This window comes from Leptodactylus fuscus, chromosome 2 (assembly GCF_031893055.1).
Source record: "Leptodactylus fuscus isolate aLepFus1 chromosome 2, aLepFus1.hap2, whole genome shotgun sequence".
NCBI classification, from domain to species: Eukaryota; Metazoa; Chordata; class Amphibia; order Anura; family Leptodactylidae; genus Leptodactylus; species Leptodactylus fuscus.
Genome location: NC_134266.1, coordinates 234,410 through 306,498, shown reverse-complemented (window position 1 = coordinate 306,498; position 72,089 = coordinate 234,410). Strand labels below are relative to the sequence as shown.

The following is a 72,089-nucleotide window of genomic DNA, read 5'->3' as shown; positions in this document are numbered from 1 at the left end:
CAGTAACCTATCTATCTGCAGGACTGGGTGATATGCTGGTTCTGGTGACAGTAACCTATCTATCTGCAGGGCGGGGGTGATATGCTGGTTCTGGTGACAGTAACCTATCTATCTGCAGGACTGGGGTGATATGCTGGTTCTGGTGACAGTAACCTATCTATCTGCACGACTGGGGTGATATGCTGGGTCTGGTGACAGTAACCTATCTATCTGCAGGGCTGGGGTGATATGTGGGGTCTGTTGACAGTAACCTATCTGTCTGCAGTACTGGGGTGATATGCTGGTTCTGGTGACATTAACCTATCTATCTGCAGGACTGGGGTGATATGCTGGGTCTTGTGACAGTAACCTATCTATCTGCAGGACTGGGGTGATATGCTGGTTCTGGTGACAGTAACCTATCTATCTGCAGGGCTGGGGTGATATGCTGGTTCTGGTGACAGTAACCTAGCTATCTGCAGGGCTGGGGTGATATGCTGGGTCTGGTAACAGTAACCTATCTATCTGCAGGGCTGGGGTGATATGCTGGGTCTGGTGACAGTAACCTATCTATCTGCAGGGCTAGGGTGATATGCTGGGTCTGGTGACAGTAACCTATCTATCTGCAGGGCTGGGGTGATATGCTGGGTCTGGTGACAGTAACCTATCTATCTGCAGGACTGGGGTGATATGCTGGCTCTGGTGACAGTAACCTAGCTATCTGCAGGACTGGGGTGATATGCTGGGTCTGGTGACAGTAACCTATCTATCTGCAGGGCTAGGGTGATATGCTGGGTCTGGTGACAGTAACCTATCTATCTGCAGGACTGGGGTGATATGCTGGCTCTGGTGACAGTAACCTAGCTATCTGCAGGACTGGGGTGATATGCTGGTTCTGGTGAAAGTAACCTATCTATCTGCAGGGCTAGGGTGATATGCTGGGTCTGGTGACAGTAACCTATCTATCTGCAGGGCTGGGGTGATATGCTGGTTCTGGTGAAAGTAACCTATCTATCTGCAGGGCTAGGGTGATATGCTGGGTCTGGTGACAGTAACCTATCTATCTGCAGGGCTGGAGTGATATGCTGGGTCTGGTGACAGTAACCTATCTATCTGCAGGGCTGAGGTGATATGCTGGTTCTGGTGACAGTAACCTATCTGTCTGCAGGGCGGGGGTGATATGCTGGGTCTGGTGACAGTAACCTATCTATCTGCAGGACTGGGGTGATATGCTGGGTCTGGTGACAGTAACCTATCTATCTGCAGGGCTGGGGTGATATGCTGGTTCTGGTGACAGTAACCTATCTATCTGCAGGACTGGGGTGATATGCTGGGTCTGGTGACAGTAACCTATCTATCTGCAGGACTGGGGTGATATGCTGGCTCTGGTGACAGTAACCTAGCTATCTGCAGGGCTGGGGTGATATGCTGGGTCTGGTGACAGTAACCTATCTATCTGCAGGACTGGGGTGATATGCTGGCTCTGGTGACAGTAACCTAGCTATCTGCAGGACTGGGGTGATATGCTGGGTCTGGTGACAGTAACCTATCTATCTGCAGGGCTGGGGTAATATGCTGGGTCTGGTGAAAGTAACCTATCTATCTGCAGGGCTGGAGTGATATGCTGGGTCTGGTGACAGTAACCTATCTATCTGCAGGGCTGGGTGACACATGAGCTTGAGTCTCTAAGATTTTGGAGGGCTGAGGTTCTTGATGACTCCCCTGAGCCCCTTTAAGGATGGTTGGTGATTTCCTTAGGCTGAAACCACCGGACTGATATTTTTTGTGAAATGCCTCTTTCATGTGATTATTTGGTTAATCGGCCAATCACATTTTCACCTCTTGGGAAATGCCAACGTTATGTGATTATCAGACCATAAAATTTTACCAAAATTTCCAGGAGATCTTATGTTTGGGATCTAGAATTTCAGAGCTGTCAGACTTACCTTATATCTTCTGCCTTCTGTTGTTGGGGCCGTTGTTCTTGGTCTTGGTTTGGTGGTTTGGTACGTCCAGGTGACTTCATGGAGATCTGTCCATGTCTCAGTTCTTCTCGCCGCTTATTTCTCTAGGTAACATGTTCTCACAGACTCTGGATTTTCCCTCTTAAGCGGCGTTCATGAATAGTCGTCTACCTTCACGTGACCCGTCCCATTAACCAAGTATCCGATCCTTCTAAGTATTGCATTGATACAGTGAGATTCCTTGATTTCGGCCTCCAGTAGTTCAGAGTCTGATAGTCCGAGGTTTATGGTAATAACGTGGAGAATGTGACGCCATCTTGGAGTAAACTTTGTATTTACATGTCATGTCCTTTCCATATAGAAGGGAGTTTTCTAGATCTTCTTATGGAGAATCTTAACCTGCGGGAATTCTACTTCATGATTTTCCATATTTCACTTTATTCTCTGTAATGTTACTTATTTTATTTCCTCCAAATGGGACAAATCTTATCTGACCAGTCAAAAAATTGAAACATTCGGAATTAGAGGTTTTCTATGAATAATCACCAGATTTAATAATGGAATTGTCCAAATTGTGGCGTAATGTATGTCAAAATGTATGCACAGCTGATAACCTTATTTATGAAGTGCTTGTCTTGTATGACAAGTGGCGCGGCCTAGTGGGGGAGGTGCAGGAGCTGAATGTGCATGAGTAGCCCGATTTGTTATTATATGTCTTTGGCATCATTTTGTTGGAAAATTCTGTCTCAAACAAAGCCAACAAAATGTTAGTAGACACTAGACAGTGTAAGGATACACCAGAGTTATCATCCAGCGTCAGTCACTGTGATAAATCTGGCAAATCTCCAGATGGCCTTTCTAGGCTTACACTGCCTAAATATTAACAAAATCTGGGCCAATGTATGTGCAGCATAACTGTATCCCATTGTTGTTGATGAAGCCAACCGATAGGTGGTATAAACCTAACCTAGATAGTGTAAAGATCCATCCGATCTATCAGCCCGCATCAGTCACTGTGATAAATCTGGAAGTTTTTGATTTTTAGCAGCAGTTTATGGACAGGGATGTTCTGAGGCAAAGATTCATTATATGACTGTGACATATTATATGTTTAACCATTTTGTATCTATCCAGAAAATTCTAAAGAAATAAACCAAAAACCAAAACGTGTGTAAATAACATCTTACAATATAGAAGCTGAATGTGATATAAAGATCTAGGAATATTAGGAGAGAGAATTCATCGCCCGCAGGTTTTCTAGATCTACAATGCTGGACACTAGAGCAGATGACCTTGGTGCCGGTGGGGTGAAGCTGGTCACACTCTTATTTTTGCACCTCTGTTACACAATAAGAAGGAGTTTTGGGTAAATCTTTGGATTTTGGTGGTTGAATGGAAGTTTTGTTAGTCTGACTCCGCCACTTCTGGACTCCGCTCTCTCTCTTTACTTCCCATAATAGAGGTAACACTTAGTTCAGGAGTCGGCTCAGCTTGTCTTCTTCTATGACACAAGGTGTTTCTCTGATACGAGGCCTCTCACGTGACTTCAGTAACAAATGCTGGAGGGTCTTATTTTTTTATTTTGGCAAAATTGGCAGCCAAGGGATGGACATGAAGAAGAAGCCAACAGAGAAGACAACGTGGTGTTCATTCCACCCTCTTCTGCCGGTATATGGAAGCCTCCCAGATGCTGATGGTGCTTCGAGGTCGTCAGGAGATGATCTTAGATCTTCTATTAGATAATCTCAAGGACTTGTCACCGCAGGAGCGCAGAGGGACAGTCTTGAGAAAGCAGCTTCAGTTCTTACCAGGACAATAGTCTGTCCGTCCTTAACTTTATGCTTGAGTATCCAAGATAAGTGGAGACACAACCAGGTGACACTAAACACCTGGGCAAGTGGAGACTAGATGGGACTAACAGTGTCCGGACAATGGGAAAGTGGGGAGATCAAGGGTGGTGAGGGGAGCGAGTCAGGGGGACTGAAGGTTACAGGGGTGGAGAGGTAATGTTACGAAGTATTAGGGTATGGGGGTAGGTTACCACTGCTGACAAAAGTTGTGTGGCCAACACATCTCACCTCTGGGTTATCTCTCCACTTTATTTGGTGGGATATTGTTACAACACGATGCATGCTGGTCCTATATACAGCAGGGGTAGGGAACGTACGGCTCTCCAGCTGTTACAAAACTACAACTCCCAGCATGCATACTGGCTCTGCTGTTCTTGGAACTCCCATGGAAGTGAATGGAGCATGATGGGAGTTGTAGTTTCACAGCAGCTGGAGAGCCGAAGGTTCCCTACCCCTGATATACAGTATATAGTACTGCCGTATGGACCTCAGAAATACTAGTGCTACAAGATATGGACCTCAAAATATTACAACCAGTCACAGAGTGTCCTTCTAAATCTTGCCCCATACAGACTGTCCACCATAATATTGTAAGTTACTGTAGGTCTCCAAAGAGGAGAAGACCCCGGGGCATGCGGCCCCTTTGCCCTGTTAGGGTGCACATCTGGTCCTGAAAGATCCAAAGAGACCCAGACTGGCCAGCGGTCCTTAGTAACACTCTGGGTAGTCTCAGCCACATTTATAGGGCCGGCTAGTGAATGGGAACTTCCTCCAGGCTTTGGGTTTCTGACATCTTGAGCAACCAGAGTGAAGTTGGCAGCAGTGACGTCAATGAGGAGAGAGCGAACAAGACCACAGAGAACTGTGAAAAGGGAAATGACTGTCAGGGGAATTTAGGAAAAAATTGGTCCTTTTGTATTTTGCACCCTGTTGACTACCAATGGTGTGTATGAGGTCTCCGCACTCAGGGCGTCTTGTGTATCCCGGGCAGGGGCACTGGGTGAAGGTGCACTCCGGAGTTCCTTGTCCTATGACGTCCAGTAGACGGATGAGTCACCCTGAGGTTTTCAGATTCTGCTTTTTATATAGTTCTAATATGAGTTTTTTTGTTGTTGACTGCAGATATTATTGCCCCCTCTAGGGGCCGGGGGGCAAATCCCACTGATAGGGACGGTGCCCCGATAGTAATGTCATAAGTGAAAGCTATATAGTAATAATTAGTAGTAAGGACATGGGAGCCCTGTTATCTGAAGGGCAGGGGGCAATTGCTTGGACTCCATATCCCGCCCTATAGATATGTCACATACTGTATGCTGTAAAACATTATATTTTCGACTTTGACATCTCTTCCATTTCCATAGTATTTCCCGAGAACACGCAGCTCCTTCATGTACAGACCCCGGCGGGGTGAGTCACTTATGGCCAGTGTAGGTTTCATCACCACGTCTTACAAGACGGTCACAGCCTCTCAGTAGGTTGGGTGACTTAAGGACGACTCGTGTAACCGCATGTGATAACATTTGTTGCTCACTAATGAAGGAAACCAAAGTGGTGCAACTAAAACTACTGGGCGATGGCCAAATAAATGGTTAAACCAGTTGTCTCAGGCCTCGTCCACATCTTTGTTGGTATTCCATCTGGGGAGTCTGCATGAGGACCCCCCCCCCCCGAAAAGAATATCGAACACGACTGCAAGTGGTGTGCCAGTGAAAGCACACGGACCCCAGAGACTTTAATGGGGTCGCCATCAGATCTCCGCTAGGATTGAGTCGATCTTGAATTTTCAGGATCGATTTTGAAATCCGATTTCCGATCATTTTTCATTCGAACCCGATCTCGATCCCAATTCTGATTCCAATACAAGTCAATGGGATTTTTTTGCTAATCGGAGATCGGATTTTAAAAACAATCCTATTCACTATACAGCATGGAATCTAACAACTGAACGCTTTAATTCTTAGAATCCACGCTGTGTAGTGATTAAAAAATCCCCCGGCTACCTAAGTTCCCCCTGTTGTCTACTTACCAGCTGCCGCTACCGATCCGTGCCACTCTCGCTCCTCTTTCTACTGCGCATGTCTTCAGAGCGCCATGCGCGCCCCCACCTCCCAGGCTAGTGTTACTGATGCTGGGAGTAGGCGGGCATGTTGTGGCTTAGGAGAGTGTGGGCGGATACAGTACCCGCCCACACTCTCCTAAGCCAAAAGCCCCGCCTTCTTCCTAGGGCTGTAACAGTAACCTGTGAGCTAGGGGCGTGTATGGACTGAGAAGAGGCGAGAAGAGAACAGACGGGGAGCGGCAGCGGTAAGTGGACTTGTCTATCGACTCTTTATTGTGTACTCAGCTCTGCTACATCTGAGTTGTAGATCTCAGATGTAGCAGAGCTGATGAGTATAGGAATGAATGGATGCCACCAGCACACAGCCTGTGCCGGCGTCCGGCACTTAACCCCCTACGCTCCGGGCTGCGTCCATTCATTCCTACGGCATAGCAGGGAGGAAACAAAAGAGTAGATACCATCCATCCATTCATTCTTAACATTGTTCGCTTTTCCCACAATGCTTAACCAGTAGCAAAGCATTGTGGGAAATAACCTCCGACCTCGATCCTGCCTAAAATGATCGGGATCAGAATTCCGATCATGAAATTTACTCGATCGCCGATTGGAATCCGATCACTCAACCCTAATCTCCACACAATCTACTTTCCTGTCCACATGATTCGTGCGGGCAGCGCGCGACCAACATACAGACCCCATTATAGTCTATGGGTTCCATGTGCTTTTATTGCACAGCGCTTGCAGTTGCATTCGGTATTACCTACAGGGGGTCGACATGCGCAATCCCTGAACGGAATACCGAACGCAGATGTGAACAAAGGGTCAGCAAGCCCTAAGTCTTTGTGTCCCACATATTACATCTAGGAGGAGGAGGTTATACTGTGTATACGCCAGGAGGAGGAGATTATACTGTGTATACTTCAGGAGGAGGAGATTATACTGTGTATACTTCAGGAGGAGGAGGTTATACTGTGTATACTTCAGGAGGAGGAGGTTATACTGTGTATACTTCAGGAGGAGGAGATTATACTGTGTATACTTCAGGAGGAGGAGGTTATACTGTGTATACTTCAGGAGGAGGAGGTTATACTGTGTATACTTCAGGAGGAGGAGATTATACTGTGTATACACCAGGAGCAGGAGATTATACTGTGTATACTTCAGGAGGAGGAGGTTATACTGTGTATACTTCAGGAGGAGGAGGTTATACTGTGTATACTTCAGGAGGAGGAGGTTATACTGTGTATACTTCAGGAGGAGGAGGTTATACTGTGTATACTTCAGGAGGAGGAGATTATACTGTGTATACTTCAGGAGGAGGAGGTTATACTGTGTATACTTCAGGAGGAGGAGGTTATACTGTGTATACTTCAGGAGGAGGAGATTATACTGTGTATACACCAGGAGCAGGAGATTATACTGTGTATACTTCAGGAGGAGGAGGTTATACTGTGTATACTTCAGGAGGAGGAGGTTATACTGTGTATACTTCAGGAGGAGGAGGTTATACTGTGTATACACCAAGAGGAGGAGGTTATACTGTGTATACTTCAGGAGGAGGAGGTTATACTGTGTATACTTCAGGAGGAGGAGGTTATACTGTGTATACACCAGGAGCAGGAGATTATACTGTGTATACTTCAGGAGGAGGAGGTTATACTGTGTATACTTCAGGAGGAGGAGGTTATACTGTGTATACACCAAGAGGAGGAGGTTATACTGTGTATACTTCAGGAGGAGGAGGTTATACTGTGTATACTTCAGGAGGAGGAGGTTATACTGTGTATACTTCAGGAGGAGGAGGTTATACTGTGTATACACCAAGAGGAGGAGGTTATACTGTGTATACTTCAGGAGGAGGAGGTTATACTGTGTATACACCAAGAGGAGGAGGTTATACTGTGTATACTTCAGGAGGAGGAGGTTATACTGTGTATACTTCAGGAGGAGGAGGTTATACTGTGTATACACCAGGAGCAGGAGATTATACTGTGTATACTTCAGGAGGAGGAGGTTATACTGTGTATACACCAAGAGGAGGAGGTTATACTGTGTATACTTCAGGAGGAGGAGGTTATACTGTGTATACTTCAGGAGGAGGTTATACTGTGTATACACCAGGAGCAGGAGATTATACTGTGTATACTTCAGGAGGAGGAGGTTATACTGTGTATACTTCAGGAGGAGGAGGAGGTTATACTGTGTATACACCAAGAGGAGGAGGTTATACTGTGTATACTTCAGGAGGAGGAGGTTATACTGTGTATACTTCAGGAGGAGGAGGTTATACTGTGTATACACCAGGAGGAGGAGATTATACTGTGTATACGCCAGGAAGAGGAGGTTATACTGTGTATACGCCAGGAAGAGGAGGTTATACTGTGTATACTTCAGGAGGAGGAGGTTATACTGTGTATACACCAAGAGGAGGAGGTTATACTGTGTATACTTCAGGAGGAGGAGGTTATACTGGGTATACTTCAGGAGGAGGAGGTTATACTGTGTATACACCAGGAGCAGGAGATTATACTGTGTATACTTCAGGAGGAGGAGGTTATACTGTGTATACTTCAGGAGGAGGAGGAGGAGGAGGTTATACTGTGTATACACCAAGAGGAGGAGGTTATACTGTGTATACTTCAGGAGGAGGAGGTTATACTGTGTATACTTCAGGAGGAGGAGGTTATACTGTGTATACACCAGGAGGAGGAGATTATACTGTGTATACGCCAGGAAGAGGAGGTTATACTGTGTATACGCCAGGAAGAGGAGGTTATACTGTGTATACTTCAGGAAGAGGAGGTTATACTGTGTATTCTTCAGGAGGAGGAGGTTATACTGTGTATTCTTCAGGAGGAGGAGATTATACTGTGTATACGCCAGGAAGAGGAGGTTATACTGTGTATTCTTCAGGAGGAGGAGGTTATACTGTGTATTCTTCAGGAGGAGGAGATTATACTGTGTATTCTTCAGGAGGAGGAGGTTATACTGTGTATTCTTCAGGAGGAGGAGATTATACTGTGTATACTTCAGGAGGAGGCGGAAGAGGTTATACTGTGTATGTAGAGTCACAATATGATAATTTATAGGCTGAAGAATTATTCAATGCGTGAGAATATCACCAAGTGTAAGAGACTCAGAAGGAATCGGTGGAATTTCCCTCCTAATGAGCCTTGGCAACGAATCTTAAGGAAATTAATTCCAGGAAATATATTCTGTTTATTGCCCTCAGGAGTCCGATCTTCTAACACTCAGAATAGCAATAAAATAAAGTACATATAAATTCCTTCTTACAGTATTCACTCTACAGCCAAAATAACATCACCTGTATTCTATGTGTCCTCCTGTATTCTATGTGTCCCCCCTGTATTCTATGTGTCCTCCTGTATTCTATGTGTCCCCCTGTATTCTATGTGTCCCCCTGTATTCTATGTGTCCCCCTGTATTCTATGTGTCCCCCTGTATTCTATGTGTCCCCCTGTATTCTATGTGTCCTCCCTGTATTCTATGTGTCCCCCCCCTGTATTCTATGTGTCCCCCCCCCTGTATTCTATGTGTCCCCCTGTATTCTATGTGTCCTCCCTGTATTCTATGTGTCCCCCCCCCTGTATTCTATGTGTCCCCCTGTATTCTATGTGTCCCTCCTGTATTCTATGTGTCCCCCTGTATTCTATGTGTCCTCCTGTATTCTATGTGTCCCCCCTGTATTCTATGTGTCCCCTCCTGTATTCTATGTGTCCCTCCTGTATTCTATGTGCCCCCCTTGTATTCTATGTGTCCCCCCTGTATTCTATGTGTCCTCCTGTATTCTATGTGTCCCCCCTGTATTCTATGTGTCCCCTCCTGTATTCTATGTGTCCCTCCTGTATTCTATGTGCCCCCCTTGTATTCTATGTGTCCCCCTGTATTCTATGTGTCCCCCTGTATTCTATGTGTCCCCCTGTATTCTATGTGTCCCTCCTGTATTCTATGTGTCCCCCTGTATTCTATGTGTCCCCTCTGTATTCTATGTGTCCCCCCTGTATTCTATGTGTCCCCCCTGTATTCTATGCGTCCCCCCTGTATTCTATGCGTCCTCCCCTGTATTCTATGCGTCCTCCTGTATTCTATGTGTCCCCCCCTGTATTCTATGTGTCCTCCTGTATTCTATGTGTCCCCCCCTGTATTCTATGTGTCCTCCTGTATTCTATGTGTCCCCCCTGTATTCTATGTGTCCCCCCTGTATTCTATGTGTCCCCCCTGTATTCTATGTGTCCCCCCCTGTATTCTATGTGTCCCTCCTGTATTCTATGTGTCCCCCCTGTATTCTATGTGTCCCCCCTGTATTCTATGTGTCCCTCCTGTATTCTATGTGTCCTCCTGTATTCTATGTGTCCCCCCTGTATTCTATGTGTCCCCCTGTATTCTATGTGTCCCCCCTGTATTCTATGTGTCCCCCCCCTGTATTCTATGTGTCCCCCCCCTGTATTCTATGTGTCCTCCCTGTATTCTATGTGTCCCCCCCTGTATTCTATGTGCCCTCCTGTATTCTATGTGTCCCCCTGTATTCTATGTGTCCCCCCTGTATTCTATGTGTCCTCCTGTATTCTATGTGTCCCCCCTGTATTCTATGTGTCCCCCTGTATTCTATGTGTCCCCCCTGTATTCTATGTGTCCCCCCTGTATTCTATGTGTCCTCCTGTATTCTATGTCCCCCCCCCCTGTATTCTATGTGTCCCCCCTGTATTCTATGTGTCCCTCCTGTATTCTATGTGTCCCCCCTGTATTCTATGTGTCCTCCTGTATTCTATGTGTCCCCCCTGTATTCTATGTGCCCTCCTGTATTCTATGTGCCCTCCTGTATTCTATGTGTCCCCCTGTATTCTATGTGTCCCCTCTGTATTCTATGTGTCCCCCCCTGTATTCTATGTGTCCCCCCTGTATTCTATGTGTCCTCCTGTATTCTATGTGTCCCCCCTGTATTCTATGTGTCCCTCCTGTATTCTATGTGTCCCTCCTGTATTCTATGTGTCCCCCCTGTATTCTATGTGTCCCCCCTGTATTCTATGTGTCCCTCCTGTATTCTATGTGTCCCTCCTGTATTCTATGTATCCCCCCTGTATTCTATGTGTCCCCCTGTATTCTATGTGTCCTCCTGTATTCTATGTGTCCCCCCTGTATTCTATGTGTCCCTCCTGTATTCTATGTGTCCTCCTGTATTCTATGTGTCCCCCCTGTATTCTATGTGTCCCCCTGTATTCTATGTGTCCTCCTGTATTCTATGTGTCCCCCCCCTGTATTCTATGTGTCCCTCCTGTATTCTATGTATCCCCCCTGTATTCTATGTGTCCCCCTGTATTCTATGTGTCCCCCTGTATTCTATGTGTCCCCCTGTATTCTATGTGTCCTCCTGTATTCTATGTGTCCCTCCTGTATTCTATGTGTCCTCCTGTATTCTATGTGTCCCCCTCCTGTATTCTATGTGTCCCCCCTGTATTCTATGTGTCCTCCTGTATTCTATGTGTCCCCCCTGTATTCTATGTGTCCCTCCTGTATTCTATGTGTCCCTCCTGTATTCTATGTGTCCCCCCTGTATTCTATGTGTCCCCCCTGTATTCTATGTGTCCCTCCTGTATTCTATGTGTCCCCCCTGTATTCTATGTGTCCCCCTGTATTCTATGTGTCCCTCCTGTATTCTATGTGTCCCTCCTGTATTCTATGTGTCCTCCTGTATTCTATGTGTCCCCCCCCCTGTATTCTATGTGTCCTCCCTGTATTCTATGTGTCCCCCCTGTATTCTATGTGTCCCCCCTGTATTCTATGTGTCCCCCCCTGTATTCTATGTGTCCCCCCCCTGTATTCTATGTGCCCTCCTGTATTCTATGTGTCCCCCCTGTATTCTATGTGTCCTCCTGTATTCTATGTGTCCCCCCTGTATTCTATGTGTCCCCCTGTATTCTATGTGTCCCCCCTGTATTCTATGTGTCCCCCTGTATTCTATGTGTCCCCCCTGTATTCTATGTGTCCTCCCTGTATTCTATGTGTCCTCCTGTATTCTATGTGTCCCCCCTGTATTCTATGTGTCCCCCTGTATTCTATGTGTCCTCCTGTATTCTATGTGTCCCCCCCTGTATTCTATGTGTCCCCCCTGTATTCTATGTGTCCCCCCTGTATTCTATGTGTCCCCCCTGTATTCTATGTGTCCCCCCTGTATTCTATGTGTCCTCCTGTATTCTATGTCCCCCCCCCTGTATTCTATGTGTCCCCCCTGTATTCTATGTGTCCCTCCTGTATTCTATGTGTCCCTCCTGTATTCTATGTGTCCCCCCTGTATTCTATGTGTCCCCCCTGTATTCTATGTGTCCCCCCTGTATTCTATGTGTCCCCCCTGTATTCTATGTGTCTCCCTTTATTCACCACCTCCACTCCACTCATTTTTCTTTATGCAGATTTTGATTTATAGGGATCACAATGTACATTTTTTTTTCCTACCAGTATGTCTTTGTAGAATGGGAGAACATACAAACTCCTTGCAGATGTTGTTCTTGGTGGGATTCGAACTCTGGACTCCAGCGCGGCAAGTGCATAGCTAACCACTGAGCCATGGTGTTGCCTCTTTATGCTCTACTAATTCTGGTGCACTTGGTAATTTGTCTCCAACCCCCACCATTCCTGAGCAATCTGTGCTTTTATGCCCCACACACAATATACTACTTTTTCTCTCCAGTGTCAGGTCCTTATCAGTCTGATCCAGCTGAGCACCGCTCACCTGATAGTAGAAAGCCTAAACAAGTGGTGAAACTAAGAGCATCGATTGCTCAGGAATGGAGGGAACCAGAGTAAAAAATTCCTACTGTTCTAGAATCAGTGGATAAGCACAGACTGAAGGATGTAAAGAGTTGGAGTTCACTGATGTGGGGATAGGTCCCCTTTAAGTTTACACGTTAGACTGTGGTTGGCTGTTCCCGCTGATCTCAGTTGTGTTTATTTGCCGGATGTTAGAGAAGAAAGGACTCATCGTTTTGAATTTCAACATTCCCAATTCTTTGTTTTGAAGTGAGTTCCCCCCATCGGAGGTGCCGGGCAGTGATTCCTGTGTCCCTGTTAAGAACACATGCATGCTTAGACATGTGGGGACGTCAAGATTAGCTGTCAGATAAATGCGTAGTCAGAGGACAACCATCTAAGGTCTATTATGAAGCCACCAGGCTGATCAGCTGCGGTCCAGGCTCTGTAATACTCTACAATCTGCTCTTGTCATTGGCAGTAGTGGGCATGTGCCCCCTGTAGTCCATTGTCCTGTTGGGGCCACCTGAGTAACTCTTTGCAGCATTTCTCTGATCTATCTCATATGGGGGAATCCTGGGAAGAAAACTCCCTGCTGTGCTGTCCATATACACAGAGATCGGCCTCCACTGGGTGGGACAATCCCCCTAATAACAATATAATATACTTTACATAAAAGCTCACTTTTGTCCTGTGGCCCTAAATCTCTGGTCCCCCCGTTCCTTCTTACATTCGCTTTGCTGCAGAAGACTCTCATAAGCATTGAAATAACTGACTTGTAAAACTATTCGGTGTGACCTTTGCCCTCTATTAATTCTTCTCAATACTTGCAGACAGTTTTTGGCAGGTCTCGGCAGGGACCTTGTTCCTGCCGCCATCTTGGAGAACCAAGCCCAGATCTTCTGTGGATGTTGCTCCAATCCATCTGTCTCTTCATGTCATCCAAGACAGACTGGATGATGATGAGATCAGGGTTGTATGATCACTTCCAGGACTCCTCCTCCAAAGGGCAAAGGTCACACCAAATACTGATGGGATTTACATTCCTATGGGGCCCCTGCACCTTATTATATAAGAAGATACATGTGCAATGTTGGTTCCTAGCTTGCCTAGTTCCTGCGGAGATGTTTCCTGTCCCTATGAATACTGACTACCATGTATGACCTCGGCTTTGGACCTGCACGGTCTATTACTTAATATATCTATTACTTGAACTTCACATTCTGCAAACTCCGCCAACCCTGATTTCTCCGCACCTTCCCTGGACCTCTGCTGAAGAGACTCCGGGTACAAAAGTGATTTGTAGGTGACAAACTCCCAAAAATTGAGGTTTGGCCAAACCTGAAATTTTTGGAAAATTTTCAGTGTATATTTCTTGGTTCCCCAGTAAATATACTGCCCCAGATTATTATCTATTAGACCGTAACTAGAGCAACTTTATATGTAACTGCAAAATATTACCAAAGATTGAGTGAAGCAGATCGATAATGACTTGTGCCCTAGTCCTTCCCTTATTGGAAAACCCCTTGAGGTCATCACAAGCTTGAGAAGGGCTGAGAACAGTCACCGCTCAGTTTAGTATCTTACATGCTGCTCCATCAGATGCGATTTCGGTTCTTCAGCTTTGCAAAGTCCCAAGTGACATGAAGCATGTGGACTTCATCCTGGAGATAGCCCTCCAGTCTACACAGGGAAGGACGGAATACCAGGGTGCAGGGTCAGGACCTCACAGGTGAGGGTTGTTCAAGGAACCTTAACTTGTGAGTGACAATGGAGAGAGGACTTTGTGCTTTTACTCCTGACTTTCATCTAGGAAAAGGCAACTAATCACTTGTAAGACTTGAGGGGAAATTTACACCTTCCTCTCTTCGCAGTCGCCAGGACTTCCCCTTTCTTCACTTGCAGGTTCTTTGTAGTCACTAAAGTCTTTGACTTAAGTAAGAAAGTGAGGAGAAGGGAGAAGTGGGGGATGCTGCTGCAGTATCACTCCCTCCGTGTTTGTGTGAGACCTAAAGGTTGTCAGATACATGTGACTAAGAACCTGTCCCCTTCAGTAAGACCAGTCAACCATATACTGTGTATTGGATGATCAGCTTTTGATAGGGAAAAGGAGGACTGGGCATCTCGATTTTCTACACGCCCAATAGGAAGCGTAACGTGAACCTCCTGGTCCTCAATGGAAAACCAGGACCAGGGGCCTTAGTAATGTATCAGTTGTTGTACAGGTGTCCTCATATTGGGAAGAGACACCTCATGGACCTCCTAAGGCTCGGGGGTCTGGGTGCAGCCTCGCTCTATAACATCCTCGCTGCCTGTGATTACCTTTGTGTTCTGGCTCTGTCTTCTCTATCTTCTGCTGATTCCTTGGTTACTGATTTTGGTTTTACTCTCCTGGTTTTCTGATGTTTGACTGATTTGGTTTTATCTGTAACCTCCCGGACTTGACCGTGGTTTGGGCTCTGATATCCCTCTGCTGTCATTTTGGCTATTTCTGTGCTTTCCTGGTTTTGAACCTGACTACTATATAACTTTCTTTGCTTGACATTGATTTTCTGTTCCATCCGGTCTTGTAGCTGTCTCTGGTGGATATCTTGGAGTACCCTTAGATTTGGTATAACGGAGCGGTGTTGTATGATACACAGATGGTTTTTACTTGTTGTCTTTTAGTCCTCTGTCTATTGCATATTAGTAAATTATGTAAGCAGCGATTGCATCGCCTTGGGAACTGCTTAAATAACAATTTCATAGCAAAACGTTTGATTTATCTCCGGGTTCCTTCCAGGGAAAGAACCCTGCTCAGAAACAGAGGACTTCTGGATTTTACTATGAGACCTTACACTATATGGATATGCCCAGACTTGATCCTCGGTTGTGTTAACGGTTGCAACATCTCATGAAACCAATTCACCATGATATGACAATATTCTCTATTCATTGTCTGTCTAGAAGATCGTCTACCTGTGAAGTATTACATAGTGTACAATGAAGTATATAGGCTGCTCAAGTGTAACACAATACTTCTTTCCATTCCAGGAGACTTTCACCATGACTCGATGGACGACTCTTCTGTTGGCTTTCATCTCTGTTATTGTTCTATGTAAGTAATACATCATCTATATCAGTGGTCTCCAGTTCACGGACCACAACATGGCCACTGATCTATGTGATAAATTCTTGGTGGGCAACCATTGACTCTTGAGAAATGTATGTCTGAGGTTTACAAAGAACTCGGGTGTGGTGTTTTATACAACAGACAGGTATTAGCCAGGGCTTATTGGGCCGCCGTCTTGGCAGGTTGGCCACCAGTAACTTGCTGGTAGATAAACTATTGTTATATAAAGTATCACCATAGTGAATAGATAGTCACCAGATCTATACGGCCAAATAGATTATGGGGCACATTCATTAAAGGGGTTGAGTGTGATTATGATGATGTGATTGTGTATGAACCAAGGGAAAAATGATATGTGGAGTAGGCAGAAGACACGATTGGGGAGGAGAGGGACAAATTTTGGTTCTAAAATAAGAATCATGTTGGATGTTGTGTTGGCCAATCATTCTGGGGTTGGTCGGATATGGTGGCGTACTCTGTTTAGCTTGTTGGTGAGGGAATGGGATAGACTGTGACCAATGGTAGATGGAGGAAGGTGATTGAGGAGAACGAGTATAAGATTGGTTCACGTCTGTGATCATCCCAGGAAGCACAATCGTGTATTGGCCACTATTTTTGTCCTGATCGTGGTTCAGCTGAACCAAATGAACACGCTATACCACTGGTTGGGCCAGTAAATGTGGCTGACAGACCATATTTGCTGACCGGAGCACAGCCATATGACCATAGCCTTAGGTGTATTCTGAAGCCTCCCCCTTGGACATCATTGGAACTTTTCCACCATTTGGTTCTGGCTCTCCGATCCTCAATTTAACTTTGTAGCATTGTCTTAGTTCACTTGGGATTAAAAATGGGCCAATTCACTCACATCGAGCTTGAAGAGTCCCAGAGTATCATCATTTCACTTCTGGTTTTACCCGAATAAGTTTGAACCAAATTGGGGGTTCACTTCATCTAAGCATCGGTCGAAACAAATCTTCCGGGGTTCACCTATCTTTACTTGGGACCCCGACTGAGGTGCTAATAAGGAGTACCTGGTGCTATCTACAATACTCCCCAGAGTGATCCCAGGGCAAAGCCTCGCGAACATTTGTTAAAATGAATCTCATGCGGTTCACCCATCTCTATTAGACTTCCTAGGGGAACATACATGACTCCTAAGGGTGAATTCACACTGAGTAAACGCTAGCTTATTCTGAACGTAAAACACGTTCAGAATAAGCGGCGTCTAAAGCAGCTCCATTCATTTCTATGGGAGCGGGGATACGAGCGCTCCCCATAGAAATGAATGGGCTGCTTCTTTCACTCTGTGCAGTCCCATTGAAATGAATGGGGAGTGCCGGCGTATACGCTCCGGCATGAGCAGAGCTTGCCGTATACGCCGGCACTCCCCATTCACTTCAATGGGACTGCACGGAGTGAAAGAAGCAGCCCATTCATTTCTATGGGGAGCGCTCGTATCCCCGCTCCCATAGAAATGAATGGAGCTGCTTTAGACGCCGCTTATTCTGAACGTGTTTTACGTTCAGAATAAGCTAGCGTTTACTCAGTGTGAATTCACCCTTAGTCTTCTACAATGAGACACAGAACCCCATCTGATGACAGGAAAACAAAGTGGGGGTCTCCTAACTGGACAGATGAATGGAGAATTGTTCTTACTTTGGATTATAGACATAAGCTATGATATTACGTCCATGCTGATTTCTTGTCGTTCCAGGCAAAGCACGGAACATTGAGGACATTACGGCCTATGTGTCCAAGACGATGGAGTTTTCATGTGACTACACTGACAGTGAAGAAATTAAAAATTCTGTTTTTAGTTGGGAAAAACATCCCAATATCGTAGTAGCGGAACTCAACCAAGGAATAAAGATCGATAAACATGTCAGTGATATTTACAAGAACCGCTCCATCGAATTCAAGGGTAACGCAGACCTGAAGATGTACGGCATAAAAGTGGAAGATGAAGGGGTCTACTGCTGTAGGGGCCGTATAGATAAGTTCAAAAAGCTCCATGAGAAATGTTATTATCTCAAAGTCCTGGGTAAGAATAATGATCAAGTCCAACAACCAGGTTGTATTGTATTTTGTATCTTATGATCCTTGGGGTCGGGGAAGGGGAAGGTCCAAGGATGGAGGGATTCTTTATTTTCATGCTTAGTCCCTAGTCATAGCACGGCCTCACATGGCCAAGCAAAAGAACTGGGATAGAGAAGACGGGGAAGAGATAGGAAGGTTGGGGTTCAGTCCACCAAGAAGGGAGAGGTCAATCCCCCCACAAATACACATAAAAGACAAGAAATTGCTGCAAAAGAATGCAAACCTCCTAAAATGGCATAACAATCTGCATTGACCCTAATAATATGCAAAAGAGAAGTAAAAAACAACAAACAGGGTCTAACCAAAGTAAGGCCGACCCACCAGCCATAGCACAATCCATAATGAGGTTCAAAAAGCCCCAAAAAGCAATAAGCCAGAATATAAAGCCTAATACATCAAATCAAGGAATCCATAGTACACCATAATGGCGACAACACAATCCCAAAAAATGAAGATATCAGGCAAAACCTAAATAGTACAAGGACCCAAAGACCAAAACCCATTAAAGTGAGTGAAAATACAGGTAAAGGTTAAGTAACCGGGACCTACCAATTGCAAACGCTATATACGTTACATAACCTTTAGGGCTTGTTCACACGGAGTAAACGCGGCACGCAATGTGTACGGGACGTTTGCGCCGCGATTTTGTCGGTGCATTAACGCGACCGCAAACATGCACTGTCAAAATCGCGGAGCAAACGTCCCGAACACACACTGTGTGCCGCGTTTACTCCGTGTGAACGAGCCCTTACATGTATTTTCACTCACTTTAATGGGTTTTGGTTCTATGTCTATTGCTATGCTTGGACAAGGTTCCATTTATTGTTTCCTATGACAGTCACCTATATACATAGTGTTACGTTTCTTTCCTTCCCTTAGTGTGTGTACTATTATATACATCATGGGACCGCCCAACTGCATGTTATTTTTGGAAGTGTTGGTTCCCTTATTATTTGTTTTGTTGCAATGTCTGCTCTTTTATACCAATGTTCTAATAACAATATCTATCTTTACTCTTTCTGGTGGTTTTGTCTTTACGACCCAGTAATTTTTTTTATCTTTGTACTTACATTGTATCTTTGTACTTAGATTGTATCTTTGTACTTACATTGTACTTACATTGTATCTTTGTACTTACATTGTACTTACATTGTATCTTTGTACTTACATTGTATTACATTGTATCTTTGTACTTACATTGTATTACATTGTATCTTTGTACTTACATTGTACTTACATTGTATCTTTGTACTTACATTGTATTACATTGTATCTTTGTACTTACATTGTATTACATTGTATCTTTGTACTTACATTGTATTACATTGTATCTTTGTACTTACATTGTACTTACATTGTATCTTTGTACTTACATTGTATTACATTGTATCTTTGTACTTACATTGTATTACATTGTATCTTTGTACTTACATTATACTTACATTGTATCTTTGTACTTACATTGTATTACATTGTATCTTTGTACTTACATTGTATTACATTGTATCTTTGTACTTACATTGTACTTACATTGTATCTTTGTACTTACATTGTATTACATTGTATCTTTGTACTTACATTGTATTACATTGTATCTTTGTACTTACATTGTATTACATTGTATCTTTGTACTTACATTATACTTACATTGTATCTTTGTACTTACATTGTATCACATTGTATCTTTGTACTTACATTGTACTTACATTGTATCTTTGTACATACATTGTATTACATTGTATCTTTGTACTTACATTGTACTTACATTGTATCTTTGTACTTACATTGTACTTACATTGTATCTTTGTACTTACATTGTACTTACATTGTATCTTTGTACTTACATTGTACTTACATTGTATCTTTGTACTTACATTGTATTACATTGTATCTTTGTACTTACATTGTACTTACATTGTATCTTTGTACTTACATTGTACTTACATTGTATCTTTGTACTTACATTGTACTTACATTGTATCTTTGTACTTACATTGTACTTACATTGTATCTTTGTACTTACATTGTATTACATTGTATCTTTGTACTTACATTGTACTTACATTGTATCTTTGTACTTACATTGTATTACATTGTATCTTTGTACTTACATTGTACTTACATTGTATCTTTGTACTTACATTGTATTACATTGTATCTTTGTACTTACATTGTACTTACATTGTATCTTTGTACTTACATTGTACTTACATTGTATCTTTGTACTTACATTTTACTTACATTGTATCTTTGTACTTACATTGTATTACATTGTATCTTTGTACTTACATTGTATTACATTGTATCTTTGTACTTACATTGTATTACATTGTATCTTTGTACTTACATTGTATCTTTGTACTTACATTGTATTACATTGTATCTTTGTACTTACATTGTATTACATTGTATCTTTGTACTTACATTGTATTACATTGTATCTTTGTACTTACATTGTATCTTTGTACTTACATTGTATTACATTGTATCTTTGTACTTACATTGTATTACATTGTATCTTTGTACTTACATTGTATCTTTGTACTTACATTGTATTACATTGTATCTTTGTACTTACATTGTACTTACATTGTATCTTTGTACTTACATTGTATTACATTGTATCTTTGTACTTACATTGTATCTTTGTACTTACATTGTACTTACATTGTATCTTTGTACTTACATTGTATTACATTGTATCTTTGTACTGACATTGTATTACATTGTATCTTTGTACTTACATTGTATTACATTGTATCTTTGTACTGACATTGTACTTACATTGTTGCCTTTTTTCTGCCTGTGTATATTTCCTCCAGTGTAATAAGACAAGGGGGCGTGCTCACTTTCTTCGTGACGATGTTGAACATGTACATTGATCTCTTCTAGGTGACTTTAGTGTTCCTCAGATCACCGCTCATCCCTGGTTGGACTTGGATTCGGATGTGGAACTTCCACTCGATACGGAATTGGCATTTCATTGCTCATCTGCTGATGGTTTTCCAGAACCCAAAGGAATATCGTGGATTGTTTCTGATGACAACGGGACGACGGTTCACAAGTCCACCAATTGTCGTCCAGATTTCAGCTCATCTTGTATTACTAGAAAGAACTCCCAAACCTTCAACGTCTCCAGCAATTTTACAATGAAACTGAGATGCAGAATCAACGTCACCTGCGTAGTGCTGGCCCATAACAACGTGTCCTCCAAAACGCTACAAATAGGTGGGTGCTCCATAATATGCCCTACACCAATTGTATAGTCACTGGGCGTCCAATAAAATGGATACAGAAATGTATGTTCTTCATTTTTCATGCCCCCCCAGGGTTAAGTATTTATTCACTAAGCCAAGAAGATGGAACCTACCGCCATGATGGTATTTTTTGGTGGGGGCGAATATTTCTTATTGTATTAACCATTTTGGGTTTTCATTACAGGTGTAAAGACTGAGACCCAGATAACAGATGATAAGAATGACATTGTACTCTACATCGCCGTGTGTGTTGGCCTCGCCCTCGCTGGCTTCATGTTCGGTATTTGGTTGTATTGTAGGAATGGAAAGACGCGTACAGCAAGTAAGTGAATGTGACCTCACGCACGGCGCTCACTGGTGCTGTATATGGCATGTCACTCATTTATTTCATTGAATCTTCCATTTTGGATTGTTTAAAGTATCTCTTAAAGGGAATTTGTTACCACACACCAGCAAATCAACCACCCGCCAGAGAGATGGGTTAGGGTCAACTAAATAAAAGGGTGTGTTGCCCTTGTGAATCGCTGCCTGCATTGCCGAGATACTGCGATGTTTGTCAATATACCAATAAGCTCTTTGTTACCCATGGCTACACCGTTGTTACTCCAAAAAGCTAATTAGCATATTGACAAAATGGCAATGTATTGGAGATGGAGACAGCAATTCACACAAGGAAAACACTGGTGGGTTCTGGTGACTTTTAACTATCTCTATGTGGGGCCGGAGTGATATGTTGGGTTCTGGTGACCCTTACCTATCTCTATGTGGGGCTGGGGTGGTATATTGGGTTCTGGTGACCCTTACCTATTTCTATGTGGGGCTGGGGTGATATGTTGGGTTCTGGTGACCCTTATATATCTGTATGTGGGGCTGGGGGGATATGTTGGGTTCTGGTGACCCTTACCTATCTCTATGTGGGGCCAGGGGGATATGTTGGGTTCTGGTGACCCTTATATATCTCTATGTGGGGCTGGGGTGATATGTTGGGTTCTGGTGACCCTTACCTATCTCTATGTGGGGCTGGGGGGATATGTTGTGTTCTGGTGACCCTTACCTATCTCTATGTGGGGCTGGGGTGATATGTTGGGTTCTGGTGACCCTTACCTATCTCTATGTGGGGCTGGGGGGATATGTTGTGTTCTGGTGACCCTTACCTATCTCTATGTGGGGCTGGGGTGATATGTTGGGTTCTGGTGACCCTTATATATCTGTATGTGGGGTTGGGGGGATATGTTGGGTTCTGGTGACCCTTACCTATCTCTAGGTGGGGCTGGGGGGATATGTTGGGTTCTGGTGACCCTTATATACCTCTATGTGTGTTTGGGGTGATATGTTGGGTTCTGGTGCCCCTTACCTATCTCTATGTGGGGCTGGGGGGATATGTTGGGTTCTGGTGACCCTTACCTATCTGTATGTGGGGCCGGAGTGATATGTTGGGTTCTGGTGACCCTTACTTATCTCTATGTGTGTTTGGGGTGATATGTTGGGTTCTGGTGACCCTTACCTATCTGTATGTGGGGCTGGGGTGATATGTTGTGTTCTGGTGACCCTTACCTATCTCTATGTGGGGCTGGGGTGGTATGTTGGGTTCTGGTGACCCTTATATATCTCTATGTGGGGCTGGGGGGATATGTTGGGTTCTGGTGACTTTTAACTATCTCTATATGGGACTGGGGTGATATGTTGGGTTCTGGTGACCCTTACCTATCTCTATATGGGACTGGGGTGATATGTTGGGTTCTGTGGGTTCTGGTGACCCTTATATATCTCTATGCGGGTTTGGGGTGATATGTTGGGTTCTGGTGACCCTTATATATCTCTATGCGGGGCCGGGGAGATATTTTGGGTTCAGGTGACCCTTACCTATCTCTATATGGGCTGGGGTGATATGTTGGGTTCTGGTGACTGACTCCCTTTAATGGGGCTCTCCATTTTGGACAATCCCTTTTGGTGAATAGGGTACGCCAATGATAATAAAATCACTGGGAGTTCTGCAGCTGGGACATCCTTGTGATTGGCACGTTTATTCTCTTGCAGCACTCCTGCAGGATAAATGAAGTATTACACTTTACCTGATGGATATCAATGGGCTCTTTGGTCCGTGGTTATTCCCTGCTCCTTCTGGTTGGGGAACTCCTTTATATTGTCTTTAGAGATGAGCGAACACTAAAATGTTCGAGGTTCGAAATTCGATTCGAACAGCCGCTCAATGTTCGTGTGTTCGAATGGGTTTCGAACCCCATTATAGTCTATGGGGAACAGATACTCGTTAAGGGGGAAACCCAAATCCGTGTCTGGAGGGTCACCAAGTCCACTATGACACCCCAGGAAATGATGCCAACACCTCTGGAATGACACTGGGACAGCAGGGGAAGCATGTCTGGGGGCATCTAACACACCAAAGACCCTCTATTACCCCAACATCACAGCCTAACAACTACACACTTTACACACTCAATACCACCTCTCTGACAGTAGGAAAACACCTTGAAACATGTGTATTTGGCACTTGCAGTGAGGAGAGCTTGTCACCAGCAGTGAATTTGGCCCTTGTAGTAAGTTGAGGTTGGCACCAACATTTGTTTTGAAAATCAGGCTGGATTGAGCCTCTAACCAGCAGAGTTTGGGCAAATTCATGGTGGAGGGAGCCTCTAACCAGCCCAGTTTGGACCAATTAATGGTGGAGGGAGCCTCTAAACAGCCAAGTTTTGGGAAATTCATGGTGGAGGGAGCCCCTAAAAACCCCAGTTTGGACCAATTCATGGTGGAGGGAGCCTCTAAACAGCCCAGTTTGGGCAAATTCATGGTGGAGGGAGCCTCTAAAAAACCCAGTTTGGACCAATTCATGGTGGAGGGAGCCTCTAAACAGCCCAGTTTGGGCAAATTCATGGTGGAGGGAGCCTCTAAAAAACCCAGTTTGGACCAATTCATGGTGGAGGGAGCCTCTAACCAGCCCAGTTTGGACCAATTAATGGTGGAGGGAGCCTCTAAACAGCCAAGTTTGGACCAATTCATGGTGGAGGGAGCCTCTAAAAAACCCAGTTTGGACCAATTCATGGTGGAGGGAGCCTCTAAACAGCCCAGTTTGGGCAAATTCATGGTGGAGGGAGCCTCTAAACAGCCCAGTTTGGACCAATTCATGGTGGAGGGAGCCTCTAAAAAACCCAGTTTGGACCAATTCATGGTGGAGGGAGCCTCTAAACAGCCCAGTTTGGGCAAATTCATGGTGGAGGGAGCCTCTAAAAAACCCAGTTTGGACCAATTCATGGTGGAGGGAGCCTCTAACCAGCCCAGTTTGGACCAATTAATGGTGGAGGGAGCCTCTAAACAGCCAAGTTTGGACCAATTCATGGTGGAGGGAGCCTCTAAAAAACCCAGTTTGGACCAATTCATGGTGGAGGGAGCCTCTAACCAGCCCAGTTTGGACCAATTCATGGTGGAGGGAGCCTCTAACCAGCCCAGTTTGGGCAAATTCATGGTGGAGGGAGCCTCTAAACAGCCCAGTTTGGGCAAATTCATGGTGGAGGGAGCCTCTAAACAACCCAGTTTGGACCAATTAATGGTGGAGGGAGCCTCTAAACAGCCCAGTTTGGACCAATTAATGGTGGAGGGAGCCTCTAAACAGCCAAGTTTTGGGAAATTCATGGTGGAGGGAGCCCCTAAAAACCCCAGTTTGGACCAATTCATGGTGGAGGGAGCCTCTAACCAGCCCAGTTTGGACCAATTCATGGTGGAGGGAGCCTCTAACCAGCCCAGTTTGGACCAATTAATGGTGGAGGGAGCCTCTAAACAGCCAAGTTTGGACCAATTCATGGTGGAGGGAGCCTCTAAAACCCCCAGTTTGGACCAATTCATGGTGGAGGGAGCCTCTAACCAGCCCAGTTTGGGCAAATTCATGGTGGAGGGAGCCTCTAACCAGCCCAGTTTGGGCAAATTCATGGTGGAGGGAGCCTCTAACCAGCCCAGTTTGGGCAAATTCATGGTGGAGGGAGCCTCTAACCAGCCCAGTTTGGACCAATTAATGGTGGAGGGAGCCTCTAAACAGCCAAGTTTTGGGAAATTCATGGTGGAGGGAGCCTCTAACCAGCCCAGTTTGGACCAATTCATGGTGGAGGGAGCCTCTAACCAGCCCAGTTTGGACCAATTCATGGTGGAGGGAGCCTCTAAAAAACCCAGTTTGGACCAATTCATGGTGGAGAGAGCCTCTAACCAGCCCAGTTTGGACCAATTAATGGTGGAGGGAGCCTCTAAACAGCCAAGTTTTGGGAAATTCATGGTGGAGGGAGCCCCTAAAAACCCCAGTTTGGACCAATTCATGGTGGAGGGAGCCTCTAACCAGCCCAGTTTGGACCAATTCATGGTGGAGGGAGCCTCTAACCAGCCCAGTTTGGGCAAATTCATGGTGGAGGGAGCCTCTAAACAGCCCAGTTTGGGCAAATTCATGGTGGAGGGAGCCTCTAAACAGCCCAGTTTGGACCAATTAATGGTGGAGGGAGCCTCTAAACAGCCCAGTTTGGACCAATTAATGGTGGAGGGAGCCTCTAAACAGCCAAGTTTTGGGAAATTCATGGTGGAGGGAGCCTCTAACCAGTCCAGTTTGGACCAATTCATGGTGGAGGGAGCCTCTAACCAGCCCAGTTTGGACCAATTCATGGTGGAGGGAGCCTCTAAAAAACCCAGTTTGGACCAATTCATGGTGGAGGGAGCCTCTAACCAGCCCAGTTTGGACCAATTAATGGTGGAGGGAGCCTCTAAACAGCCAAGTTTGGACCAATTCATGGTGGAGGGAGCCTCTAAAAAACCCAGTTTGGACCAATTCATGGTGGAGGGAGCCTCTAAACAGCCCAGTTTGGGCAAATTCATGGTGGAGGGAGCCTCTAAACAGCCCAGTTTGGACCAATTAATGGTGGAGGGAGCCTCTAAACAGCCCAGTTTGGACCAATTAATGGTGGAGGGAGCCTCTAAACAGCCAAGTTTTGGGAAATTCATGGTGGAGGGAGCCCCTAAAAACCCCAGTTTGGACCAATTCATGGTGGAGGGAGCCTCTAAACAGCCCAGTTTGGGCAAATTCATGGTGGAGGGAGCCTCTAAAAAACCCAGTTTGGACCAATTCATGGTGGAGGGAGCCTCTAACCAGCCCAGTTTGGACCAATTAATGGTGGAGGGAGCCTCTAAACAGCCAAGTTTGGACCAATTCATGGTGGAGGGAGCCTCTAAAAAACCCAGTTTGGACCAATTCATGGTGGAGGGAGCCTCTAACCAGCCCAGTTTGGACCAATTCATGGTGGAGGGAGCCTCTAACCAGCCCAGTTTGGGCAAATTCATGGTGGAGGGAGCCCCTAAAAACCCCAGTTTGGACCAATTCATGGTGGAGGGAGCCTCTAAACAGCCCAGTTTGGACCAATTCATGGTGGAGGGAGCCTCTAAAAAACCCAGTTTGGACCAATTCATGGTGGAGGGAGCCTCTAACCAGCCCAGTTTGGGCAAATTCATGGTGGAGGGAGCCCCTAAAAACCCCAGTTTGGACCAATTCATGGTGGAGGGAGCCTCTAAACAGCCCAGTTTGGGCAAATTCATGGTGGAGGGAGCCTCTAAACAGCCCAGTTTGGACCAATTCATGGTGGAGGGAGCCTCTAAAAAACCCAGTTTGGACCAATTCATGGTGGAGGGAGCCTCTAAACAGCCCAGTTTGGGCAAATTCATGGTGGAGGGAGCCTCTAAAAAACCCAGTTTGGACCAATTCATGGTGGAGGGAGCCTCTAACCAGCCCAGTTTGGACCAATTAATGGTGGAGGGAGCCTCTAAACAGCCAAGTTTGGACCAATTCATGGTGGAGGGAGCCTCTAAAAAACCCAGTTTGGACCAATTCATGGTGGAGGGAGCCTCTAACCAGCCCAGTTTGGACCAATTCATGGTGGAGGGAGCCTCTAACCAGCCCAGTTTGGGCAAATTCATGGTGGAGGGAGCCTCTAAACAGCCCAGTTTGGGCAAATTCATGGTGGAGGGAGCCTCTAAACAGCCCAGTTTGGACCAATTAATGGTGGAGGGAGCCTCTAAACAGCCCAGTTTGGACCAATTAATGGTGGAGGGAGCCTCTAAACAGCCAAGTTTTGGGAAATTCATGGTGGAGGGAGCCCCTAAAAACCCCAGTTTGGACCAATTCATGGTGGAGGGAGCCTCTAACCAGCCCAGTTTGGACCAATTCATGGTGGAGGGAGCCTCTAACCAGCCCAGTTTGGACCAATTAATGGTGGAGGGAGCCTCTAAACAGCCAAGTTTGGACCAATTCATGGTGGAGGGAGCCTCTAAAAACCCCAGTTTGGACCAATTCATGGTGGAGGGAGCCTCTAACCAGCCCAGTTTGGGCAAATTCATGGTGGAGGGAGCCTCTAAACAGCCCAGTTTGGGCAAATTCATGGTGGAGGGAGCCTCTAACCAGCCCAGTTTGGACCAATTAATGGTGGAGGGAGCCTCTAAACAGCCAAGTTTTGGGAAATTCATGGTGGAGGGAGCCTCTAAAAAACCCAGTTTGGACCAATTCATGGTGGAGGGAGCCTCTAACCAGCCCAGTTTGGACCAATTAATGGTGGAGGGAGCCTCTAAACAGCCCAGTTTGGACCAATTAATGGTGGAGGGAGCCTCTAAACAGCCAAGTTTTGGGAAATTCATGGTGGAGGGAGCCCCTAAAAACCCCAGTTTGGACCAATTCATGGTGGAGGGAGCCTCTAACCAGCCCAGTTTGGACCAATTCATGGTGGAGGGAGCCTCTAACCAGCCCAGTTTGGGCAAATTCATGGTGGAGGGAGCCTCTAAACAGCCCAGTTTGGGCAAATTCATGGTGGAGGGAGCCTCTAAACAGCCCAGTTTGGACCAATTAATGGTGGAGGGAGCCTCTAAACAGCCCAGTTTGGACCAATTAATGGTGGAGGGAGCCTCTAAACAGCCAAGTTTTGGGAAATTCATGGTGGAGGGAGCCTCTAACCAGCCCAGTTTGGACCAATTCATGGTGGAGGGAGCCTCTAAAAAACCCAGTTTGGACCAATTCATGGTGGAGGGAGCCTCTAACCAGCCCAGTTTGGACCAATTAATGGTGGAGGGAGCCTCTAAACAGCCAAGTTTGGACCAATTCATGGTGGAGGGAGCCTCTAAAAAGCCCAGTTTGGACCAATTCATGGTGGAGGGAGCCTCTAAACAGCCCAGTTTGGGCAAATTCATGGTGGAGGGAGCCTCTAACCAGCCCAGTTTGGACCAATTAATGGTGGAGGGAGCCTCTAAACAGCCCAGTTTGGACCAATTAATGGTGGAGGGAGCCTCTAAACAGCCAAGTTTTGGGAAATTCATGGTGGAGGGAGCCCCTAAAACCCCCAGTTTGGACCAATTCATGGTGGAGGGAGCCTCTAACCAGCCCAGTTTGGACCAATTAATGGTGGAGGGAGCCTCTAAACAGCCAAGTTTGGACCAATTCATGGTGGAGGGAGCCTCTAAAAAACCCAGTTTGGACCAATTCATGGTGGAGGGAGCCTCTAAACAGCCCAGTTTGGGCAAATTCATGGTGGAGGGAGCCTCTAACCAGCCCAGTTTGGACCAATTAATGGTGGAGGGAGCCTCTAAACAGCCAAGTTTTGGGAAATTCATGGTGGAGGGAGCCCCTAAAAACCCCAGTTTGGACCAATTCATGGTGGAGGGAGCCTCTAACCAGCCCAGTTTGGACCAATTAATGGTGGAGGGAGCGTCTAAACAGCCAAGTTTGGACCAATTCATGGTGGAGGGAGCCTCTAAAAAACCCAGTTTGGACCAATTCATGGTGGAGGGAGCCTCTAAACAGCCCAGTTTGGGCAAATTCATGGTGGAGGGAGCCTCTAACCAGCCCAGTTTGGACCAATTAATGGTGGAGGGAGCCTCTAACCACTCCAGTTTGGGCAAATTCATGGTGGAGGGAGCCTCTAACCAGCCCAGTTTGGACCAATTAATGGTGGAGGGAGCCTCTAAACAGCCAAGTTTGGACCAATTCATGGTGGAGGGAGCCTCTAAAAAACCCAGTTTGGACCAATTCATGGTGGAGGGAGCCTCTAACCAGCCCAGTTTGGACCAATTAATGGTGGAGGGAGCCTCTAACCAGCCCAGTTTGGGCAAATTCATGGTGGAGGGAGCCTCTTAACAGCCCAGTTTGGGCAAATTCATGGTGGAGGGAGCCTCTAAACAGCCCAGTTTGGGCAAATTCATGGTGGAGGGAGCCTCTAAACAGCCCAGTTTGGGCAAATTCATGGTGGAGGGAGCCTCTAACCAGCCCAGTTTGGACCAATTAATGGTGGAGGGAGCCTCTAACCAGCCCAGTTTGGACCAATTCATGGTGGAGGGAGCCTCTAAACAGCCCAGTTTGGGCAAATTCATGGTGGAAGGAGCCTCTAACCAGCAGAGTTGTGGGAAAGCAGGGTGGAGGGAGCCTCTAACCAGCAGAGTTGGTGGAAATCAGGGTGGAGGGAGCCTCTAACCAGCAGAATTGTGCAACGCTTATGGTGGATGAGTATGAGGATGCGGAGGAATTGGAGAGGTTGAGTACAGACATGGAGTTTCATGTTGGGGTGCTTTACACAGGTGGGCACAAAAATGAAGGCTCTATCCAGTGGTGGTTCATTTTTATCAAAGTGAGCCGGTCGGCACTCTCAGCTGACAGACGGGTGCGCTTGTCAGTGATGATGCCACCGGCTGCACTGAACACCCTCTCAGATAGGACGCTGGCGGCAGGACAGGACAGCACCTCCAAGGCATATAGGGCAAGTTCAAGCCACAGGTCCAACTTCGACACCCAATACGTGTAGGGCGCAGAGGGGTCGGAGAGGACAGGGCTGTGGTCGGAAAGGTATTCCCGCAACATGCGCCTATACTTCTCACGCCTGGTGACACTAGGACCCTCCGTGGCGGCACTTTGGCGAGGGGGTGCCATCAAGGTGTCCCAGACCTTAGACAGTGTGCCCCTCGTTTGTGTGGACCGGTGAGAACTTGGTTGCCTACTGGAGGAACTGCCCTCCCTGCCGCCAACGTCACATGCTGGAAACATCTCCATCATATTCTGCACCAATTGCCTGTGGCAAGCATTGATGTGATTGGCCCTCCCCTCTACCGGAATAAAAGACGAGATGTTGTTTTTATACCGGGGGTCAAGGATAGCAAAGATCCAGTACTGGTTGTCCTCCATGATTTTGACAATACGCTTGTCGGTTGTAAAGCACCCCAACATGAACTCAGCCATGTCTGCCACAGTGTTAGTTGGCATGACTCCTCTGGCCCCACCGGAAAGTTCAATCTCCATTTCCTCCTCATCCTCCATGTCTACCCATCCGCGCTGCAACAATGGGACGATTCGAAGTTGCCCGGAAGCCTCCTGTATCACCATCACATCATCGGACAACTCTTCTTCCTCCTCCTCCTCCTCCTCCTCCTCCATTAAACGCAGTGAAGCGGACAGATGTGTGGACCTACTCTCCAGCTGTGACGGATCGGATGCTATCCCTAACTCCTCTGTGTGATCTGAGTTATCCCTGATGTCAATCAGGGATTCTCTCAGAACACACAAGAGCGGGATTGTAAGGCTCACCATCGCATCCTCAGAGCTCACCCTCCTTGTGGACTCCTCAAAGACCCGTAGGATGTCACAAAGGTCTCTCATCCATGGCCACTCATGGATGTGAAACTGAGGCAGCTGACTTTGTGGCACCCTAGGGTTTTGTAGCTGGTATTCCATCAAAGGTCTCTGCTGCTCAACCACTCTATTCAACATCTGAAACGTTGAGTTCCAGCGTGTGGGGACGTCGCACAAAAGCCGGTGTTGTGGCACATGCAGGCGTTGCTGGAGAGATTTTAAGCTAGCAGCGGCTACTGTCGACTTGCGAAAGTGGGCGCACATGCGCCGCACTTTCACCAGTAGCTCTGGAACATTGGGGTAGCTCTTTAGGAAACGTTGCACCACTAGGTTGAAGACGTGGGCCAGGCATGGAACATGTTGGAGTCCGGCAAGCTCCAGAGCTGCTACCAGGTTCCGGCCGTTATCACAAACGACCATGCCTGGGCCCAGGTGCAGCAGCTCAAACCATATTGCCGTCTCATCAAGGAGGGCATCCCTCACCTCGGAGGCAGTGTGCTGTCTGTCCCCCAAGCTGATCAGCTTCAGCACAGCCTGCTGACGTCTACCAACGCCAGTGCTGCAACGTTTCCAACTCGTAGCTGGGGTCAATCTAACAGCGGAGGAGGAGGCGGTGGCGGAGGAGGAGGCGGTGGCGGAGGAGGAGGCGGTAGAGGAGGAGGAGGAGGGGGGTGTTCTTCTCGTGTCCCTGCCAGGAATGTTAGGCGGGGAGACGAGGTACACCGGGCCAGTTTGGGAAGCAGTCCCAGCCTCAACTACATTCACCCAGTGTGCCGTCAGTGAAATGTAGCGTCCCTGTCCGCATGCACTTGTCCACGCGTCGGTGGTCAAGTGGACCTTTGTGCAAAGCGCGGAACTAAGGGCCCGCCTGATGTTGAGTGACACGTGCTGGTGCAAGGCGGGGACGGCACACCGGGAGAAGTAGTGACGGCTAGGGACGGCATAGCGAGGTGCCGCAGTTGCCATCAGGTCCAGGAAGGCGGGAGTTTCAACAAGCCGGAACGCCAACATCTCCTGGGCCAGCAGTTTAGCGATGTTGGCGTTCAAGGCTTGCGCGTGTGGGTGGTTAGCAGTGTATTTCTGCCGCCGCTCCAATGTCTGAGAGATGGTGGGTTGTTGTAAAGAAGCGCCTGATGGTGCCTTTGATGGTGCAGGACAAGGAGATAAGACAGGACCAGGGGAGGATGAGGTAGAACTCAACAAAGTGGCGGAGGCAGATGAAGTGGTGTCCTGGCTCGTCCTCTGGAGTGCATCGCCAGCACAGTCAGCAGTGGCAGTGGCAGAGGCAGAGGCAGTGGCAGAGGCAGTGGCAGTGGCGTGAACGGCAGGCGGCCTTTGTCCTGCCGTTGCTGCCTGCCACTGATTCCAGTGCTTGGATTCCAAATGACGGCGCATTGAAGTGGTGGACAGGTTGCTCTTCTCAGAGCCCCTAATCAATTTCGAGAGGCAAATTGTGCAGACAACACTATATCTGTCCTCGGCGCATTCCTTGAAAAAACTCCACACCTTCGAGAAACGTGCCCTCGAGGTGGGAGTTTTTCGGGGCTGGGTACGAACTGGAACATCTTGGGAGATTCCGGGTGTGGCCTGGCTTCGCCTAAGCTGCTGACCTCTGCCTCTGCCTCTAGCTACCCTTTTTGGTGCTGCACCTGCCTCAACATCCACACTACTTTCCCCGCTTGACATCCCCCCTGTCCAGGTCGGGTCAGTGTCCTCATCATCCACCACTTCCTCTTCCAACTCCTGTCTCATCTCCTCCTCCCGCACAATGCGCCGGTCAACTGGATGCCCTGACGGCAACTGCGTCACATCATCGTCGATGAGGGTGGGTTGCTGGTCATCCACCACCAAATCGAACGGAGATGGAGGAGACTCTAGTGTTTGAGCATCTGGACACAGATGCTCCTCTGTTAGGTTCGTGGAATCGTGACGTGGAGAGGCAGGTTGAGGGACAATGAAAGGAGCGGAGAACAGCTCTGGGGAGCAGGGACAGTTTGGGTTATTGTTCTGTAAAGCTTCGGAATTTTGGGAGGAAGGAAGACAAGACTGTTGGGTAATAGGAGGAGAGGAGGCAGAGTCTGACTGGCTGCTGGACAATGTGCTGTAAGCGTTCTCTGACAGCCATTGCAAGACCTGTTCCTGGTTCTCGGGCCTACTAAGGTTTGTACCCTGCAGTTTAGTTAATGTGGCAAGCAACCCTGGCACTGTGGAGTGGCGCAATGCTTGCTGCCCCACAGGAGTAGGCACGGGACGCCCTGTGGCTTCACTGCTACCTTGCTCCCCAGAACCATTCCCCCGACCTCGCCCACGGCCTCGTCCACGTCCCTTTCCGGGAGCCTTGCGCATTTTGAATTCCTAGTTAGAAAATGGCACTGTATACCAGTAGTAAAAATTGTGGGTGCACGTAACCCCAATATATTCTTTGAATTACCAGTCAGAAACTGGCACTATATGGCAGTAGCAAGAAATGAGGGTATTTGTATTCCCAATATATTCTTTGAATTCCCAGTCAGACACTGGCACTATATGGCAGTAGCAAGAAATGAGGGTATTTATAACCCCAATATATTCTTTGAATTCCCAGTCAGACAATGGCACTGTATACCAGTAGTAAAAATTGTGGGTGCACATAACCCCAATATATTCTTTGAATTCCCAGTCAGACAATGGCACTATATGGCAGTAGCAAAAATAGTGGGTGTATATAGCCCCAATTCTATTGCTAGGGGACTTGCAGGGTATTTCTGGGGTGAAGGTGGGGGGGCACACAGTTGGAACGGGTATCGGGGGTATATATCGGGTATACGGGAATACACTGACAGTGTATTCCATTCAGGATCCTGGGAAAGCTGGGTTGCGGCGATTGAGCCCGTCAGTGCCACGTTACACTGACAAGCTTCTCTCTGGAATTTAGCTCTTATAAGAGCTGTTGTGGTTGTCTTCTCCTTCCTATCTAGCCTGTCCCTGCCTACCCAGAATCTAAGCCCTAGCTAACTGGACGGAAACCTCCGTCCCCGGTGAATTGCAAGCTCAGAATGACGCGAACCTGGGCGGCGCTGTTCTTTTAAATTAGAGGTCACATGTTTTCGGCAGCCAATGGGTTTTGCCTACTTTTCTCAACGTCACCGGTGTCGTAGTTCCTGTCCCACCTACCCTGCGCTGTTATTGGAGCAAAAAAGGCGCCAGGGAAGGTGGGAGGGGAATCGAGTAATGGCGCACTTTACCACGCGGTGTTCGATTCGATTCGAACATGCCGAACAGCCTAATATCCGATCGAACATGAGTTCGATAGAACACTGTTCGCTCATCTCTAATTGTCTTAATTCTTATAAATATTTAAAATTGGGTTTTCCAAGCTGGAAACCCCTTTTATCAAGGTGATCTATAGTGAAATAACAACTTGAAGGAATTTTAGCCAGTTGGCAGTGATCTCGGCAGGATGTATTTGCATACCTCCCAACCGTCCCGATTTCCGCGGGACAGTCCCGATTTGGGTGACATGTCCCGCGGTCCCGGTTGGAGGGAGGTATGTCCCGATTTCAACTCAGATCTGCGTCCAGAGGACGCAGATCTGAGTTGAACACACATGCGGCTGAAGGAAGGAGCTGACACAGGTCAGCTCCTTGCTTCCCCGCTGCCCGCCTCTCTCCCTGACACATGCGGCTGAAGCTGCTCGCGTGCTCGCTTCGCCGCTGCGTCTCTCTCTCTCGCTGACAAATGCGGCTGAAGCGAGGAGCTGACCTGTGTCAGCTCCTCGCTTCGCTGCTGCCGCCGGCTCCTGTCTTGTAGACGCGATGTACACGCCAGGACCCGACGGCAGCAGCAAAGCGAGGAGCTGACACAGGTCAGCTCCTCGCTTCAGCCGCATGTGTCAGAGAGAGAGAGAGACGCAGCGGCGAAGCGAGCACGCGAGCAGCTTCAGCCGCATGTGTCAGGGAGAGAGGCGGGCAGCGGCGAAGCGAGGAGCTGACCTGTGTCAGCGAGAGAGGCGGCGAGGGAGCGGAGGAGAAGGTAAGTTTAATGTGGAGGTGGAACGTGAATCTGGGGGCAGATGAAGGAGAGGACGGCATGACATTGGGGCAGAGATGGGGGACATGAATCTGGGGGCAGAGATGGAGAGGACATGAATCTGGGGGCAGAGATGGAGGGACAGGAATCTGGGGGCAGAGATGGAGGGACAGGAATCTGGGGGCAGAGTTGGAGAGGACATGAATCTGGGGGCAGAGATGGAGGGACAGGAATCTGGGGGCAGAGATGGAGGGACATGAATCTGAGGGCAGAGATGGGGGACATGAATCTGGGGGCAGAGATGGGGGACATGAATCTGGGGGCAGAGATGGAGGGACAGGAATCTGGGGGCAGAGATGGAGGGGACATGAATTTGGGGGCAGAGATGGAGGGACAGGAATCTGGGGGCAGAGATGGAGAGGACATGAATCTGAGGGCAGAGATGGGGGACATGAATCTGGGGGCAGAGATGGGGGACATGAATCTGGGGGCAGAGATGGAGGGACAGGAATCTGGGGGCAGAGATGGAGGGACATGAATCTGAGGGCAGAGATGGGGGACATGAATCTGGGGGCAGAGATGGGGGACATGAATCTGGGGGCAGAGATGGAGGGACAGGAATCTGGGGGCAGAGATGGAGGGGACATGAATCTGGGGGCAGAGATGGAGAGGACATGAATCTGGGGGCAGAGATGGAGGGACATGAATCTGAGGGCAGAGATGGGGGACATGAATCTGGGGGCAGAGATGGGGGACATGAATCTGGGGGCAGAGATGGAGGGACAGGAATCTGGGGGCAGAGATGGAGGGGACATGAATTTGGGGGTAGAGATGGAGGGACATGAATCTGGGGGCAGAGATGGAGGGACATGAATCTGGGGGCAGAGATGTGGGACATGAATCTGGGGGCAGAGATGTGGGACATGAATCTGGGGGCAGAGATGTGGGGACATGAATCTGGGGGCAGAGATGGAGAGGACATGAATCTGGGGGCAGAGATGGAGGGACATGAATCTGGGGGCAGAGATGGGGGACATGAATCTGGGGGCAGAGATGGAGGGACAGGAATCTGGGGGCAGAGATGTGGGACATGAATCTGGGGGCAGAGATGTGGGGACATGAATCTGGGGGCAGAGATGGAGAGGACATGAATCTGGGGGCAGAGATGGAGGGACATGAATCTGGGGGCAGAGATGGAGGGACATGAATCTGGGGGCAGAGATGGAGGGACATGAATCTGGGGGCAGAGATGTGGGGACATGAATCTGGGGGCAGAGATGGAGGGACATGAATCTGGGGGCAGAGATGGAGGGACATGAATCTGGGGGAGAGATAGAGGGGGACATGAATCTGGGGGCAGAGATGGGGGGACATGAATCTGGGGGCAGAGATGGAGGGACATGAATCTGGGGGCAGAGATGGAAGAGGGACATGAAACTGGGGGCAGATGAAGGGTGTATATGAAACTGGGGGAGAGATAGAGGGGGGACATATAATTTACGGGTGACTGTAGGAGGATTATACTGTGTGCGGGCACATGAAAAATTAACGAGTGGGCGGAGTCAACACAAAAGTGGGTGGGGCTAAATTTGCAGCGGCGCGCGTAGCACATTTTGTCCCTCTTTCGGTTCTTCAAAAGTTGGAAGGTATGAAATTATTTGTATACCCGAGCAGAGATAGGCATCTGCATGAGAAAATGTTATTAATACCCCGACACCCCAGAGAGAAGGCAGGGGCAGATTATTACCATCCCTGCCTTCCCGATCACTGTATATACTGCACTCAGTGACCACTGTGTATACAGCTATGGAAACCCTATGATGCGACCTCCTTCTGGCCAAGAGGTCATATGAGCCACCAGGAGGACCGGAACTACAGGACCCAGATCAGCTCTGCAACGTATAATAGGAGACTGGACTGGTCCTGCAAATGTCACTGAGGAAATCTGAAAAAATAGTAATTAAAATTCCCAAAAGGTCTGTTATGACTTTATAGGTCACTTGCATATAAATCTCCATAATGGGGAGGGAAAAATATTTAAATTTTTTTTAGTAGTACTTTGTGCAATAAAAAAAATTCTACATTTAAGCAGATAAAAAAAATGGAAAACACAAAAGAATGACCTAAAAATGAAGCAAATGTATCACCAAATAGATGTAAAAATGATTTAATGCAAAAAAGCCGCAAGTGTGTATTTAAAAACAAACAAACCATAGAATATTAATTTTAGCTGCAGAATTGCTGATGGGTCGGTGACCTGTCTGTCTGTCTGTGTGTCTGTCTGTTGTCTGTCTGTCTGTTGTCTGTCTGTTGTCTGTGTGTCTGTGTGTCTGTCTGTCTGTTGTCTGTGTGTCTGTCTATCTGTCTGTGTGTCTGTCTGTTGTCTGTGTGTCTGTCTGTGTCTGTCTGTTTGTGTGTCTGTCTATCTGTGTGTCTGTCTGTTGTCTGTGTGTCTGTCTATCTGTCTGTGTGTCTGTCTGTGTGTCTGTCTATCTGTCTGTGTCTCTGTCTGTGTATGTCTGTCTGTCTTCTGTGTGTCTGTCTATCTGTCTGTGTGTCTGTGTGTCTGTCTGTGTGTCTGTCTGTGTGTCTGTCTGTTTGTCTATTGTCTGTGTGTCTGTCTGTGTGTCTGTCTGTTGTCTGTGTGTCTGTCTGTCTGTTGTCTGTGTGTCTGTCTGTGTGTCTGTCTGTTGTCTGTGTGTCTGTCTATCTGTCTGTGTGTCTGTCTGTTGTCTGTGTGTCTGTCTGTTGTCTGTGTCTGTCTATCTGTCTGTGTGTCTATCTGTTGTCTGTGTGTCTGTCTGTTTGTTGTCTGTGTGTCTGTCTATCTGTCTGTGTGTCTGTCTATCTGTCTGTGTGTCTGTCTGTCTGTGTGTCTGTCTGTGTGTCTGTCTGTGTCTGTGTGTGTGTCTGTCTGTCTATCTGTCTGTGTGTCTGTCTGTCTGTCTGTCGGTCTGTCTGTGTGTCTGTCTGTCTGTGTGTCTGTCTGTGTGTCATCTGATTTTTTCAGGGATAGCACAATGGACAGTACAGTAGTTTGTATGAAGGTCTGTAGGGCTGACAATGGTTATTTAGGATAGTCTAGGGGGACACAGTGACGCCCCGGTCACATCTCCACTTACTTTGGGTAGAGGTGTAAAGCCCCAGCTCCTGCAGGGTTAATCCTTTCCTTACATTGGGTCCAGTCTCTTCTATACATGGAGGAAGTTCCGGGGACTTCCAGACATTCTTGCTGAGTTCGGTGGTGACTTCCTGACACTTTGTATCACTTACTGACTTACTGATATTAGTTACATTGCTGAGGCCACTCGCTGAGTCATTGCCAATCTTAAATGTTTGAGTCCCAGACCCCAATGTGTTTGTACCAAGTTCTCATTGATCCTATCGTCCAGGGTGCACATTGCAGACAGCAGTGCTCAGATACTTCATGTGCAATGACATCTCCTCCGGTCATAGACCATTATCAGCTCCCCATTAATGATAGTTCCCCATTAGTGATAGTGCTCCCCCATTAGTGATAGTGCTCCCCATTAGTAATAGTGCTCCCCATTAGTGATAGTGCTCCCCATTAGTGATAGTGCTCCCCCATTAGTAATAGTGCTCCCCATTAGTAATAGTGCTCCCCATTAGTGATAGTGCTCCCCATTAGTAATAGTGCTCCCCATTAGTGATAGTGCTCCCCCATTAGTAATAGTGCTCCCCATTAGTGATAGTGCTTCCCATTAGTGATAGTGCTCCCCCATTAGTAATAGTGCTCCCCATTAGTAATAGTGCTCCCCATTAGTGATAGTGCTCCCCCATTAGTGATAGTGCTCCCCCATTAGTGATAGTGCTCCCCATTAGTAATAGTGCTCCCCATTAGTGATAGTGCTCCCCATTAGTAATAGTGCTCCCCATTAGTGATAGTGCTCCCCCATTAGTAATAGTGTTCCCCATTAGTGATAGTGCTCCCCATTAGTGATAGTGCTCCCCCATTAGTGATAGTGCTCCCCATTAGTAATAGTGCTCCCCATTAGTGATAGTGCTCCCCATTAGTAATAGTGCTCCCCATTAGTGATAGTGCTCCCCCATTAGTAATAGTGCTCCCCCATTAGTGATAGTGCTCCCCATTAGTGATAGTGCTCCCCATTAGTAATAGTGCTCCCCATTAGTGATAGTGCTCCCCATTAGTAATAGTGCTCCCCATTAGTGATAGTGCTCCCCCATTAGTAATAGTGCTCCCCATTAGTGATAGTGCTCCCCATTAGTAATAGTGCTCCCCATTAGTGATAGTGCTCCCCCATTAGTAATAGTGCTCCCCATTAGTGATAGTGCTCCCCATTAGTGATAGTGCTCCCCATTAGTGATAGTGCTTCCCATTAGTGATAGTGCTCCCCCATTAGTAATAGTGCTCCCCATTAGTAATAGTGCTCCCCATTAGTGATAGTGCTCCCCCATTAGTAATAGTGCTCCCCATTAGTGATAGTGCTCCCCATTAGTGATAGTGCTCCCCATTAGTAATAGCTCCCCATTAGTGATAGTGCTCCCCATTAGTGATAGTGCTCCCCATTAGTAATAGTGCTCCCCATTAGTGATAGTGCTCCTCATTAGTAATAGCTCCCCATTAGTAATAGCTCCCCATTAGTAATAGAGCTTCCCATTAGTAATAGTGCTCCCCATTAGTGATAGTGCTCCCCATTAGTGATAGTGCTCCCCATTAGTAATAGTGCTCCCCATTAGTAATAGTGCTCCCCATTAGTGATAGTGCTCCCCATTAGTGATAGTGCTCCCCATTAGTAATAGTGCTCCCCATTAGTGATAGTGCTCTCCATTAGTAATAGTGCTCCCCATTAGTGATAGTGCTCCCCCATTAGTAATAGTGCTCCCCATTAGTGATAGTGCTCCCCATTAGTGATAGTGCTCTCCATTAGTGATAGTGCTCCCCCATTAGTGATAGTGCTTCCCATTAGTGATAGTGCTCCCCATTAGTGATAGTGCTCCCCCATTAGTAATAGTGCTCCCCATTAGTGATAGTGCTCCTCATTAGTAATAGTGCTCCCCCATTAGTGATAGTGCTCCCCATTAGTAATAGCTCCCCATTAGTAATAGCTCCCCATTAGTGATAGTGCTCCCCATTAGTGATAGTGCTCCCCATTAGTGATAGTGCTCCCCATTAGTAATAGTGCTCCCCATTAGTGATAGTGCTCCCCATTAGTAATAGTGCTCCCCCATTAGTAATAGTGCTCCCCATTAGTAATAGTGCTCCCCATTAGTGATAGTGCTCCCCATTAGTAATAGTGCTCCCCATTAGTAATAGTGCTCCCCATTAGTGATAGTGCTCCCCCATTAGTAATAGTGCTCCCCATTAGTAATAGTGCTCCCCATTAGTAATAGTGCTCCCCATTAGTGATAGTGCTCCCCCATTAGTAATAGTGCTCCCCATTAGTGATAGTGCTCCCCATTAGTGATAGTGCTCCCCATTAGTGATAGTGCTCCCCCATTAGTAATAGTGCTCCCCATTAGTAATAGTGCTCCCCATTAGTGATAGCGCTCCCCCATTAGTAATAGTGCTCCCCATTAGTGATAGTGCTCCCCATTAGTGATAGTGCTCCCCATTAGTAATAGCTCCCCATTAGTGATAGTGCTCCCCATTAGTGATAGTGCTCCCCATTAGTAATAGTGCTCCCCATTAGTGATAGTGCTCCTCATTAGTAATAGCTCCCCATTAGTAATAGCTCCCCATTAGTAATAGAGCTCCCCATTAGTAATAGTGCTCCCCATTAGTGATAGTGCTCCCCATTAGTGATAGTGCTCCCCATTAGTAATAGTGCTCCCCATTAGTAATAGTGCTCCCCATTAGTGATAGTGCTCCCCATTAGTGATAGTGCTCCCCATTAGTAATAGTGCTCCCCATTAGTGATAGTGCTCTCCATTAGTAATAGTGCTCCCCATTAGTGATAGTGCTCCCCCATTAGTAATAGTGCTCCCCATTAGTGATAGTGCTCCCCATTAGTGATAGTGCTCTCCATTAGTAATAGTGCTCCCCATTAGTGATAGTGCTCCCCCATTAGTAATAGTGCTCCCCATTAGTGATAGTGCTCCTCATTAGTAATAGTGCTCCCCCATTAGTGATAGTGCTCCCCATTAGTAATAGCTCCCCATTAGTAATAGCTCCCCATTAGTGATAGTGCTCCCCATTAGTGATAGTGCTCCCCATTAGTAATAGTGCTCCCCATTAGTAATAGTGCTCCCCATTAGTGATAGTGCTCCCCATTAGTGATAGTGCTCCCCCATTAGTAATAGTGCTCCCCATTAGTAATAGTGCTCCCCATTAGTAATAGTGCTCCCCCATTAGTAATAGTGCTCCCCATTAGTAATAGTGCTCCCCATTAGTGATAGTGCTCCCCCATTAGTAATAGTGTTCCCCATTAGTGATAGTGCTCCCCATTAGTGATAGTGCTCCCCCATTAGTGATAGTGCTCCCCATTAGTAATAGTGCTCCCCATTAGTGATAGTGCTCCCCATTAGTAATAGTGCTCCCCATTAGTGATAGTGCTCCCCCATTAATAATAGTGCTCCCCATTAGTGATAGTGCTCCCCATTAGTAATAGTGCTCCCCATTAGTGATAGTGCTCCCCCATTAGTAATAGTGCTCCCCATTAGTGATAGTGCTTCCCATTAGTGATAGTGCTCCCCCATTAGTAATAGTGCTCCCCATTAGTAATAGTGCTCCCCATTAGTGATAGTGCTCCCCATTAGTAATAGTGCTCCCCATTAGTGATAGTGCTCCCCCATTAGTAATAGTGCTCCCCATTAGTAATAGTGCTCCCCATTAGTAATAGTGCTCCCCATTAGTGATAGTGCTCCCCCATTAGTAATAGTGCTCCCCATTAGTGATAGTGCTCCCCATTAGTGATAGTGCTCCCCATTAGTGATAGTGCTTCCCATTAGTGATAGTGCTCCCCCATTAGTAATAGTGCTCCCCATTAGTAATAGTGCTCCCCATTAGTGATAGTGCTCCCCCATTAGTAATAGTGCTCCCCATTAGTGATAGTGCTCCCCATTAGTGATAGTGCTCCCCATTAGTAATAGCTCCCCATTAGTGATAGTGCTCCCCATTAGTGATAGTGCTCCCCATTAGTAATAGTGCTCCCCATTAGTGATAGTGCTCCTCATTAGTAATAGCTCCCCATTAGTAATAGCTCCCCATTAGTAATAGAGCTCCCCATTAGTAATAGTGCTCCCCATTAGTGATAGTGCTCCCCATTAGTGATAGTGCTCCCCATTAGTAATAGTGCTCCCCATTAGTAATAGTGCTCCCCATTAGTGATAGTGCTCCCCATTAGTGATAGTGCTCCCCATTAGTAATAGTGCTCCCCATTAGTGATAGTGCTCTCCATTAGTAATAGTGCTCCCCATTAGTGATAGTGCTCCCCCATTAGTAATAGTGCTCCCCATTAGTGATAGTGCTCCCCATTAGTGATAGTGCTCCCCCATTAGTAATAGTGCTCCCCATTAGTGATAGTGCTCCCCCATTAGTAATAGTGCTCCCCATTAGTGATAGTGCTCCTCATTAGTAATAGTGCTCCCCCATTAGTGATAGTGCTCCCCATTAGTAATAGCTCCCCATTAGTAATAGTTCCCCATTAGTGATAGTGCTCCCCATTAGTGATAGTGCTCCCCATTAGTGATAGTGCTCCCCATTAGTAATAGTGCTCCCCATTAGTGATAGTGCTCCCCATTAGTAATAGTGCTCCCCCATTAGTGATAGTGCTCCCCATTAGTAATAGCTCCCCATTAGTGATAGTGCTCCTCATTAGTAATAGTGCTCCCCATTAGTGATAGTGCTCCCCATTAGTAATAGCTCCCCATTAGTAATAGCTCCCCATTAGTGATAGTGCTCCCCATTAGTAATAGCTCCCCATTAGTAATAGCTCCCCATTAGTGATAGTGCTCCCCATTAGTAATAGTGCTCCCCATTAGTAATAGCTCCCCATTAGTGATAGTGCTCCCCATTAGTAATAGCTCCCCATTAGTAATAGCTCCCCATTAGTGATAGTGCTCCCCATTAGTAATAGCTCCCCATTAGTGATAGTGCTCCCCATTAGTAATAGTGCTCCCCATTAGTGATAGTGCTCCCCCATTAGTAATAATGCTAGTAATTTGCCCCCATCACTCTAATGCCCTCTCCGTGTGTAACCTTAAGAATCCCCCGTAGTGTCTCCGGTGATTCAGCACAGAACAGAGACTTATTGGGGTTCCTTCACCTATAGACGGGTTTGTCCATCCATGAAATCATTTCAGTGCAAAGAGAATGTGAATGTTGTCAAGTAACTCAACGGTAAAACCGATAAAGATCTGAATGGTTCATTATTGTTTTTGGCAGGATCATCGCAAAACCACAACATGGAGACCGTCAAGGACCCCAAACCCTCGTATGTATATAATGTATACAATGTATATAACAGGAAGTGACCTACAGATATAGATACAGATGTAGCAAAGATGAACTGGACACATTCCAAGGATTCTGGTCTGGTCCCCACCATTCTTGAGCAATCATTGGCGTTAGTTTCAGCACAGTGATGCCCTCTACTGTCAGGGGGGTGGCCAGGCCTGGAGAACAAAAACAAGGACCGCCCACCTGACAGCAGAGCATAATTGTGCATAAAGTAACAGCAATGATTGCTCAGGAATGGTGGGGGCTAGAGAAAAAAAATCCCAACTGCACCAAAATCATTGAAGCAGGGGTTATTGAAGAAAACAAAGACATAGAACTAGTGGAAGTGGTGAAAGATTATCTTATAAGGGGATTTCCACCTCACACCATTTATTTTTGTTAGGGGGCGCCATAATGGTCCACTGATCACTTGATGTCTCCCAGTTGGTCATCCATGGGATCATCTGTGATGTGAGGGGTAATCCTGTAGTAAGTGTATATGTTTTATACGGACCCAAGCAATATGAAGTATTATAGACTGTGGGTCCTCCAGAGCAGGAGGTTTCTTTAGGTCAATAGATTATGGTGCTGAAGACGGGATCAGACTCTCTTGGATCCCATTTTTTTTTTTAATTCTAGACCCCTTTAGAGAGGACATTTCACCCCTCCACCAACTCCAACTTGTTCTAGACTTCAAAAAGTGTTTCTCTACTACATCTGGCAACTGCTGCACCTCTTTTAGTCCCCACTCGTCCTAAGCAATGAGTCTTTTTAATTTCAACACCCAATATGCTAAAAAGGTAGGTGGTCCTCTTCTGGATCAGAGAACCCCGGGACTGCCCACCTGCCGGGTAAGAGCTTAATAAACACATTGGGTGATGAAACTAACCGCATCGATTACTCAATGGTGGGGACTAAAGTTGGAGTTGACGGAGATGGTAGAAGTTCCTCTTTAAACAACTTCATAGAATTTTGTCCCTTTTTGTACTTTTTTTTTGTAATTCAGATTGTTTTGTGAAGTTGAATACCTTATTTTGTCCTCTGCTTTTCCCTCAGAGAGGAGAATACATCATTCCTCGGTGAAGACAATGTTCCTTGACCCAACTTTTTTTCCAGTTCTTTTCAAAAACTCCCCATTGACAACACCAGGAGGTATAAAACTGACTCCTCTTATCTCCTTGATATTGTCATTCATTCTCCCAAGGGGTCCCTGGAATTATCCAGTTTTTTTTCATACACCATTTGTAGTTGAAAACTTACTGACCAAGTTCTTTCACCGAAGACGTTCATCACTGGAGCCCGGTTGGATTTTGGTCTTCACATCGGCTTCGCTTCCATGACCTGCCACATGATGGTTCTAGCTTTTATGCTTATGAAACAGTCGATGTTTTAAAGATGGAATGAAGACGCGTCCGATCAAAGAGAAACCAAAAATTTCACAGTCTTTTATAAAGACCGAGCTTGGAAGCCCTTTGAGTGTCACTTTTCCGTGCCTGATATTTTTCTCATTGGAGTAACCCTGTAATATTGGATTTGGTTGCATGGCAGTATCCAAAAGAATTCCCATCATCTAAAAAGTGACGACTATGTAACAATGCTACAGCTCTGACAACTACTTTGTACCCACTGAATGTATAGCCAGTGTTTTTTGTAGACAAAAATTCTGGCCTAGTGTTAGTATTAGTACTGTGTACTGTGTGTGTATACATAAGATTTGTTTGGTAATTTGCTATTTAGGCTTGGGGCTGTGGGGGCTTTTTTTGTTTTTGTAACTTTTTTATATCCATGATTGACCGTTTTCCTATTTTTATTTAATTTATTTCGACTTTAATTTTTGTATATCTTTGAAATAAAAAAAAAAAAAAAAAAAAAAAAGAGCAAACTGGAGCGTTGGTAACATTGAGTAGAAAAAAAACCAAAAACATTTCTTGACATTTTTTGCTCCTAATAGGTATTTTTTGTGCTTCCATATACTGATATAGGTGGTGAAGGTGCAGTATGTGTATAGTCAAGTTGTCAAGTCCTCTGTTGTACTAGTTCCTATTTTATGGGGAAAAACAAGAACAAAACCACAAAACAAAAATAGTCCTTGAAAAGGAACCTGTCAGCAATTCAATGTTGACCGCACAACAGACAGCATGGAAGCCCAACAGGCTCTGTCTATACAAAGCCCTGTGGGGTCGGCTCTAGGACTCCACTTCTTTGGTATTAAAAAAGTTTCACACCACTGGCTTAAGAGCTTTGTTATAGCCAAATGTGATTAAAGTTGTCACAAATGAAATTTTTCATTTTCTAAAAGTGGGCAGGACAGGGGTGGGGATTGGGTAGGGCCATCGGTCATGTCAGATAACTTATCATTTGTGCCTGCGGGTAAGGACTCTCGGAGGATGTTCCCAGCACACTTGTGCACCTTGCCATGGATTAAGCACGTCCTCTTCTGGTGCGGGGACATCGAGATCAGCATGTAATACACCGCTCTGAATGGATCGTCCGTCCTGGGGCATCTTCTCTCTCAATAACCAAGCTGAGCCAGGGATGAAGGAGTTAGAGGACAGTCTGACAGCAGGCCATATTTATTAGTAAAACTACGGGGTTTTTTTTGTCTTCAAATAGTCACAAAGTAAATTTTTGCAATTTTTTGGGCTTGTCTGCATGTTGTATACACTGTTAGCCCCACTTTGGTAGATAATGGGTTGGAGGTGGCAGAATCAACATCCTAGAAAACTGATTCTATATCTGAAATGTACATCACCGTCTCACTGGCCTAGATTTTCATTTCTAGCCCATAGAATTCACAAAATTTATGAACCCCACCAATGAGGAGAAATTAAAAGTTTACTTCTAATCTATCCTCATTGGTGTGGTTGAACTATCCACTATTGATTTGGGTGTGGAACTGTGTACAGAAGTGCGTATCTAATCTTCTGGTGTGTGAGACTGTGTGCATACCCGTGTATCTAATTCTACAGCATGTGGTACTGTGCGTAGACGCGCGTATCTAATCCTACGGCATGTGGTGCTGTGTGCAGACGCGTGTATCTAATCCTATGGCGTGTACAATTGTGTGAAGACGCGTGTATCTAATCCTCCCCTGTGTGGTATTGTGTGAAGAGGCACGTATCTAATCCCCCGGCATGTGGTACTGTGTGCAGATTTGCGTATCTAATTCTATGGCTGTGGTACTGTGTGTAGACGCACGTATCTAATCCTCTCCCGTGTGGTACTGTGTGCAGACGCGCGTATCTAATCCCCCCGTGTGATACTGTGTGCGGAGACGCGTATCTAATTCTCTGGCTTGTGGTACTGTGTGCAGAGGCATGAATTTAATCCTCCAAAGTGTGGTACTGTGTGCACACACACGTATCTAATCCTCCCCTGTGTGGTATTGTGTAAAGAGGCGTGTATCTAATCCTACTGCATGTGGTACTGTGTGCAGACGCATGTATCTAATCCTCTGGAGTGTGGAACTGTGTGTAGACGTGTGTATCTAATCCTACGGCATGTGGTACACTGTGCAGACGCGTGTATCTAATCCTCTGGAGTGTGTAGACGCCTGTATCTAATCCTTCGGCATGTGAAACCGTGTGCAGATGCACGTATCAAATCCTTCAGTGTGTGGAACTGTGTGCAGAAGCGCGTATTTAATCCTCTGGTGTGTGGGACTGTGTGCTGAGACGTGTATGTAATTCTCTGGCGTGTGATACTGTGTGCTGATCTGTGTATCTAATCCTCTGATGCGTGTATCTCAGTTTGGATATCAGTGTTGTATTGTGCATGTGGAGTGACCGTGTGTATTGCAGTTGGAATATGAGTGAAAGACTTGCAGGTTTGTATTGGCTAAGGGGGGGGGCACTGTGTTTGGAATGCTGTATCTCAGCAACGGTACGTCCGAGCGAGTTGGAGTCTATCATAAACCTTCCCGGATACCTGAAGTATCTCTGTACCAAATTTGGTGAAGATCGGTCCGGTCGTTTGGTTTGCATTAGAGAACAGACAGACGGACAAGAATTCATATAGAGAGATATATGAGACGCTCAACTCAAAACTGATAGAAATGTTATTGGCACAAAAAAATTTAAAATCAATTCAAATAAGCAAAAGCCAAATCCCAGGACGCAGTTGTATTGATTTCGCTCTACTCAAGGCAGATGTATTTGTGATAAGGAATAGACATCTCTGGAGTCGCTGACAATTAACCCTTCTCTACCAAGGAGGACTTATAGCACTTGTATATGGGTCACTGGAACAAGGGAGGGGGGAGGGGTGATGTATTCCACAACCAGGGGCCCATTGGCCCTTCATCCATAGGGGTCTCTCTTAGCTATCTGGACTGATTATACTGTAGCTAAGAGTCGCTCACGTAGTGTGACAGTCATAGCCGGCTGTAGATAAGACAACAGGTGTAGATAAGACTCCAGCAGCTTTGTCGGTGATGTTCGCACCCAATATCTGATGTGAATGCACCTAAGTTTTGCTAAATATTAGTAACATGTTCCTGCTAAAATAAAAATCCCCGACTTTTCCCAAAGTTAAGATTATTCTTATTATTCATTTCCATGTACAACTATGAAATAATAAATTCCTCTCGTTAACCAATTAACTGCTGATATGTGGAGAGACGGAACAAACACAAGCTATAGCGCACTAGATATGCAGACGATCAGCGACATCTCATCTTGTTGTGATGACAAGGATTGTGTTTCATTGGCTAGGAGTTTGTCATGTGACCGCACAATCCTGCTCCGATAGTCACAAAACAGCACTATAGAAAATCCCTACAGAATGACATCTGGATTATTTCATGATATTACATCACAGAGTCACGTGCTATACTATATATATATATATATATATATATATATATATATATATATATATATATATATATATATCTGTGTGGCCACCTAGTGGCCGTGTTATGCATTGCAGCCTGTCATGGTAGTGGGCCAGGTATATTAGGACAGCCTTTTGTATGTCATACTTAATAAAGGGCTCGATGGTTTTTGGAAGGGGCTTCAGCCTCAGCATCAGTCCGTCACACGCCCACACACTACAATGACGGATTATACTCTACTCACATTCATACAATGGGGCTAGTGAGGTGCAGAATGGGTGATGGGGCACATAAGGGTCATCACAGGCTTCTTAGCTTCACAAGACGTTAGATGTCTAAGGTGACCGTGTACATAGTTGTGCGTCTTAACAGAGGAGTCACAAATTCCCCATTTGAAGCCACCAAAAAAAATTCATGGGAAAAACATTTTGGGAATACGAGGCGTGGACACATTTATTACATGTCATTATCAGGGATACAATGTTGTTGTCATGAACATATTGAGGAGAATTATGGGTTGGCTCATCTAAGAATCACATGAGAAAATCCCCATCGCCATCTGAAGATTCCCATACAGGGAACGGGCAGGTGCAGCTCCTCGCCTTGCAGAGTCTTCCAGGAAATTCCAGGACATTCAAAAATATTAATTGTTTCTTCCTTGTAGGAAAGGAAATTCCCAAATGTTCAGTCATGTTCTACATAAACCTGGCAGGGTGCCAACATACTGCACCAGTGAGGTATCCAGAGAGCGGTAAAGGGGCATCAAGTCCACAGATAGGTGGCACAGGCTGGAGTATGACAGGAAGGCCAACATCACACGACCATCCAAAAATATGTGGAAATATTTCAGTTTTTGAGTATTTCACAGTATTCACCACAGCAAGGAATGGACACAGCTCATCTCCAAATCCTCCTCCTCCCCTCCTCCTCTTCCTCCTCCTCCTCTTCCTCCTCCTCCTCCCCTCCTCCTCCTCTTCTTCCTCCTTCTCCACTTCCTCCTCCCCCTCCTTTTCCTCCTCCCTCCTCCTCTTCCTCCTCCTCCTCCTCCCCCTCATCCTCCTCTTCCTCCTCCTCCCCCTCCTCTTCCTCCTCTTTTTCCTCCTCCTCCTCTTCCTCCTCCTCCTCCCCTCCTCCTCTTCTTCCTCCTCCTCCACTTCCTCCTCCCCCTCCTCTTCCTCCTCCCTCCTCCTCTTCCTCCTCCTTCTCCCCTCCTCCCCTCCTCCTCCTCCTCCTCCTCCTCTTCCTCCTCCTCCTCTTCTTCCTCCTCCTCCACTTCCTCCTCCCCCTCCTCTTCCTCCTCCCTCCTCTTCCCCTCTTCCTCCTCCTCCCCCTCCTCCTCTTCTTCCTCCTCCTCCACTTCCTCCTCCCCCTCCTCTTCCTCCTCCTCCCCCTCCTCCTCCTCTTCCTCCTCCTCCTCTTCCTCTTCCTCCTCTTCCTCCTCTTCCTCCTCCTCCTCTTCCTCCTCCTCCCCCTCCTCCTCCTCTTCCTCCTCCTCCTCTTCCTCCTCCCCCTCCTCCTCTTCTTCCTCCTCCTCCACTTCCTCCTCCCCCTCCTCTTCCTCCTCCCTCCTCCTCCTCCTCCCCTCCTCCTCCCCCTCCTCCTCTTCCTCCTCCTCCTCTTCTTCCTCCTCCTCCCCTCCTCCTCCTCCCCCTCCTCCTCTTCTTCCTCCTCCTCTTCCTCTTCCTCCTCTTCCTCCTCCTCCTCTTCCTCCTCCTCCCCCTCCTCCTCCTCTTCCTCCTCCTCCTCTTCCTCCTCCCCCTCCTCCTCTTCTTCCTCCTCCTCCACTTCCTCCTCCCCCTCCTCTTCCTCCTCCCTCCTCCTCCTCCTCCTCCTCCCCTCCTCATCCCCCTCCTCCTCTTCCTCCTCCTCCTCTTCTTCCTCCTCCTCCACTTCCTCCTCCCCCTCCTCCCTCCTCCTCCCCCTCTTCCTCCTCCTCCCCCTCCTCTTCCCCCTCCTCCTCTTTTTCCTCCTCCCTCCCCCTCCCCCTCCTCCTCCTCCTCCTCCTCTTCCCCCTCCTCCTCTTCCTCCTCCTCTTTTTCCTCCTCCCCCTCCTCTTCCTCCTCCCTCCTCCTCCCCCTCTTCCTCCTCCTCCTCCTCCCCCTCCTCTTCCCCCTCCTCCTCTTTTTCCTCCTCCCTCCCCCTCCTCCTCCTCCTCTTCCCCCTCCTCCTCTTCCTCCTCCTCTTTTTCCTCCTCCCCCTCCTCTTCCTCCTCTTCCCCCTCCTCCTCTTTTTCCTCCTCCCTCCCCCTCCTCCTCCTCCTCCTCCTCTTCCCCCTCCTCCTCTTCCTCCTCCTCTTTTTCCTCCTCCCCCTCCTCTTCCTCCTCCCCTCCTTCATCTCCTCCCTACTCTGGGCCTCTGCTTACTATATTATGAGGTCTAAAGACCCCCCCATAGTACAATAACGATTCACGATTGGTGAACCCCACAAATGTTGAGTTTGGCCAAACCCAAATTTTACAAAACTTTGTAGCAAGACGATGTTACTACGAATAGGTTTCCTTCATCTCTATTCATCTGCTTGGCCGGCCCTAAAGATGACACAGCAACATGTGCCGTGCACAAACGTCATAATATCCAAACCAAGTCAAGACAGGTTTCACCAAATTGTTGGGTTTTTAATGGATGAATTCAAATGTCCTCTGTGACAGTAATATACAGTGCGGTGTCTTCAGACCCCGGAGTATTGTAGGTGGAGGCCCAGAGGTGGTGTAAGAATAAATAACCCTTCATACTCACCTTTCATCGCCTCTTTTTGGCCCCTCACGGTGTCCAGTGATCTCCTGGCGATGTCGGGTCCCTGCGGTCAATAATATCTCTGCAAATAACTAAAATAATAATCAGCAGAACATTTGCCGCTTCTCATTCACTTTTAGGGCGATCGTTTTTTGTTTTCTGGCTTGACCCTTGCAGATTTAATGTTGAGTCGTCACTTTCTGCCTTTCCTACGTCTTTCATCGTCTACAGCTCGCTGCTGCCACCTTCAGGATGTTTTTGGAGTTGGAATGTTTTTGATGCTCTGTAACATTTCTTTTAAGTTTTTGAATGACCAGACGACTCTGCTTTTTTGACTCTGAATTTCTCAAAATATTTTTCCAGAATTTGGAATTTGGCGCTGCCCAGTAGGTAAAGTTCAGCGACACTTGGGGTCCTTTCACTAGTGGAAAAAGGAGGCCCATTGAAGTCAAAGGGAAGCTTTTTTTTCAGCGCTGAAATTCCACACCAAATTCCTCCGTGTGAATGGACCTCAATTCTCCAAATTCAGCATCAAAATCAGCTTTGAATTCCTAGGAGTGAACCTGCCCGCCTTCTGCTATAGACCTGGGTGTTCTGGCATTTCCAGCAGTTTTATTTCCCTTGTGATTTCCTTTTCAGTATCCGCGAATCCTCTTACTCTTCGCCTTCTGCTGTCACCAATGGGAAATGTCACCATAGTCCAAACGGCACAAAACATTCCCACGTGCAGAACCGAATCCACGTCATAGAGAAATACAAGGCAGTTCTTATTACATGCTCTGACTCCACAGGAAGATTAGCTACAGTATAGGATAGTATCTGTATCTGGAACCTCCAGTGGTGACCTATCAAGGATAAGACTTCACATAAAACGTTCTGGAAAATCCCTTTAAGCGGAGGCCCCACATTGATCACTCAGTGACACCTTTGCCCCTGTTCACATTACATGTTGAGCATAGACAACTGTTTCTAGTTGTTGGTTGTCATTTCTGTGTCACAATATTATAGCAGATCCCAAGATGTGGGTCGTGTGGATTCTGGGACACTTGGCCCTACGTAAATACACAATGGCAGACCCTCATTTCTTACAGTCTCTGTATACCTGTCAGTGAATAATAATAACCTGAGGATGGTTTGTACGGAGCCTTCACACGATGTAACGCTGCGCTCATTCTAATCGTAAAAAGACGTTCAGAATGAGCGCGTAAAAAGCAGCTCTTATTGAGTTGAATGGGAGCTGGCATATGTGCGTAATACATTGAAAGCATAGGGAAAAAAGCCTCCCATTGATTTCAATGGGGAGCGCACGTATGCCGGCTCCCATTCAACTCAATAAGAGCTGCTTTTTACCGCGCTCATTCTGAATCAGCGCTACATCGTGTGAAGGCTCGCTAACCTATCTATCTGCAGGGCTGGGGTGATATGCTGGTTCTGGGGACAGTAACCTATCTATCTGCAGGGCTGGGGTGATATGCTGGGTCTGGTGACAGTAACCTATCTATCTGCAGGACTGGGGTGATATGCTGGTTCTGGTGACAGTAACCTATCTATCTGCAGGGCTAGGGGTGATATGCTGGGTCTGGTGACAGTAACCTATCTATCTGCAGGGCTGGGGTGATATGCTGGGTCTGGTGACAGTAACCTATCTATCTGCAGGGCTGGGGTGATATGCTGGTTCTGGGGACAGTAACCTATCTATCTGCAGGGCTGGGGTGATATGCTGGTTCTGGGGACAGTAACCTATCTATCTGCAGGGCTGGGGTGATATGCAGGTTCTGGGGACAGTAACCTATCTATCTGCAGGGCTGGGGTGATATGCTGGTTCTGGTGACAGTAACCTATCTATCTGCAGGACTGGGGTGATATGCTGGTTGTGGTGACAGTAACCTATCTATCTGCAGGGCTGGGGTGATATGCTGGGTCTGGTGACAGTAACCTATCAATCTGCAGGGCTGGGGTGATATGCTGGTTGTGGTGACAGTAACCTATCTATCTGCAGGGCTGGGGTGATATGCTGGGTCTGGTGACAGTAACCTATCAATCTGCAGGGCTGGGGTGATATGCTGGTTCTGGGACAGTAACCTATCTATCTGCAGGGCTGGGGTGATATGCAGGTTCTGGGGACAGTAACCTATCTATCTGCAGGGCTGGGGTGATATGCTGGTTCTGGTGACAGTAACCTATCTATCTGCAGGGCTGGGGTGATATGCTGGTTCTGGTGACAGTAACCTATCTATCTGCAGGACTGGGGTGATATGCTGGTTCTGGTGACAGTAACCTATCTATCTGCAGGACTGGGGTGATATGCTGGTTCTGGTGACAGTAACCTATCTATCTGCAGGGCTGGGGTGATATGCTGGTTCTGGTGACAGTAACCTATCTATCTGTAGGGCTGGGGTTATATGCTGGTTCTGGTGACAGTAACCTATCTATCTGCAGGACTGGGGTGATATGCTGGGTCTGGTGACAGTAACCTATCTATCTGCAGGGCTGGGGTGATATGCTGGTTCTGGTGACAGTAACCTATCTATCTGCAGGGCTGGGGTGATATACTGGTTCTGGTGACAGTAACCTATCTATCTGCAGGGCTGGGGTGATATACTGGTTCTGGTGACAGTAACCTATCTATCTGCAGGGCTGGGGTGATATGCTGGGTCTGGTGACAGTAACCTATCTATCTGCAGGGCTGGGGTGATATGCTGGTTGTGGTGACAGTAACCTATCTATCTGCAGGGCTGGGGTGATATGCTGGGTCTGGTGACAGTAACCTATCTATCTGAAGGGCTGGGGTGATATACTGGGTCTGGTGACAGTAACCTATCTATCTGCAGGGCTGGGGTGATATGCTGGGTCTGGTGACAGTAACCTATCTATCTGCAAAGCTGGGGTGATATGTTGGTACTGGTGACAGTAACCTATCTATCTGCAGGACTGGGGTGATATGCTGGTTCTGGTGACAGTAACCTATCTATCTGCAAAGCTGGGGTGATATGTTGGTACTGGTGACAGTAACCTATCTATCTGCAGGACTGGGGTGATATGCTGGTTCTGGTGACAGTAACCTATCTATCTGCAGGGCTGGGATGATATGCTGGTTCTGGTGACAGTAACCTATCTATCTGCAGGGCTGGGGTGATATGCTGGGTCTGGTGACAGTAACCTATCTATCTGCAAAGCTGGGGTGATATGTTGGTACTGGTGACAGTAACCTATCTATCTGCAGGACTGGGGTGATATGCTGGTTCTGGTGACAGTAACCTATCTATCTGCAGGGCTGGGATGATATGCTGGTTCTGGTGACAGTAACCTATCTATCTGCAGGACTGGGGAGATATTCTGGTTCTGGTGTCAGTAACCTATCTATCTGCAGGACTGGGGTGATATGCTGGGGTCTGGTGACAGTAACCTATCTGCAGGGCTGGGGTGATATGCTGAGTCTGGTGACAGTAACCTATCTATCTGCAGTGCTGGGGTGATATGCTGGTTCTGGTGACAGTAACCTATCTATCTGCAGGGCTGGGGTGATATGCTGGGTCTGGTGACAGTAACCTATCTATCTGCAGGACTGGGGTGATATGCTGGGTCTGGTGACAGTAACCTATCTATCTGCAGGACTGGGGTGATATGCTGGTTCTGGTGACAGTAACCTATCTATCTGCAGGGCTGGGGTGATATGCTGGTTCTGGTGACAGTAACCTATCTATCTGCAGGACTGGGGTGATATGCTGGGTCTGGTGACAGTAACCTATCTATCTGCAGGACTGGGGTGATATGCTGGTTCTGGTGACAGTAACCTATCTATCTGCAGGGCTGGGGTGATATGCGGGTTCTGGTGACAGTAATCTATCTATCTGCAGGGCTGAGGTGATATGCTGGTTCTGGTGACAGTAACCTTTCTATCTGCAGGACTGGGGTGATATGCTGGGTCTGGTGACAGTAACCTATCTATCTGCAGGACTGGGGTGATATGCTGGTTCTGGTGACAGTAACCTATCTATCTGCAGGGCTGGGGTGATATGCGGGTTCTGGTGACAGTAACCTATCTATCTGCAGGGCTGGGGTGATATGCTGGTTCTGGTGACAGTAACCTATCTATCTGCAGGGCTGGGGTGATATGCTGGGTCTGGTGACAGTAACCTATCTATCTGCAGGGCTGGGGTGATATACTGGTTCTGGTGACAGTAACCTATCTATCTGCAGGACTGGGGTGATATGCTGGTTCTGGTGACAGTAACCTATCTATCTGCAGGGCTGGGGTGATATGCGGGTTCTGGTGACAGTAACCTATCTATCTGCAGGACTGGGGTGATATGCTGGTGCTGGTGACAGTAACCTATCTATCTGCAGGGCTGGGGGGATATGCTGGTTCTGGTGACAGTAACCTATCTATCTGCAGGGCTGGGGTGATATGCTGGTTCTGGTGACAGTAACCTATCTATCTGCAGGGCTGGGGTGATATGCTGGTTCTGGTGACAGTAACCTATCTATCTGCAGGGCTGGGGTGATATGCTGGGTTCTGGTGACAGTAACCTATCTATCTGCAGGGCTGGGGTGATATGCTGGTTCTGGTGACAGTAACCTATCTATCTGCAGGGCTGGGGTGATATGCTGGGTCTGGTGACAGTAACCTATCTATCTGCAGGGCTGGGGTGATATACTGGTTCTGGTGACAGTAACCTATCTATCTGCAGGACTGGGGTGATATGCTGGTTCTGGTGACAGTAACCTATCTATCTGCAGGGCTGGGGTGATATGCGGGTTCTGGTGACAGTAACCTATCTATCTGCAGGGCTGGGGTGATATGCGGGTTCTGGTGACAGTAACCTATCTATCTGCAGGACTGGGGTGATATGCTGGGTCTGGTGACAGTAACCTATCTATCTGCAGGGCTGGGGTGATATGCTGGGTCTGGTGACAGTAACCTTTCTATCTGCAGGGCTGGGGTGATATACTGGTTCTGGTGACAGTAACCTATCTATCTGCAGGACTGGGGTGATATGCTGGTTCTGGTGACAGTAACCTATCTATCTGCAGGGCTGGGGTGATATGCGGGTTCTGGTGACAGTAACCTATCTATCTGCAGGGCTGAGGTGATATGCTGGTTCTGGTGACAGTAACCTTTCTATCTGCAGGACTGGGGTGATATGCTGGGTCTGGTGACAGTAACCTATCTATCTGCAGGACTGGGGTGATATGCTGGTTCTGGTGACAGTAACCTATCTATCTGCAGGGCTGGGGTGATATGTGGGTTCTGGTGACAGTAACCTATCTATCTGCAGGGCTGGGGTGATATGCTGGTTCTGGTGACAGTAACCTATCTATCTGCAGGGCTGGGGTGATATACTGGTTCTGGTGACAGTAACCTATCTATCTGCAGAACTGGGGTGATATGCTGGTTCTGGTGACAGTAACCTATCTATCTGCAGGGCTGGGGTGATATGCGGGTTCTGGTGACAGTAACCTATCTATCTGCAGGACTGGGGTGATATGCTGGTGCTGGTGACAGTAACCTATCTATCTGCAGGGCTGGGGGATATGCTGGTTCTGGTGACAGTAACCTATCTATCTGCAGGGCTGGGGTGATATGCTGGTTCTGGTGACAGTAACCTATCTATCTGCAGGGCTGGGGTGATATGCTGGTTCTGGTGACAGTAACCTATCTATCTGCAGGACTGGGGTGATATGCGGGTTCTGGTGACAGTAACCTATCTATCTGCAGGGCTGGGGTGATATGCTGGTTCTGGTCACAGTAACCTATCTATCTGCAGGGCTGGGGTGATATGCTGGTTCTGGTGACAGTAACCTATCTATCTGCAGGGCTGGGGTGATATGCTGGGTCTGGTGACTGTAACCTATCTATCTGCAGGGCTGGGGTGATATGCTGGGTCTGGTGACAGTAACCTATCTATCTGCAGGGCTGGGGTGATATGCTGGGTCTGGTGACAGTAACCTATCTATCTGCAGGGCTGGGGTGATATGCTGGGTCTGGTGACAGTAACCTATCTATCTGCAGGACTGGGGTGATATGCTGGGTCTGGTGACAGTAACCTATCTATCTGCAGGACTGGGGTGATATGCTGGTTCTGGTGACAGTAACCTATCTATCTGCAGGGCTGGGGTGATATGCGGGTTCTGGTGACAGTAACCTATCTATCTGCAGGGCTGGGGTGATATGCTGGTTCTGGTGACAGTAACCTATCTATCTGCAGGGCTGGGGTGATATGCTGGGTCTGGTGACAGTAACCTATCTATCTGCAGGGCTGGGGTGATATACTGGTTCTGGTGACAGTAACCTATCTATCTGCAGGACTGGGGTGATATGCTGGTTCTGGTGACAGTAACCTATCTATCTGCAGGGCTGGGGTGATATGTGGGTTCTGGTGACAGTAACCTATCTATCTGCAGGGCTGGGGTGATATGCTGGTTCTGGTGACAGTAACCTATCTATCTGCAGGGCTGGGGTGATATGCGGGTTCTGGTGACAGTAACCTATCTATCTGCAGGACTGGGGTGATATGCTGGGTCTGGTGACAGTAACCTATCTATCTGCAGGGCTGGGGTGATATGCTGGGTCTGGTGACAGTAACCTTTCTATCTGCAGGGCTGGGGTGATATGCTGGGTCTGGTGACAGTAACCTATCTATCTGCAGGGCTGGGGTGATATGCTGGTTCTGGTGACAGTAACCTATCTATCTGCAGGGCTGGGGTGATATACTGGGTCTGGTGACAGTAACCTATCTATCTGCAGGGCTGGGGTTTTGTTATCTACCTGAATTCAATAAGCAATATAGAAATTCTCTTATATGTGAAGGTTTTTGCAGGTGTTTTCTTGCACGTCTGTGGTTTACTTTGAGAACCTGAAGCTGGACTACATTAGATTTTGTGAGTGACCAGCTCCTGACCACATTTCTATGACTCTGAGCTGGTCAGGAAGTTCTGCTGAGCGGATACTTACAAATGGCTTCATCTTACTCTGACTATTCTTGGGCACAGTGCAGGCAGCCTCTACTATCGTCCTGGGCGTTGTATCCAGAGGTAAGGGGGGCAGGGGCGGGCGAGTCCAATACCTAGAAACACTTTTTAAGAGAAGGGAATTTTAACCCTTAAATTGTACCAACACCCCATGTCAATTTTTTAAAAGAAAACATTTGTGGAAATATCAATCTCCAGTTTTGGGTCACGCGACAGATAAAGGGAGATCAATGAACAAAATAGTAACATTGTAATTTTTTATTAATTTATAAATTTAACAAAACGTCAACAAAATTGAAATTTTCTTGTGTGAAAAATATGCAAAATATCGTCAGAATAAAGTAAAAGAACTTTAAAGTAGTTTTTTTGTTAGTAAGGGTAAAGCACAATGTTTGGGTTGTCACCTCTCACCCCCAATGTTTGTTACTTTGTTACATGATAAATTCTCAGTGTAGTTACATTTCGTTTTTGTTGCAGTTTTCCCATCGCTGGTCTTTGCCATCACAGCTTCCTTTATCCTATTAATATTATAAATGTGAAAGTTTGTGAGTTTGGATGTTTGTGGGTTTGTGTGTTCGGATGTTTGTTCCTCAATCACGCAAAACCCGCTCAACCAATTTGGCTGAAAGTTTCCACAAACATAGTTACTACACCCCATTGCGCAATAGGCTACTTTTCGTCACAATAGCGCACATACGTTTTTCCCAGGACCCCCACAAACCCCAAACTCACACCACCATCTCTGCAATCTCACACACTTTGGACCATAGCAAGCCACAAAATTCCTATTGCCCTCTGCAGCCTCGCCCCTAACCCCACACAATCACATATACATATACTTTACCACTTTGCCCCTCACCTTAACGATACTCCAGGAGGCGCTCTTTAACGTTCCGGAGCAGCCATGTTTGCCGACCCCCACCGCTCTGACAATCCGCGACACCGCCCACCCATGTCAATACCCCTAGGCGGTCTAATAAATGCAAAAAAAAAGTTTAAAAAAAAGTAAAAAAAATATAAAAAGAAATAAAAAAGGATTAAAAATTCAAATCACCCCCCTTTCCCTAGAACACATATAAAAGTAGTTAAAAACTGTGAAACACATACATGTTAGGTATCCCCACGTCCGAAATCGCCCGCTCTACAAAGCTATACAAATATTTTTCCTGTTCGGTAAACGCCGTAGCGGGAAAAATGGTCAAAAGTGCCAAACCGCTGTTTTTTCACTGTTTTGATTCTGATAAAAATTTGAATAAAAAGTGATCAAAGCAATAACATTTCCTTAAAATGGTAGAGCTACAAAGTACACCCGGTCCCGCAAAAAAAGACACCATATACATCCCCGTACACGCAAGTATAAAAAAGTTACGGCTGTCGGAATATGGCGACTTTTCAAAAAATAATTTTTTAACAGTTTTGGATTTGTTTTTAAGGGGTCAAAATGTAAATAAAACCATATAAATTTGGTATCCCCGGAATCGTAACGAAACACAGAATACAGGGGACATGTCATTTTGGTTGCACAGTGAACACCGTAAAACCAAAGCCCGTAAGAAAGTCGCAGAAATGCATTTTTTCTTGAAATCCACCCCATTTTGAATTTTTTCCCTGCTTCCCAGTACGTTACATAGAATAATTAATCATGGCATCATGAAGAAAAATTTGTCCCGCAAAAATTAAGACCTCATATGGCTCTGGGAGCGGATAAATAAAAAAGTTATGGGGTTTAGAAGGAGGGGAGTCAAAAACGAAAATCAAAAAATGCCATCGGCGGGAAAGGGTTAACTTCAAATACTTCTGTCCCAAAGTCACTATGTAAAGTTTCTCACAACACCGTATATATAGCGGCTCTAATACAAAGTAACTGCAACACAAAAGTCTCACGTATTCTCTGAATTACAGCAAAAACAAGATACAAAGTTACATTTCATATCCCATCCCTTATACACACTACGTAAACCTTACCCGCGCCTGTATACACCCACTGCTACAATCACCGCAGACCAAGTCGCTGGTACCAGCTAGTAGGTTATATTTCCTAATCCTTTACTCCTCCTGCTCGGCCTCTTACCCCCCCTTCATGGCCGACCGCAGCCATTGTCACTTCATAAACTAATGTTAATGAATAAAGTTTTACCCAAAAATTTCAAAAAGTTTCTGAGATGACAATGTCTACCTGTGAGGAGCTGTGAGCCGGATATCTGATATTTTTGTGTGTAACTCAACCATTAACCAGTCTATGACAGATGGAAAATTTTTGAACAGGAGGTTTTATTATATAATAAATATTCTAGATTTCAGTTTTCTTTTTGTGACAGAATAAAGTAATGACTCTTCTGGGATCAGCGTGTTTTGGGATCAGTCTGGTTCTCTTATTCCCAGGCCCCGTATCATTGGGTAAGTGTCTCTACAGATCTACTTGTCCCTCTAGTTTTGTTAGCAGGGTCATTAGGTTAGGTATATACAGTGGCACAAGAATTTTTGTGAACCCTTCAGAATTTTCTGTGCTCGCCTTCCCTTACTCCTTGAGTTGTCCGGCACTCTCTCTTGGTCTCCTGGGTGATGCCATGGGCCCGGGGTCACCGCTGAGTTCTGCGATTGGGCCATCAGGGGTCACATTAGAGTCACATGAGAATGTCTGATATTGGGCATTGAATATTTAATGGTGCTGTTGAATATTCGGATGGAGACCTTCCAGGTCATGTGGTATCTATGGGTTCTTTACTTCATCCAGTCTGGTAGATGACTCTGTAAGGACCACCGACATGTCCACTTTGCTCTATATACCCTCTATTGCTTTCTTTTATGCCTGCTGATTAGGGTTGAGCGATCAGGATCGGAAAAGATCGGATTCCTATCCCGTTCTTTTTTGTTGTGATCGAGGTCTCACGTTAGTTCCCACAATACTTGTCTACTGGCCAATTATTCTGGGAAAAGCTAACAACATTGTTTCCCACAATAATTGGCCAGTGGCCAAGCATTGTGGGAACTAACGTGAGACCTCGATCCCGACAAAAAAGATCAGGATCGGAATTCGATCTTTTCCGATCTGGATCACTCAACCCTACTCCTGATTTTTCCCCTTCCCCAATTCCCTCCTGCTGTGTCTTTCTTTGTCCAGGCGGTCTACGTGTCTTGACTTTTGTATATTTTCTATGTCTTTACATGATCTGGATTGTGGACTCAGTGTCTTCAGCCACCACTTGTGGCCTTGTTATTGCGATTATCACATTGTTACATTGTTTCTTTAGCTTTCTGCTACTTTTTGATGTTTTTTCTTTTTGTGTTATGTAGGGTGTTAAAACTTTAATGAAATCTAGTTGGTAAAACATTAATTGTTGATATTTTTCATGTTATTATCTACCTAGACGTGGTGATGGTGCCGAGAGGTCGGCCCGTGGTCCTGCAGTGTGAGGCCGAGCCCGGGGACACGTTACTTTATGTCACATGGAAACTTCATTTATCTAATTCATCCTGTATAACATCATATAAGATCGGAGAAGACAAGACAAAGACATCGTACAGCAACTGCAGTCCAAGGATGAGAAGTGACAACTTATCGCTGACTATCAGTAACACGGACATATCTGATGAGGGGACGTATACCTGTGAGGTTGTAAATGATGCGGGCACATTCTTCAGATCCACAGAACTACAAGTATTAGGTAAGAACATGCGCTGTTGGTCTTGTGGCATCCGGCGGTGCCTTGGAATCCTCTTTTGGCCTCTTCTAAACTCCTGAATGATGTTAGTGGCCGTGAATGACCATTGGGGCCTTAGCTGGTCCTCAGTGGTCATGTGGGTTATAACAATGCAATGATGTTGGAATGCCCCATGTGATCCTGGAGGTCCAATCACAGGCCTCAGCCGTATGAAGAGACCCTGGGGTATAATAATAGTAGTTAAGGTTCAGGCCAAAAAAAAATAACCAAACCCACAAATATTTGCAGAAACCAGTCTCTTGAGGTTGGTACATCTCGACCTGTATTCCCATCAATAATCTGTAAGTTACAATAAATATTTCTGGGAGAAAAAATGTCAGATCAGGAGTGAGTCCCAATATGGAATCCGGCCATAGGCAGAAGAGTCTCTGGTGACTACCACTGGTCACCTACAAATCACTATTCATTCACTTTCAGCTCAGCCATCTACATACCTAACCCTGACCAGTGATGGATCTCCAGAGTGTGGAGCCATTGGTGGGAATCCACCTGCAGAGATCTCCTGGATCCCCACATTCACATGATATAAACACTACAAAACGGCAAGACCCGGACTGGACGTGGTCGGTGATCAGCACATACAGGAGAGCAGGGGTTAATGGGACGTCGGTGACTTGTGAGGTCTCTCATCCAACATTGGAGGACCCCCTGGACAGGAGACATTACACTGAGGGGTAAACGTACAGGTAGGTCCTTTACCTATCTACATAACTACAGGTGAGGGTTCCCCCCAAGATTTCTTTAGTTTTGTGTTCGGGTGGCTCGGCTCCCTGGTTTGTTTTAGGTTGAACAAGTTCGGATAGAACCAGGAGGGAAATTATTATACTGCAGGGTCACGTCAAACCCAAGAGAGGTCCAAGGAGGTGTAAAACATTTATACTCCCCTTCCCCCACCTCTTTTGGGCCTCTTCTGGAGTGCCTGGAACTCTCTCTTGGTCTCAGGTACCCATGTAACCGCCAGGACCCAATCACAGGCCTCAGCAGTGACCCCAGGGGCATGATGTCGCCAGGAGAGCATTAAACACCACAAGGGGCCCAAAAAATGCCGGGGAAGGAGAGTAGAAATGATTGGTTTGTATCACCTCCCATTGGACCTCCACCTAATACACTATTGGGCCAATAGAGACCCCACAGTATAATAACTCACATATCCTCCACCATTTTACATGATTATTCATTTTTTGGACTTCTAGGTAAATTTTTACTTCTCCATTAAGTGAAAGGGGACAAGTAGCAGAATTTGAGATGTTATGAATGTAACAATCCATACAGCAGATTCATTTCATAAGATTTGTTACTATCTCATTCACCTTCCTGATATTGCATCTCACGCCTCCACCAAGCCATCTTTTACTGACAGATTTACACTAATTCCAGCACCGTTGGATTATTTCTCCAGCCCCCACCACTCCGGAGCAATCACTGCTATTAGTTTTGGTATTTGAGATGGTATTTAGGCTCTGTGTGTCAGACAGGAGCAGATGTGGGGGGAGGGGAGATGTCTGCCCATCTGACATAACAGAGGTTAAAAAGTACAGCGGGCACCAAAACTAATAATAATAATAATAATACATTTTATTTATATAGCGCCAACATATTCCGCAGCACTGTACAATTTATAGGGTTCAGATACAGACAGACATAACAAAGAACGTCATTTCACACAATGGGACTGAGGGCCCTGCTCAAAAGAGCTTACAATCTATGAGGTAGAGGGGGTGACACAAGAGGTAGCAGGGGCGGCATTGCTTATACAGGGGTCAGACAATTTTGTGCATTAGGAATTGTGATAGCTGCACTTGTTGCTCTGTGGACAATGGTGAGGGCTCGAGAGAAAATTCCAATTGTGACCAGATTAACAGATACTAAGAACCTGAATTAGTGAAGGTGGTGAAAGGTTCTCTCTAAAAGACATGGAAGGAATTTTTATTTTTTTAAAATTATTTCATTTATTTATTTGTTCATCACCGGTCCATTATTTCCTAGCACTACCTCACTACTACTAAACTCTGCTACTCACCTTTCCTTGTCTCCCCCGAGCTCCCTCACTGTCCAGCCTCCTAGGTGACATGGTGGGTCCAGGGGGGCAGCTGAGGGCTCGGTGGTCCCCGGCGCCTGTTATGTCACCCAGGAGATTAGAGGATGACTCCAAAGGACAGCTGGACCCCGTGCGGGAGCCCAGGAGAAGCGAGAGGAGTGCGGAGTCAATGTTTGTTTCCCCGACTCTCCTGAGCCTACTCTTATACCCTGAAGGAGTAATGTAGTGATTGATGGGTGACAAACCCCCGAACATTCAGGGTAATTTGTAACAAACCCTCCCGTTTATTCATCTTCTCCCATCACTTATTGTGTCTCGTGTAATATCAACCTTTCTTATCTTATCTTCTAGGATATAAACTTAGATTCAATATCATCCTAAGAATAATCGTCACAGTGATCTCCACCGGACTCATGGCCGGACTTCTTATATACCTGAGGAGAAGGCGCCAGGTACTGAGATACAATATACTGCTATAATGATGTCACATCCCGCAGCTCTCTGTCTATATAGGATCACTGTATAGAGGGGACACATTGCTCTCTATATAATATCACAGGTCTAAGCCATTTTGATGTTTTGTTTGACAACATCTGTTCAGCCATTCCAAAGATATAAGCCCTTTTAATGTTGATACAGATTAAAGCCTAATAGGTGGTAACACTGCATGACATCAGCACATGGAGACCCCGCCCCAGAGAAATCACTGCATGACATCAGCACACAGAGACCCCGCCCCAGAGCAATCACTGCATGACATCCAGCACACGGAGACCCCGCCCCAGAGCAATCACTGCATGACATCCAGCACACAGAGACCCCGCCCCAGAGCAATCACTGCATGACATACAGCACACGGAGACCCCGCCCCAGAGCAATCACTGCATGACATCAGCACACAGAGACCCCGCCCCAGAGCAATCACTGCATGACATCCAGCACACAGAGACCCCGCCCCAGAGCAATCACTGCATGACATCCAGCACACGGAGACCCCGCCCCAGAGCAATCACTGTATGACAGCCAGCACAAGGAGACCCCGCCCCAGAGCAATCACTGTATGACATCCAGTACACAGAGACCCCGCCCCAGAGCAATCACTGCATGACATCCAGCACACAGAGACCCCGCCCCAGAGCAATCACTGCATGACATACAGCACACGGAGACCCCGCCCCAGAGAAATCACTGCATGACATCAGCACACGGAGACCCCGCCCCAGAGCAATCACTGCATGACATCCAGCACACGGAGACCCCGCCCCAGAGCAATCACTGCATGACATCCAGCACACGGAGACCCCGCCCCAGAGAAATCACTGCATGACATCAGCACACGGAGACCCCGCCCCAGAGCAATCACTGCATGACATCCAGCACACAGAGACCCCGCCCCAGAGCAATCACTGCATGACATCCAGCACACGGAGACCCCGCCCCAGAGCAATCACTGCATGACATCAGCACACGGAGACCCCGCCCCAGAGCAATCACTGCATGACATCCAGCACACGGAGACCCCGCCCCAGAGAAATCACTGCATGACATCAGCACACGGAGACCCCGCCCCAGAGCAATCACTGCATGACATCCAGCACACGGAGACCCCGCCCCAGAGCAATCACTGCATGACATCAGCACACGGAGACCCCGCCCCAGAGCAATCACTGCATGACATCCAGCACACGGAGACCCCGCCCCAGAGCAATCACTGTATGACAGCCAGCACACGGAGACCCCGCCCCAGAGCAATCACTGTATGACATCCAGGACACAGAGACCCCGCCCCAGAGCAATCACTGCATTACATCCAGCACACGCAGACCCCGCGCCAGAGAAATCACTGCATGACATCCAGCACACGGAGACCCCGCCCCAGAGCAATCACTGCATGACATCCAGCACACAGAGACCCCGCCTAAGAGCAATCACTGCATGACATACAGCACACGGAGACCCCGCCCCAGAGTAATCACTGCATGACATCCAGCACACAGAGACCCCGCCCCAGAGCAATCACTGCATGACATCCAGCACACGGAGACCCCGCCCCAGAGCAATCACTGCATGACATCAGCACACAGAGACCCCGCCCCAGAGCAATCACTGCATGACATCCAGCACACGGAGACCCCGCCCCAGAGCAATCACTGTATGACATCCAGTACACAGAGACCCCGCCCCAGAGAAATCACTGCATGACATCCAGCACACGGAGACCCCACCCCAGAGGAATCACTGCATGACATCCAACACACAGAGACCCCGCCCCAGAGAAATCACTGCATGACATCCAATACACAGAGACCCCGCCCCAGAGAAATCACTGCATGACATCCAGCACACAGAGAGACCCCGCCCCAGAGAAATCACTGTATGACCACCAGCACACAGAGACCCCACCCCAGAGAAATCACTGCATGACATCCAGCACACGCAGACCCCGCCCCAGAGCAATCACTGCATGACATCCAGCACACGGAGACCCCGCCCCAGAGCAATCACTGCATTAAATCCAGCACACGCAGACCCCGCGCCAGAGAAATCACTGCATGACATCCAGCACACGGAGACCCCGCCCCAGAGAAATCACTGCATGACATCCAGCACACAGAGACCCCGCCCCAGAGAAATCACTGCATGACATCCAGCACATGGAGTCCCCGCCCCAGAGAAATCACTGCATGACATCCAGCACACGGAGACCCCGCCCCAGAGCAATCACTGCATTACATCCAGCACACGCAGACCCTGCCCCAGAGAAATCACTGCATGACATCCAGCACATGGAGACCCCACCCCAGAGCAATCACTGCATGACATCCAGCACAAGCAGACCCTGCCCCAGAGAAATCACTGCATGACATCCAGCACACGGAGACCCCGCCCCAGAGAATTCACTGTATGACCACCAGCACACGGAGACCCCGCCCCAGAGCAATCACTGCATGACATCAGCACACAGAGACCCCGCCCCAGAGCAATCACTGCATGACATCCAGCACACGGAGACCCCGCCCCAGAGCAATCACTGTATGACAGCCAGCACACGGAGACCCCGCCCCAGAGCAATCACTGTATGACATCCAGTACACAGAGACCCTGCCCCAGAGAAATCACTGCATGACATCCAGCAAACGGAGACCCCGCCCCAGAGCAATCACTGTATGACAGCCAGCACACGGAGACCCCGCCCCAGAGCAATCACTGTATGACATCCAGTACACAGAGACCCCGCCCCAGAGAAATCACTGCATGACATCCAGCACACAGAGAGACCCCGCCCCAGAGAAATCACTGTATGACCACCAGCACACAGAGACCCCACCCCAGAGAAATCACTGCATGACATCCAGCACACGGAGACCCCGCCCCAGAGAAATCACTGCATGACATCCAGCACACGGAGACCCCGCCCCAGAGAAATCACTGCATGACATCCAGCACATGGAGTCCCCGCCCCAGAGAAATCACTGCATGACATCCAGCACACGGAGACCCCGCCCCAGAGCAATCACTGCATGACATCCAGCACAAGCAGACCCTGCCCCAGAGAAATCACTGCATGACATCCAGCACACAGAGACCCCACCCCAGAGCAATCACTACATGACATCCAGCACATGGAGACCCCGCCCCCGAGAAATTACACAGAGACCCCTCCCCAGAGAAATCACTGCATGACCATCAGCACACAGAGACCCCTCCCCAGAGAAATCACTGCATGACATCCAGCACACGGAGACCCCGCCCCAGAGAAATCACTGCATGACATCCAGCACACGGAGACCCCGCCCCAGAGAAATCACTGCATGACATCCAGCACACGCAGACCCTGCCCCAGAGAAATCACTGCATGACATCCAGCACACGGAGACCCCGCCCCAGAGAAATCATTGCATGACATTCAGCACACGGAGACCCCGCCCCAGAGAAATCTGATCTACATTTTTGAAAATGATTTTCATTTCTTGAAATTTAATCAAAACATTATCACAAATGCAAAATTATGGAAAGGCTGCATTACACAATACAGCCATTGGGGGCCATACATATAGGATACACATACACATAGTATACATATAGGATACACATACACATACAGGGTGGGACTGGGGTGTCTAGGGCCCACCAGTGGAATTGTTTCTAGGGGCCCACCGCCAGTACCCTGCAGATCAGCGGTACTGAGACACAATGGCTAAATGTAATTATCATAAAACTAAAATCGTTTTCCAGCTCACCCTTTGAATGAACAAATTCATGTAAGGCCGGGATGCACGGAGTCCGGAGGACTTGTGCCGGTCTTAAGTAGTCTTTATCCAAGTACGAAATCCAGCATTTACCAGGCAGTAGATGATTAAAATTTCAACTTTTATTATCAATCCATAAAACAGCCATAAAGTTCATGGGGAGGCTCGGCAACATCAAAGCGCATCACGACTAGTGATACCGACGCTTTTCGGAACGAAGTTCCTTCATGATGAAGGAACTTCGTTCCGAAACGCGTTGGTATCGCTAGTCGTGATGCGCTTTGTTGTTGCCGAGCCTCCCCATGAACTTTATGGCTGTTTTATGGATTGATAATAAAAGTTGAAGTTTTAATCATCTACTGTCTGGTGAATGCTGGATTTCGTACTTGGATAAAGGCTAAATGTAATAACCTGTCCGGAGCCATTGCTCAGGATCCCGTTCGGGCCCCTGAACAATGATTTTGCCGTGGTTAAATGAGGAATTAACATTCGGGGTCGGGGCCCACTGGGGGATTCACCGGTTCCCCGGTAGGCCTGTCCGACCCTGCACACATAGGATACACACACACACACACACACACATAGAATACACATATACACACAGGATGGTCTATATATCACTTTGTGGTAAGATCATGAAATGATGGTGTCCTTGATAAAGATATTTAACTTTTACTTTTGCATAATATTATTGGTGTCTTCTTAGGTGACCATTGGAAGCCCCCAGACACTAGGGGTTCTGTGTGATTGCTTCCTCTGCAGCCCCTATTGGTACTTACCCCATACAATGACCATATAATGGATCACCTAGAGTACATTAACTGTATATTTATAGCTAACATGTTTTCAATTGATGTATCTCAAATATTTCTTTCATTGTTTTTATGTTCAGTCTGACCTTGTCTATTAAGCAGATTCATTTTATTATATTGCAATGTTAAATATGTTCTTCCTCTCGCTGTCATTTTATAAACCTTTGATCACTAGTTATAAATATGGGAGAATATGCAAATCTGACTTCCATGATGTAATTAGGAAGACAGTGCCTCAGTCATAGAACCCAATAACATCTTCCTTTAACATCTTACCGACCTTCTCAGAGGCCTTTGTTTGCAATGATGTTGGGATTTTACCAGGTAGTCTCTCAGCCAAGGACAGCTGTTTTGATGTTATTGCATCTCGTCAGCTTGGCTCAGAGAGGACTGATCTGGCAGAGGTGAGAGGCTTCTATTGGGTTGTATGACTGAGGCTCTGTCTAACTAATTACATCATGGAAGATAGACTTGCACATCTTCAGGGAGCGCCCTCTATTGGCGTGCATGACTGAGGCACTGACTTCCTAATTACATCATGGAAGTCAGATTTGCATATTCTTCCCATGTTCCTTTGCACAGTGGAGTGCTCATGGCTTAATAAGACTCCACACACCTAAATGGTGGTCTCTCCCTATGGAGTGACGATATCCCCCCAACCCTGGTTATAAATAGTTAATTTTATCTTTATCTTTTTGAAGGCACAAAATATTCCTAAAGAGCAAATTAATGAAGACTGAGGAGAAGAAATGGAAGATAAGCCAATATAAGATATGGAATTACATTGTATCCAGGGTCTAAGATTCCGTTTCTGTTCTATGGATTCTTCTTTGATATCATTTGTTAGAAATATTGTGTTTCCCTTTAGTAAACTCTTGTAATCCATTGTCCACTTATTGAGTGTCCGGCCTAGTCACGTCCTTTATCTGCTAATCCATAATACTGCAGCATCAGAGGAGCAAAAAAGATTCTAAACCACCTAAGAAATATGGTGCAAAACATGTAGATTAGTTTTTGGTGCAAATTAAGCCTGATTTTCTGCTTTTAGCTTAGCCATTTTACCAATGTGTTTATATATATATATATATATATATATATATATTGTACTGATGTAATGGTACATTTTTACTTTACTTCATTTTTAAAAACCTTTCCAGCAGTGGCCATATTGGAAATATTCACCAAGTGTGAAAAAAATGGCATAAATGATAAGACTCTGTAGGTAGTCATGAAGAACAGCGCCTCCCCTGGTGGTAAGTGACAGGACAGTATGCTTGAGAGATTGACAGCTGTCCATTAATGTGAGGCTCAGTGTTAGCCAGTAGAAAAGCTAAAACTAAGTCCCCAATTATTATGAAAGTAACTACCAACACCAGGGGGTCCAGGAAGAGCCAGGCACTGGTCAGTACTAGACCAGCCAAATACTAGCCGCTAACTGACTCTTATCCAGTTTCATATCAAACTAGATACAACTGCAACTACAGTCTAGTATTACTAGAGTGGGAATATCATGGTATTTGGTTTTTTACAGCTCAGTAATACCAGCCTGTGCCTGCCCCAGTACCAAACTATTACATCAAGTGGTTGGGTATTGGGTGGTATCTGACTTTTGCTGGTACTGATTGTATCACAGATAGAATCTCAGCTTTAATATGACACCAGAATCCAGTTATAGGTGGTATGCTGGGGGGGGGGGGGGGAGTCAGTTGAGGTCTTAAACATTGATTGGAGGGGGGGGGGCATGTTAAAAGTTCGCCACGGGGCCCCGCCATTCCTATTTACATCTCTGGTAAAGCCCCAAACTGCAGCCTAGATATAAGATGAGGCCTTACAACAAATTGGTAAAGGGTCATAATTGTACTTACCCACTGTTGTTGTTTTGGTTTTTTTTTTTGCTTTCTTTTCATGTACAGATGAAACTGTCACAATTGCACCTCTAAAAGCTCCACCCCCTTGTACAATTAATAGTCAATGCACAAGCACTGCAAACATGTATCTATCTACAGCTTTTGTTCCACTTTTCCTGCACCTCTGGTTACAATTCTGAACACATTATTTATGTTATTATGTTACAACTTTAATCCAAATTGGCAGTTTGACAATTTTCAACATGCCGGGAAAAAGAGAATCTAATTTGTCGCAAACAATGACAACTATAAAGGAAGCCAGAAGTCACAGAGTTCTCCTCAAGCACAGCTGACGGGGATCATCGACGCCAACAACACACTCATTATATGATGTCCCAGTGAGGTGCTGAGATGCCGAAACAATCACAGGCACAGTGCAAGAAACAAGTTCAGCAGCAGGACAACTTGAGAGCTGCCAAAACGCCGGAGCATGCGGATCATCAATGCCAACAACACACTCATTATATGGCATCCCAGTGAGCTGCTGAGATGCTGGAACAATCACAGGCATGGTGTGAGGAACAAGGTCAACATCAGGACAGCTTGTGAGCTGCCAAAATGCCAGAGCTGGCAAACCATCGAAGGCAGCAATTTGCTAAATATAGATGGATCATCGATGCCAACAACACACGGATGAAGTTGCGGGCAGAAGCCAGTAATTGTATATATTGGTTTCCTTTATTCTTCACTTGGTAAAATTAAGAAATAGACCAAGTGCGACCAGTCAGTTTTCTGATGTGTTTGGTTCTTCTGTTCCCAGGAGCTGTATCATTGGGTAAGAGTCATTACAGATGAGAGAGGGGAGAAGTGACGGACGGGTGTAAAGGTTGGGATGTCTTAATTTCAAGGTGCGCCCACCGTCTTCCACGCACCTTCCCATGTGTCTAGCCTGCCGTGGCGCACCCTTTGCCGCCAGTCCAGCCCGAATGGTCCACTGTCCCTTCTCCGTGGCTGGCGACAATGGCCCCCTCTGATTGAAGATATGCAAAGCACCCCCCTCTGCACCCCTACCACAGTTTCCTGTGGGCCCACCACTGAATACCTGGCTCCCCTTTCCCTGCTGGACCTCCAACATCCCTTTCCCCCCTTCCCCCCCCCTACCCCAACAACCCTCTGGATCCCCGGACCCCCAACATCCCTTTTCCTATCCCTCCAACAACAACCCTCTTCATCCCCAGACCCCTAACATCCCTTTTCCCTCCCCCCCACCAATAACCCTGTTTATCGATGGAGGCCCAACATTCCTCTTCCCTCCCCCCCGCTATGCACTGTGAAAGCCCCTAATCCCCACAGACAGCAAGCCCTACCTGGAGGCCGCTACAGGGTGTCTCAGCCCTGCGGCATGGTAGTCTAGGCTGTGCTTCATTTGCAGGGCTGGCACAGGGCGTACAGCACCAGGGACGATGTACTCAGTGAAGAGGTGCTTCATTTCAGAGGATCCCACCATTCACCTCAGGAGAGTCACCAAGTCCACTATGACACCTCAGCAAATGATGCCAACACCTCTGCAATGTAACTGGGACAGCAGGGGGCGCATGTCTGGGGGCATCTAACACACCAAAGACCCTCTATTACCCCACTATCACAGCCTAACAACTACACACTATACACACTCACTACAACCTCTATCAAAGGGGGAAATACCTGGAAACCTTCTTTACTCCCCAA

The 72,089-nt window shown here is 46.9% G+C and overlaps 1 protein-coding gene and 1 pseudogene across 1 annotated transcript; both read left to right on the top strand.

Annotated features, from left to right (window-relative positions):
- Positions 1 to 15,653: 15,653 nt before the first annotated feature.
- Positions 15,654 to 44,670, top strand: LOC142193530 (uncharacterized). Its single transcript, XM_075262502.1, has 7 exons — positions 15,654 to 15,714; positions 17,447 to 17,773; positions 20,722 to 21,057; positions 21,159 to 21,209; positions 21,271 to 21,408; positions 43,100 to 43,148; positions 44,535 to 44,670. Exons 1-7 carry the CDS (start codon positions 15,663 to 15,665, stop codon positions 44,668 to 44,670), a joined length of 1,089 nt encoding a protein of 362 aa, XP_075118603.1. The 5' UTR covers positions 15,654 to 15,662.
- Positions 44,671 to 45,492: 822 nt separating this feature from the next.
- On the top strand, positions 45,493 to 69,254 carry LOC142193529 (uncharacterized; annotated as a pseudogene).
- Positions 69,255 to 72,089: the final 2,835 nt, after the last annotated feature.

Coding starts and splice junctions, on each gene's coding strand:
- LOC142193530 (XM_075262502.1), top strand. CDS start 15,663: ATGACTCGATGGACGACTCTTCTGTTGGCTTTCATCTCTGTTATTGTT. Junction 21,409..43,099: donor TGGAAAGACGCGTACAGCAA/GTAAGTGAATGT, acceptor TGTTTTTGGCAG/GATCATCGCAAAACCACAAC. Junction 43,149..44,534: donor GTCAAGGACCCCAAACCCTC/GTATGTATATAA, acceptor CTTATGAAACAG/TCGATGTTTTAAAGATGGAA.